Source organism: Chaetodon auriga, chromosome 9, assembly GCF_051107435.1.
Source record: "Chaetodon auriga isolate fChaAug3 chromosome 9, fChaAug3.hap1, whole genome shotgun sequence".
In the NCBI taxonomy this organism is placed as follows: Eukaryota; Metazoa; Chordata; class Actinopteri; order Chaetodontiformes; family Chaetodontidae; genus Chaetodon; species Chaetodon auriga.
In genome coordinates this window covers 800,882-853,533 of record NC_135082.1, presented here as the reverse complement: position 1 = coordinate 853,533, position 52,652 = coordinate 800,882, and the positions used below count along the sequence as shown (strand labels likewise).

The 52,652-nt window shown below is 41.7% G+C and overlaps 1 protein-coding gene across 3 annotated transcripts; it reads right to left on the bottom strand.

Annotated features, from left to right (window-relative positions):
* Nucleotides 1-15,623: 15,623 nt before the first annotated feature.
* Nucleotides 15,624-52,282, bottom strand: fbxo38 (F-box protein 38). 3 transcript variants are annotated; one of them, XM_076738881.1, is made up of 22 exons: nt 52,120-52,256; nt 42,791-43,013; nt 40,733-40,866; nt 38,851-38,949; nt 37,093-37,256; nt 35,091-35,256; nt 34,624-34,899; nt 34,007-34,100; nt 32,010-32,140; nt 31,401-31,571; nt 30,606-30,748; nt 26,111-26,312; nt 25,754-25,954; nt 25,451-25,606; nt 24,465-25,187; nt 21,940-22,040; nt 21,328-21,430; nt 19,949-20,115; nt 19,431-19,576; nt 19,222-19,325; nt 18,214-18,327; nt 15,624-18,058 (listed from the first exon to the last, which is right to left on the bottom strand). In XM_076738881.1, the coding sequence occupies exons 2-22, from the start codon at nt 42,922-42,924 to the stop codon at nt 17,880-17,882; spliced, it is 3,708 nt and encodes a 1,235-aa protein (XP_076594996.1). In that variant the 5' UTR covers nt 42,925-43,013; nt 52,120-52,256; the 3' UTR covers nt 15,624-17,879. The 3 variants fall into 3 exon arrangements, with proteins under 3 accessions (XP_076594996.1, XP_076594997.1, XP_076594998.1); XM_076738882.1 differs by lacking the exon at nt 38,851-38,949 and having other exon boundaries at nt 52,120-52,282; XM_076738883.1 differs by lacking the exons at nt 15,624-18,058; nt 18,214-18,327; nt 19,222-19,325; nt 19,431-19,576; nt 19,949-20,115 and adding an exon at nt 20,695-20,906.
* Between the last annotated feature and the right edge of the window lie 370 nt (nt 52,283-52,652).

Genomic DNA, 52,652 nt, shown 5'->3' with positions numbered 1-52,652 from the left:
AGGCAGGTTGTTGGGTTTACTTGGGAGAAAACTCGACCAAGTGTCCTCGCATCAACCAGGGCAAAACTCTGCAGTGTTTCCTCAGTCAAAGACAACAATTCAGGTGTGTTAACAGATACAACTTGTTGGGATAAAAGGCTGCATCTGATGTCTTTGATTTTAGTTCTGAAGTGGTCTGCAACGTTCTCACAGAGAGCGTCTGATGGCATGTTAAGAACTTTATTAAAATTTGTGCTTGTTAAAATATCAAAGGTGGAGAAGAGGAACCGGGGGTTGTTTTTGTGGTCTATGATAAGTTGTGAGAAATGAGAAATTCTTGCCTGTTTAACTGCGTTATTGTAGCTTTTGAGTTGTTGCCGTAGAGTCTCGAGGTGGACTGATAGTTTAGTTTTCCTCCATCTCCTCTCGGTACTCCTGCATTGTCTTTTCAGTTTATGTATTTCATTGTTGTTTCTCCACGGGGGTATAGGTTTTCTTGTGATTGTTTTAGTTAAAAGTGGAGCTACTGAGTCGAGAGATGACTTCAGCTTGCTGTTAAAACTATCAACAATAAAATCACATGGTGCAGGTAAAATTTCAGCAGGAGTGCTCTGTAGAATCTTGATAAAATTTGCAGCCACTTCAGAAGTTACGTAGTGCCTCCTCACTGTTCTCACTGGAGCATCCCGCTGGTTAAAACTGGTGATATTAAAAAACACACAGTAGTGGTCAGACACAGCCAGGTCGACAACAGAAGCCAGACCAATGAACAGGCCATGGGTTATGACCAGGTCCAGGGTGTGTCCTCTGTTGTGAGTTGGCTGCGTGACGTGCTGCTTAAAATCTAGACAGTTTAAAAGATTTAAAAATTCTCTGGATATTGGATCCGAGGTGTCATCAACATGTAGATTAAAATCACCAGTTATTAAAATCCTGTTGTAAGAAGTGTGAATGATTGATAAAAGATCTGAAAATTCACTGATAAAAGAGCTAGAGTGATGGGGTGGTCTATATACAGTAATGCAGAGAATTGGAGGGCTGCTAAAAACAAAGGCGTGGTGCTCAAACTATGTAAAACTGTTAAAAGACACTGCAGTAGAAGTCAGTGTGTTATTTACTATTGATGCAGTTCCACCTCCTTTTCTACCCCCTCTAGTAGAAAATAAAAAGTTAAAATTTGGCGGGGAAGCCTCAGTGAGAGCAACAGGTGCGTCAGTGCCAAGCCATGTCTCGGTTAAAAGAAGACAGTCTAACTTATGATCTAAAATAACATCAATCATTAAAAAGGTCTTGTTTAAAAGAGAGTGCACGTTCAGCACTGCCACGTTAATGTTCGTGCTGAACATGCGCTCATCGTAGTGAAATGGTTGGATGGTAGTCTGTGCGTGGTCTGAAAACATTCCTCGGTTTGTGTGTTTTGTGTGAGATGATGGTTGTCATGGTGTGGACGGTGCTGTCCGGTAGTTCTGTGGGCACTGGGCAGACTGGGGGTGTGGGGTGTGTGTGTGTGTGTGTGTGTGTGTGTGTGTGTGTGACGTGCAGGCAGTCAATCACATGGGTTTGATTGTATCGCGGACAGATCAGCTGGTGCTGGTGTGGGGAGATTGGCATGCTGCATACCATATGCCAGGTTAGCGGACAGCATGCGGCACCTGCTACATTAAGGTGGAGACCGTCTGGACCAAAGAGATGCCGTCTCTCCCAAAAGACATCAAAGTTGTCGATGAAGCCGACATGGTGAGAATTACAGGCAGAGGAGAGCCAGGTGTTGAGGCTGAGCAGCCTGCTGAAGTTGCCTATCCCTCTGCCACAGGTGGGGGTAGGGCCGGAGATAAAAACACTCACCTGGGACTCTGCCACGGTGTTGAAAAGGTGGGTGAAGTCCCGCTTTCAAAGTTCGGACTGCTGCCTGGCGATGTCGTTCACTCCTGCGTGGATGATAATCCTTTTCGCCCACGGATGCGAGGTCAGGATATCTGGAATTTTCCCCATTATATCCATAACGGTGGCGCCAGGGAAGGACAGGCTGGACGCCCCCCTCATGCATCACCGCACGATGGAGTCCCCGATGACGAGGGTTGTGGGAGCGTCCGCTCAATCTTCATGGGGGCAAGCCAGCTCAGCCACCCCGCCACCCACACCAGGACCCCGGGTGTGATCCCTCGCCAGGTGGGGGCAACGTGAGGAGTGCCAGCGCACCGCGTCCTTAACCTGCGCTGGGAAGAGGATGAGGAGCGGGATGGTGGAGGCGAGCGGCCCCTTGTTGGACATCCACTTGATGCAGGACACCCCTCTGCTGGAGGGCAGCTAGCCGTGAGTGGAGGAAAGGCTACAGTGTCCGTCAACGGGGGCATGATGGCAGAGGCCGCAGAGACAGGTGCAGTCTCCTGGTACTGGTCACGGGCCGCTGGCTTCTCGCTCACCGATAAGGCTGCATATTTATTGGAGAGAGGCAGGTTCGGGGGAGAAAGAGCCCCGTCATGGGTCCCGCTCGGAGCCCTCTTCCGCCTTCGAACGACCACTTCGGTCCAGGGGGTCGTATTGCTTGGAGTGGAGCAGATGGGTCGATGACAGGACGGTTCCCAGAGAACTGTGTGGCCGAGAGCAGAGGTTCCGTTTTTTGACGCGGACGCACACTTCTGTGTGGACTCTAACCAGCTGGTCACCGCGGGGAGACGAGACCTGAGGGTGGACAGCATGGAATCCTTCCTCATCAGCTCGTCCAATATTCGGTTTCTGTCCTCTAGAAGGTCAGCGAACTTTTTGTGTGCTATTCTTAGCAGTTCTTCCAGCTCTCCAGGTGACTCCGCAGCGCCCGGTGAAGGCATGGCGGCTGGCGTGCCAGAAAAAGTTCTCTTGATTGGCCCAACGCTAAAAGCAGTTAAAATGCCAGAGACTTAAAAACTGAAGAGCTAAGAAAGGCTAAAACTCCAACTCTTAGAACTAAGTTAAAAGGCTAAAAGACCAAGTGTTAAGACACAGACTGAGAGCAAAAACACCAAAACACCAAAGCAAAAACTCTTTTAACTGTAAGTCTTCCATCTCATTTCCTCCTGTCATCACAGCACAGGGGTATTCTATATCAGACCACAAGGAGATTTGTGTAGCTTTTAATGATCATTTGGCTGGTAAATTGTTCGATGAATTTTATACAGGTACACCACTGTCTACCATTGATCCCATCGCCCATATCATGACAACTCCTTGCTTTTCATTGCGGCCTTTCTCTATCGATGAAGAAGCCAACATACTCCTTTCCTTCGATTCCAAGATTTCTGTGGGAGAGGATAAACTTTACCCCTTCTTTCTAAAAGTTGCTGCTCCAATTGTGGTCAACTATATTACACACATTTTTAACCTCTCAGTTTTAAATGGCATGGTCCCTAAGATTTGGAAAGTCACTTATGTAACACCTTTGCATAAAGGTGGTGGAACAGCTAACCTACATAATTATAGACCTATTTCTAAATTATCTTGCCTGTTGTTGTTAATAATCAGCTAAAATCTTTCATCTCAACACATTGCATTCTCAGCATGCATCAATCAGGATTTCGGGAAAGACATAGCACTATTACTGCAGCCACCTTTGTTTTAAATGACATTATTACAGCCTTAGATAGGAAAAAAAAAAAAAAAACACTGTGCAGCTCTTTTTATTGATCTCTCAAAAGCATTTGATACAGTGGACCATGTACTGCTCTTAAAAATACTTCATAGTCTCGGATTTGACAACTTAGCTTTTAAATGGTTTCAGAGTTACCTTAGCGACAGACAGCAGTGTGTGTGCATCGGTGATAATAAATCTGAATTTGTGCAAATAGCAAAAGGTGTCCCGCAAGGCTTCATTTTGGGGCCTGTTTTGTTCTCACTTTACATCAATGATATTACCTCAGTTGTCACTGGGAGTAATAAATGATGCACACTCTGCCTTAAATTCCCTCCAACACTGCTTTTCTGATGTACAAGTTGCACTCAATAATTATAAACTGGTTCTAAATGCAGACAAAACAAAATTCATGTTGTTCACCAGATCAAAAAATATGAACCTTGACAGCTTCATCATCTCTACAAGGAATGGTACAAATATTGAAAGGGTGATGGAGTATAAGTACCTCGGTATTTGGATTGATGAAAAGTTAATCTTTAAGTATCATGTTTCCAAGCTGGTGTCTTCCTTGAGAACGAAAATTGGTTTCTTGTATAGAAACAGACTCTCCTTTCCGCTGCATTGTTGAAAGATGCTTGTTGAGGCAACTTTTTCATCAGTGTTAGATTATGGTGATATTTTATACGTGCATGCCTCTGCTGCCACTCTGAAGCCCTTGGACTCTGTTTATCACTCGGCCTTGAGATTCATCACTGGAGATAGTTATGACACCCATCACTGTGACCTGTATACTAAGGTTGGGTGGCCCTCTCTCAGTGTAAGACGGGAAAGACACTGGGTTTTATTTATTTTTAAAGCTCTTATCAGTCTTTTACCTTCTTACATTAGTTCAATGCTTTTTTCTAATGTGGGTTCTTATCAAACTCGGTCCAGTGATTGGATCACACTGCAGGTGCCAGTTGTTTTTACTGAACTTGGAAAATCCAGTTTTTCATATTGCACACCTGCAACGATGAACAACATGCAGAGCCATTTAAAGCTTTCCTCATTTTTATCCATAGGGCAATTTAAATCTTTAACTGTATCATATAATGTTTTGCTTCTAGGTGTTCCTGTTTTACTTGATTAATGGCCTTTACATTTTTACTGTTTTTATTCATTGTTGTTGCTTTTATTTATTTTATTTTATTTCAAATGGTTTTCTTTATAGCTTTTATTGCTTTTCTTCTTGTTGCACTTTTAGTAAGTTTTATGTAATTTTTTCTTTGACTTTTTCCATGTCTAAGTGCTTTTGTTTTTATTGTTTTACTCGGCTACATTGTAAATGAGGTCTCTACCTCAATGTATTTCCGAGTTAAAATAAAGGTTGAATTGAAATATGTTAAGCCTGTGTCTACAACAGCATTGCCCCTCCAGGTTCTAATAGTTACTGGTACTTTCAACTGTTGCGGTACGGCAGTGCCACTGCTCTCTCCAGAGATGCCAAACTTCTGTAGTCCCTGCACAAAGGAATGTGAGGTAATACATGCTGGTGATTCTACTTATGGGTCACATGGTTTATTGAAGAATGACCTGGTCCTCCTCCAGATTGGGAGGGCTGTGGATGGGGTTGCTGGGAGTGGGACTGGTATGTGGGCTTGGCTTTCTTAAACTGATTATAATTTGGGCATGAATATGGAGCATGACTGTCTTTACACCTCCAGCAGTAAACCACAGGTGGGGTATTGTTCTTTGGTGGTGGGGAATTGTTATACAACACATCCACTTTATCTTTTTCCTTTTGTTTCACAACTTGTTTTTTTCTGTGATCATAATGAGACTGCCTTGTTGTGTCTTTTTCTGGTTGCTGTCCCAGTCTCACCAGTTCATCCACTGTAGAAACTCTGCCCCAGAGCTGGCTTGCCCTGTATGGATTAATGTTCCTGAAGATCATCTTCAGTACTGCAGCCTCGTGTATATCTGGCTTCCACCTACACAAGGAGCGGTACATGTAAGCAAAGTTGCGGATCCTTTTGCCATCACCTTGAACTCTTGTCCTTACTCTCTCGGCCAGTTAATCCTCGTAGTCCTCAGATAAAAAGGCAGCACGGAACTTCCCCTGAAAATCTGACCAGGTATGCATGTTTCAACGAACCACATCCCACCAGTCTCTTGCTGTTCTATGAAGGACATTCCTCAAGGTAGCCATCAATTCCTCCTCAGTAAGTCGATTTAAAGCCAGAAAATCATTACACTTTTCTAAATATAACAGGGGATCCGGCTCATCCTCCATTTTCCCGAATGATGGAAACTGCAGCTTGACTGGGCATTCCCCCATCATCCATTCCCTGCCCTCTGGTAGGACAGGAGATACCTGTGGTGACTGTAGCACACTTGCCTTATCTGCCACTACAGTAGACTGCAGACCCTGCTTCTCAGCCTCCTGCAAGTGATTACTCTCCAGTGCCTTTTGGACAGGGACAGTTGTAAGTGCAGATATGTTGAGTGTTTGTTTCGTTGACACAACTTCCTGAGACATTGAATCCACACATCCGTGTGCAGGTGGTCAACCGACTGCACGACTGGGGTCATGAACTCTTTAATGTCATTTAATATTTCAGTATGATAATGTATTAAGCGCCATTTGAGGTTTGCCGCAAATTGATTCCCTCGGAATGCAGATTGTTTGTCCAGGGTTTCAACACTGAATAATTTCCAGCACAAGCAAAACAAAAAACGCACAATAAACACAGACCACAACTCAATTCAACAGTATATTAATCAACCAGTGAGCAATGTACATGCATGTATGTGTGTGTGGCAATGGTATGCTGTTCAATCCCACAAGGTGACAGTCCACCCCGGTGTCCCCACAGTTCAGTCCAATCCCCTGTGTTTTTTCCCCCACAAGTACATTCAAAAGTCTTTTCCGGATATTACCATGGATCTTCCAACAAAATCAAAACAGGAAATCAAAATGTTGTATATCTGGAATAGCGTCTCTTAGCGCAGTGCAACCATTTAATAAGGCGAATATGTACAGCACTCAATACCAGGGACCTGTCAGAAAGGGTCAGGATTGGTGTCAGTCGGACCATGCTGATCTTAGCTCCACAGATGCCAGCATCTCCTGGGAAACTCCAAGGAAGTATTCAATCCTTGTTTATTCCGACTGCTGACGCTCCTGCCGACTGACTTCAATTCTGAATTCAATGTCTCACTATAAGAAACTAGCTGCGTTCCCGATAAGTTAGCGTGCTCTCGCGCCACTGACTCACCGGTGTCTCTCAGCTGTCTCTCGTATCTTTTCCTATCGGTCTTTTTCAAAACTGCGCAGGCTATGTGGAAAAAGGAGAATGGATTATTGAATGACTGTGGGTGGTATCAGAGAGAATGTGAATGAATGCGTACAGTGACATTGTTCTGACAGGGGTTGTTACAGTTTGATGAAAGAAAAAAGGTAGCTGTTGTGCTAAAAAGGAGGGAAGAGTGGTATGCAACACTTCACAAATCGGTGGAATTTTGAAAATAGATCTAAAGGCCAAAAGACTGCAAATGATGATGCTGTGTTGACCCTTAAATTGCTGAATCAGACTGAAAAGTCCTTTTAGTGGTGGATGAAGCAGAACCTCAAACAGAAATCCTTTTTGAACATAGAGACCTTGAAATTCTCCAGAATGGCCAATGAGGGAATATCAGGCTGCAGTGGCTACTGTCAAAGTCTGGGTCAAAGTAAAAAAGTTACTTCACAATGTTACTGTCTGTATAGAGTAACATGTTACTGATTACAGTAGTTTGCCATTACTTTCACCAAAATAACCGCAAAAGTACGGCTTCTGTTATATTTGGCTATGTACTGTCATATAGTACGGACAGGCTTTGTCAGATCTGTCTTTCCTACTCACACTGCTCACGCAAAAGATATGGTCTTATTTTAATCTATGCAACACCTGCTCTGTGCAGGCTCATATCTCAGCTGCATCTCACAGGTATCCCTACAACCTGAAGCATTTATTTATGCTTGAAGTCTATTTTTTTAGACAATATGCATGTAAATGCTAGGCTGATGGCCAATAAAAAGGCACTGAATAAATATATTTATTTATATTTTGCAACCTAGGCAGAGCAGAGTGTGCTGCTCTCTGGAGAGAGCCAGCCACACAAACACACACACAAAATTGATTCTAAGTGTTTTACAAAGGCAACTGGACTTGCTTGAGGTTGTAGAAGACATTTTGACTCTCATGCAAGACACTTCTTACAATTACAATTAGTCATGACAGTTGTTTACCGCTCCTCCAAATCTCACCCATCTCTTCTCTCTGACTTCTTTGACTTTCTGACCCAGCTCTGTTCTTTCTCCCTTTCAATCCACAACAACCACCGACTTCACTGAAATATTCAATTGCTTTAATTTCACTCAACATGTAAATTTTCCCACCCATAACCGTGGTCACATTCTGGACCTTGTCTGTTCCACTGGACTGCATCATCTATCTGGCTCCAACCTCACCATCTCTGACCACTTAGCCATCACCATGACCATCAACATTCCCACTCCACTGCCAAAGCAAAAACGCACAATTACCTTCTATAAACTCAACTCTGTTTCCCCTGCCTCACTCTCATCCTCCCTCTCTGAAAAAATGTCCACTACTCCCTTCATTGACTTTCACAGCCCCTCCAACCTCACAATCTACTACAACTGCACTCTCTCCTCCTGCCTCGACCAGCTTGCACTCATCAAAACCAAAACAGCTTCCTTCAACCACTCTGCTCCCAGGTACACCCCCAAATTTCGCATGATGAAAACTTGTGCCTGGCAGCTCGACAGACTGCACAGCAGAACAGGTCTCACAGTTCATTTGGAGGCCTTCAAAGACCAATTTACAGCAATACAAAGATGCCCTATCCACCTACTACTCTCAACCAATTCAGTCAGGTTCTGCAAACCCAAAAGCACTCTTCTCCACAATCAACAAACTCCTCAGCCCCTGGGGCAGCAGTTCCCAGTCATTTAAAATTGACAAATGCACATCCCTCCTCTCATTTTTTCAAACTTAAATAGACCACATCTACAGCAACTTAACCTCCACCACACCTGCCCCCTTATCCTGCCAACCCTTGTCTCAGTTCTCCCCAGTTTCCCCTACAGAGCTCTCCACACTCATTACAGGAATGAAAAACGCCTCCTGCACCCTGGACCCCATCCCCTCCTGCTCTGTCAAGGCCTACTTTCCCGTTCTTTCCCCACTGATCACCACAACAATAAACTCCTCCTTGTCTTACTGGCATTATCTCACCATCTCTCAAAATCGCTGCTGTCACCTCCATTCAAAAAAAATCTCAACCCAGACACACCAAATAACTTCAGACCAATCTCCAACCTACCTTTTCTGTTCAAAGTACTGGAACATGCTGTGGCCTCTCAAGTCAAACACCACGTCTCCACCAATATCATGTACGAAACATTTCAATCCAGATTCCACTCAAATCACAGTACTGAAACTACCCTCCTCAAAATAACCAATGACCTCCTCCTCTCCTCTGACGCTGGAAACCTCAACAGTCCTCCTTGACCTCAGCACCGCCTTTGACACCTTGAAATTCACTCAATTAGGAACCTTCCTAAGCAAAATATTCAACAGTAGCCCAGGACTCTGAGCCACAAACTTTTTGAGACACTCATATCCCCAGAACAGTTTATTTCTGATTGCAACCTCATCAACAAGACCCAGAACCTCCACATCCATGACACAGTCTCTTACCTTACTTAGTACTCGACTGTGTTTGATTAATGTAATACCTCCATCTGTCCTTCACTGTTTTTCTTTTTCTTCCTCTCTCTCTTTCTCACGCTCACTACTTAGGCTACTAACAAACAAGACAACTAGTTCTGTTGTAGACAGTATGTGACAAAGTCAGTTCTAAATTAAATACACAATTAAAAAGGGTCAACCCAGACTCTGGCCAACATGAATGTTGGTTGATGACATACTACTTTCATTGGCCTTACAATTGGAGTTGTTTGACTTGGTGGATTCCGAGGCTCTAAACGTTGAAGCACTATCTTTGAACTAGAGTGATCTGTTTTAAGGAGGCTTGTATGACAGACATTCTACGTGTTTATTTATGTAACTGTCATTCTGCCCCATTAACTTATGTCTTCTCTTTTCTCTGTTCCGAAAGTACATAGCTGGGAGGGATACACTGGAACATGCTTCAGTCTGATATAAAACTGTTGGAACATGCTGTATTAAGGAATAAAATACAAAATAAAAAAATCTTTAAAAAATCTAAACTCTATGTATTATATGTATGTTGTGTATTTATTTAAAAATTGTCTATTGCATATCAGGTATATTTCTTTTACATTATCCCTCATATTATCTTTTAAGCGTTAATGATCATCTTCATATTTGATCAAATTCATAATAAGTTTGCCCCACATGATTAGCAACCTTTAAGTGCCGCTGCTATGTTACTAAGGACACTCATATAACTTTAATTTTTTTCCTACTTGGTTAAATACAATTTATGGATGGGTCTTATCATGGGTGTTACTGATGAATAGCACTCATCAGTTTAACAGAATGCTGCTAACAGACAGCAATTCGGCATGTTTGTTTCATTAATACAGATTTTTTTCCAGTTAAAGTAAATGTGTAACTAAGATGTGTGTGAGAGGGAGAAGAGGGTCAGGTACGAACGAGCTTCAAACTCTCCTCTCTGTCTGTTCTGTCTCTTGTTTCTTTATAAGGTAATGTTTGGAGATGGTTCACTGTTTATAGCAGCTGACGAGACTAGGTTATTAGTGATGGAAACCAAGCATGGACACACCCACACACACTCATTTAAATAACCCTCTACTAAATGTACAATGAGTCCACATCAGGACAAATTTTTTATGTAAATCTCCCAGGGTATGTGTTTGTAGTCTTTTCCCACATATGGAAATGAGTCCTACGCACTAAGGTAACTAAACTAAGTACACATCTAATTACTTGTTCCATGCAAAACACAAGACTAAAACCTTTAATTGATTTCTAACATGTATGAGGGATGTGAAAAGCAGACAGCAACATTTGAGGTATCATTTTTAGGGGAACAAACAGACTGACTGGCTTCCAGGCAGAGTTTCCTCTCTGACTCTTTGCTGTTCTCAGCCAATCTCCAACAATGAAATGTAGTCAGTTATAGATAGATAAATTTACATGTTGAGGGGATGATTAGTCCTGAGATCTGCCAGTTATGGCAAAGATGGTGGAATGTGGACGTAGCCTCAGAAGGAAGACTGGACAAAAACATCCCCAGAGTTGTTTTGCTCCACAAGCATATGGAGAGAGAGAAAGGGATGCATAGCAATGACAGTAAAAATGACAGCTATAATAATGGAGATCTGACTAACTTAGTATAGATATGCCTAAGTATATGGTATATTATTTGTATAACATATGTATATATTAGTATCAGATAGTATGTGAACATAATAACAATACTATGAATCTAATAATAATAGAAATATGACTGTGACTAATAATAATAGTTGCAGTAGATTTTAATCTGGACCACAGCAGGAGGCACAATCCAGGTGTAGCTGTTATCCACAGGAACCTTCGAGACAAGAAAGCACAAAGACTTCGAGGAAGAAGTAAGTAACATGTCATGAATGCACACACATCACATTGTGGATATATTGGAGATGATATATGCACACTTCATTTTCATTTGGTTTAAATTTCACAGTATGGCGGTTTTATCAAACTGGCTAAGTCTCAACCTTAGTATCTGGGACCCAAACAAAGTAGGAAAAAGTAGGAAGCTGGATTTTTGTTTGTTTGTTTGTTTTTTGTAACAAACTCTCTTGATTCTATGTTGACTATATGGAAAATTATTTAAGGGAAGTGGAGGTTGAATGTCAGCTTTTATTTTGGTCTGGACATTTCTGAACACAACACTATCTAAAATAATTAGGAGAACAAGGGAGCTAAGAATGTTCATTTATTATAAATCGAAGATGTTCAGAACATGAATTTAAGAAGAAAATGAATACCTCTCTGTTCTAATGTCTTCAATATAAGATTGAAAGAAAATAGATATTTTATACAATTTAAAAATTGAGCTCAGTGACCCCAGTGAAGTCAGGTGTTTGAAGGAGCAATATTTAAGCACACTGATGGTCCCTGTTTGTGCAGAACTTTAGAAATACATCCTAAGGATGTGCTGGGATGCATTATTAGTGAGGTGAGGTAACCTAAGGCCATCGAGTGTTGTGGGTCTTTCAACATCAGATACTCTTGCCAGGGTGATCAGTTCCCTGCTTGCATCCCAACAGCAGTTGACAGCAGATTTCTGTGATTACTGCTCATTCAGAGCACATTTTTTAACATTGGACTCTCCTCCTGCAGAGACCTCTGACCACCAGCTGTGCCCTTTCTAACTTTAAATACGGACATGACATTGACTCTTGGCATGATTCTATGATTAATGCACTCTAAACATGAGATGAGAGCCTATGTTGTGTAGAAACAATGGGAAGACCTAACAGAAGCTGTTTTAGTGTTACGGAAAGTCCAGGGAACAGCAAGAGGCTGTGCAGGTTGACAGAAGGCTGTGGGCAGTATCACTGTGTTTATATTCACAGACTGCAGCAGGGGAATCTGATTCACTGGAAAACTGTGTGTGTGTGATCAGACTGAGAGTGTTACTCCATCTTGCTGTACTCCAACTTGTCAAAGCAGGAAGAACATAGATTTGTGAAGCCAGAATTAGAACAGTGTGTACAGGTAGATCTGCTCTGTCTCTACAGTTCTGCTGCTTGTATCTGCTCTCTGTCAGCAGAAAACCTACAAACAGTTCATAGTGAAATGATTGGATAGCTCAAAGATGTAGAGAGCTGACAAAATCAGAATACTTATCTTCCTGCTTGAACTATTCCTGAAAGGTTAATTTAAGTTGGAAATATTGAAATCTTCAAGTTTCATTTTGTGGCAGACAACAATACAAAGCTTTTCATTTGTTACTGATTGCAAATTAACAGAAAAGCATAACTTTATACGACATTGAGTCACTTTGACTACTGCTTTGACTCCACACCCTCAACCTTGCCTTACCCTTTGTTACTACAATTTACAATTACAATTTGTCATTTGGCAGACATTTTTATCCAAAGCGACGTATGTATGAAATTTTCATACATCACAAGCAAGGTTCGAGACAGGAGAGAACAACGCAACTTTCTGGTCCAACCAGACATAGGTGCACGAGACAGTGCTGCGAAGTAATGCACAGAGTGCATAGAGTGAACAGAGAGTTTTTTACTTTATTTTTTTAAGAAAGAAGGTGTTTAGTAAAGAGGACTCTGGAGAACGAATGGAGAATGAATGGAGTTTGTTAACTCGTTTCACCACCAGGGAACCACAGAAGAAAAGAGTCTAGTTAGAGACTTAGGGCCTTTTTGAGCTGACAACACCAGGCACAATTCCTGGGCAGAGCGTAGTGACTGGGAGGGAGCGTAAATCTGAATGAGGGAGTTCAGGTAGGTCAAAGCGGTTTTGGTGACAATTTTGCAGGCAAGCATCAAGGACTTATACTTGATGCGGGCAGCAACTGGGAGCCAGTGGAGGGATATGAGCAGCGGAGTGACATGCGCTCATTTCGGCTGAAGGTGTCGCTCCTTCATTCATGCCGAGAAATTGGCGAGGCATGTCGATATCCGTGCCGAGACAGTCGTCGGGCAGGAAAGAAAGGACGAGCCTTGAGCCATGTGAGCAGATGACTGCACCAAGTGCAGTGGTGTATATTGAAAAGAGAGGGGGTCCAAGCACTGACCCTTGAGGTACCCCTGTGGACAATCAGTGGGATGCAGATACTTCTCCCCTCCAAGACACTGCAAAGGATCTCCCTGAGAGGTAGGACTCAAACCAGCGGAGAGCAAATCCTGAGAAGCTGAGCTCAGCGAGTGTGAAGAGGAGGATTTGGTGGTTAACCATGTCAAAGGTAGCTGATAGGTCAAGCAATAGTAGAACAGAGGATTGACCAATAGCCCTAGTTGATCGTAATATCTCCACTACAGATAAGAGTGCAGTCTCTATAGTGTCTGCGTTTGAAACTGGATTGGCTGGGATCATGCAGGTTGTTATCAGAAAGGAATTCTGAGACCTGATTATTAGTTAGGTCTATTATTAGACTTTTATTAGTTTTTAAATGTCTTAATGGTCTTGGGCCCTCTTATTTATCTGACCTGCTTTTATCATATCAACCCTCGCGGGTCCTGAGGTCCTCCGGCACTGGACTTTTAATTATTCCTAGAGTTAATACAAAAACCCACGGGGAGGCTGCATTCAGCCATTATGGCCCTCGACTATGGAATAGCCTGCCGAAGAGCATCAGGACTGCAGAGACTGTTGATGTTTTTAAAAGGAGGCTCAAGACTCACCTTTTTAATTTGGCTTTTAATTGATTTCTTTTAAACTTTTAATTCTTCTATTATGTTATTTTTATTTCTAATATTTCCCATGACTTCTTAGTTATCCACTTTATCACCACTAGATCTTAAAATCTTATTACTATTATTTATTATTTATTTATTTGTCTATTTTAACATTTTTAACTTTCTTAAATCTTTTAATTTTTATGCATTATACCTGCTTTTATTTACTGCTTATATTTTTAGTCTTTCAGTTTTTAGCTTCAGTGTTTCCTCATGGGGGGCCTCCACACTGGGATGTATGCCCGGTCTGCCCATGGGGGGGCGTTGCCCTGGAGGCCTCCTGGGCCCGGGGGACTGAGGCGGCTCTGCATTAAGTGTGGAGTCTGTCCCTGTCCATCGGCGTCGGGGTGGTCTCTGTGGCGGCGCTCCCTATGGCCGTAGGCTGTGGCGCTTCTCGGTGTGGATGGCCCCCATAGGTGTTTCCTCACATGGTTCCTCAGTGCCCTGCCATGTCTCAGCACCGGGCGTGGGAATATGTGTGTGTGTGTGCGTGTGAACACATATGTATATATATATATCTGGGAGTGGAATATTGTCTGTCATAATATGCTTTTATTCTTTCTGTTCTTGTATTCTTTTATTCTGTGAAGCACTTTGGGATGCATTTTATATGGATGAAAAGTGCTATATAAATAAAGTTTATTATAATTATTATTATTATTATTATTATTAAGGACTGTGCGCTCACGAGTCTTGGAAAGGAAACTGAGGAGTGAAACCGGCTTGTAATTTTCAACCTGAGTTGGGTCGAGTGTAGGTTTCTTTAGCAGTGGAGTTACCCTGGCTTGTTTAAAAGCAGCGGGGAACACATCCATTGTAAGTGAGGAGTCGATCATGTGGGTGACAACAGGGGTAAGTGTGGGCGAGATGGCCTGCAGGAGGTCGGAGGGTATAGTGTCCAGTGGACAGGTAGTGGGATGATAGTAGCAGAAGGTTGGAGACTTGCTCCTCTGTGACATGGGAAAATAAGAAGAGTGAGGCTTTGTTAGCTGGTGGTATCTTACTGAGTTGGTCAGGCTCCGAGAACTGGTTACTGAGGGTTGAAACATTATCAGTGAAGAAGGAAGCAAAGTGATCAGCTGTGAGCAAAACAGCCAACCCCAACTACTCAACCCAGGTGGAGACGGTAGGGGGTTGAGTAGTGAGTTAAAAGCAGAAAATTATTTCAGAGTGTCTTTAGCACTACTGATTTTCTCCTGATAATAAGTGGACTTGGCACTTTTAGATGGGAAGAGAATGCAGACAGGAGAGTCTGACAGTCTCTGAGGTCAGAGGGATCTCTGGTTTTGCTCCATTTTCTCTCAGGTGCTCTGAGCACCACCACCTTGTTCTCTGATGACATCAGCGAGATATGGAATGGTGGGGTTTTATGGGCAAGTTTGGATGAGAGTGGGCATAGATTATGCATGTTTAATGTCATGAGAGGATAAATCAACATGTCTTGCAACCACCTACCTTTGAAACCAGTCAGGGCACTATTTACATTCCAATATTAGACTCTAACAACAAATTCCATGGTGAATGGTAGAAGATCAGAGATGAAGGCATATAACAAAGACAACAAAAGTTATTATCCATTATTTTAATTTTCAGTATGTGAAATACTCTTCTTTCCTTATGAACATATAAACACCATGAACGCTTGTCATCTTCCATGACATCTGTACAGTTGTCAATGTACAAACAAAAGGCTGGACTCATGTCATATTCTTTTTTTTTTTTTACCTGCAAACACATTTTTATAATATTTACTGTTTTTATTGGCATTGCTCATCATTCTCAACCAAACCCTTTTCTATACTTGAGGAAAACCCACATCCCAAACCTAGAAAAGTCAGTTATGTCTATGCTCTGCAGTCTTACAGGGCAGAGCTGTCCATATAAATGACTGATGAAACTGATTCTCTTATTCCTTCTAGAAACTAGAGGAAAACGTAATCCAGAAACTTTTGGGCTGTTAAACTTCACAAGGACAGTAAATTCTTGGAAAAAAAGAAAAACATCTAATTTCTGAAGGCTGCTGATGATGCAACTCCTCTTAGACGAGAGCAGTGAAGCACCACGCTGAGCAGTAAGCTGTTTGTTAGTGCATTACAGAATTGTCATTAAAGTGAGTGAATGTTTATCTCGTTCGCTGTATTTCTCCGTTTTGAGAAATTTCTCTGTCAGATTATCCTCCTGTATCTTACTGATACATACTGTATGAATTCATGTAGGACAATACTGACCCACCAGTCTTTTACAACCCCTGTAGGGAAATCAGAGTTGAACTCCATGGAAAAATGTAGATAGAATTATTTCAGAATTCTCAGAGCAAAGTCAGAAGTATGAAGGAAAAAAGTCAAAGTGTATAGCCAGAATTCTGCATGTATTATCAGAATTTACACTCGTTTCTTCAAAATTCAGGGTATCTAAAAAATCAAAAGTAATTTTTCCACACTGCATCATCTGCACGACCAACCAGGAAGATAAAACAAAGTAGTAACATCAAAAATGTACTGTAAATCATGGCTGTGACTGGACATTGCTGAAATCTCACCTGCATCTCTAGAATCACAGCTTTCAATAGCACTTTAGCTAGCACTGTCGTTTCTCTGTTCATGTGTGCACGCACATCGAGTATGTCTGTTAGAGCACATGTACTGACCCTCGTATACTTCACCAGTTTATTCACAGATGATGATGGTTATGATGATAAGGAGAACAGAGAAGGTAAATGTTGTTCCAATGTGCTCATTCCTATATATTTGGACATGTCTGACCAAGGCTGAACTATAGAATCAAAAGCATTCTGTTTGATCAAAAGTTTGGGAAAGATCAGAACTGATCATCTGCAACAAAACTAATGTTATTGTATACTAAAGTAAAAGGCATATTTTCTTTGACATTTCTGTATCAGACCATGTCTGTCTGTTGGTCATGAGTGGAACAGAGGAAGGCAGACAGTAGCAGTGGATAGATGAAAGATCAGGCCAACACTAGAGCACTGTCTTTTCTCTGCATGGATTCTCTGGGCTATAGCATGATAGATTAGAAAAGCAGCTGAAAACATTAGATGTGCAGACAAATGGGGCTATGCTACCAATTGTGGCTTCAACAGCAGAAAGAGTCTGGCCTAGATTTGGAACAGGACTATGTTAGTGACCTGCCTTCATTCCTAACTACCTCAAACTGAAAGCCAATATTTTCATTCCCAAAATGAAATGTACACTATGTTGAATTTACAATTAATGATGGAAATTGTATGCATAACTTAATTTTTTTAATCGTGCCTTCAGATAGTGTTCAAATAAAAAGAAAATCAGCAAATAAGAACCTTAAGAACCTTATCCAAATGTTCTAAACACACTTAAGACTATCCATTTATCTTCCCATGGAACTGAAAAGGGTCAAAATTAACAAAACCTTCAGTCTGAACCCAATGAATCACATCACGTAAGTGTACATTGGAGGAGTTTTTAAAAGGTGCCTTCAAAATGTTGAGTTCTGGCGACTTCTATTGTCCTAGTCATCTTTGGCAGTGCCCCCCAGTTCCCCTTGTGAAGCTAGTTAAGTGTGTGAATTATCATGTGCATGTCAGTCTGTAAGAACACAGCTTTGACCTGCAGATTCCACAGCATACAGACTTTACATCTCTCTGCCTCTTTTCCGAAGACATGTTTTCACAATCAGGAGCTCAAAAAAACAAACAAAAAAAAAACAAAACTGAAATTTCCCCTCGCGGGACAAATAAAGGAATATTGATTGAGGCACTGCTGCAGCAGGATTGTTGCTTGCTGGGATTCTTCTTGATGTGATGGACAGAGGAGTGTTTTGTGGTGTCTAGATGTAGTCATCATCCACAGGCTCTCCTGGTGTATCACAGTGATGGAGGAAGAGGACCACCACTCTCTGAAATACTCCTCTTTTGCTCTGTCGGCGCTCAGAAATCTCCTCCCCGATGGTCTCCATACAGATGTCAGCTGACAGTTGGCCTTTACGCCGCGGGGCATAGATGGTGGCTAACGCAACACAAATAGAGAGAAAAACATTTCAAATGCTTGTACTTTTATATCCCTGCTGTGACAATTGCAAGGCCTAAGAATTGTGTACATTTAGTGAACAACCACATGGAGTGACTGCTGATGGTACAGATGGATGTATTGACTGCACTCACTGCTTTCATCATCCTCAAAGTCATAGCGGGCATAGCTGTTGGGATCAGCTGCTCTCAGAGTTCTCAGCCAGGGGAAGTCTGTTATCATGCTGTAGGGAGCACCATCCACCACTCCTGAACAATAACATCACAGAAGATGGTTAACTTTAAAAAAGACGGTGTGATGAACACATCTCATGTGTCTCCAGTCTGCCAGCCGGTCATTTGGTTTGTTTGAAGTATAATCTTGTCTCTCTCTCTCGCACAGACACACACAGACACAGACACACAGACACAGACACACAGACACAGACACACAGACACACAGACACACACACACACACACACACACACACACACACACACACACACACACACGCGCACACGCACACACGCACACACGCACAGAGCAACAGAGTTTCATTTATTAATGCACAGTAGACTCCTCCTGCAATTCAGAATGGAATACATCCTCCACGTGGTGTACTGTTTGGCATTACTGAAGCTATGGTGTGGCATAGAGTAATGGCTGATTTCTTTTAGAACTACAGCCTGTTTTCTTGTGCAGCGAGATTAAGATCCTATGCATACACACATGGCAACCATCCAAACAAGCAGGAAGTGAAGCTGACTGCATTACAGGAGTATCAGCCATGATGTCTGTGGGATGGAGGCTTCAGAAAAATATTGACTGCAAAGAATTTGCAACCACATATTAAATATGGTCATGTCTGTCAAAGTCATTTTAACATGCACGATATGTTTAGGTTCCCTAATTGAGGGATTGAGTATAAAAGAGCACAGTTTTCGAAACTGATCATATGATGTGAACATAAACACCCTCAAATCAAATCTGACATCTCACATTAAAATAAGAGTAACTGTTTAAGTTCAAATCCAAGAACAGTGCACAAGACATGATCTAAATGTGTTACTGGCTTCAAAGCAGAAAAAGGTTTGGTTGATATGCATGTGGATGTCTAGTAAATTCGAAATCTGTGAGGGTTAGTGTAGGTATGACTGCATTACCCTCCAGTGTATAGATATCCCGGCCCCAGGGGTATTTGGGATACTTCTTCAAATCCTCTTCTGTCCTGGTGGCCTCTGGGAAGAACTCATACTTTATTAACTCTCTGACAGAGAAAAGGGCATACAGAGATCAGTCACCAGTGATAGATCATGTTTTGATCTGATTTGAGCTCATAATTGGTCATTGACATTTGACACTGACTACTCACTGGCTGATATTGGCTATGGTGTCCATCCAGCTGCGAATGCGGACCTTATTGCGTATATTTGGAGGGTTGCTGAACTCATGCACTATAGCAATGTGATAGGGGTAGGGCCCCTGGAAGAGTTGACGCTCCAATGCTACTGAGTCAATCTGAGAAGAGGAGAGAGACAAAAATAAAGAGATGGAGTGTTCCAGTGAGGGCATACTAGACAGACATTAACTATTTCAACATTATGGAAAGCATGGGAAATGCTTAATACTAAAGTGTTTAGTGAACTTGCTGCATAAAACAGATCTACTGGCTAAAGCAAAAATGTCCAACTGGTAGAAAACTAAACTGCTAGGTTGGTCTGTTACTCATGACTTCCAGTTGTTGTTCCAAAATAAAAGCCTTGATAAATTATCTTCACTTAAACACTTAAGCTATGAGCCGCAAGCAACATTTTTAACATGCCTCCAATCTTAATAAAGTCATGTTGTGGAATTTGTACGGAAAAAGAGTTGACATCACAGACTACAAACCTGGTGCATAGGGCGCATGTAGATGATGCGGTTCCTCTCAGGAGGCATTCTTAGTATCTGATCCAGGACCTGTTCCATGTCCAGCTTCTTACACTGAGCATAATCAAACCTGTTCACTATGGGGGCACTTTCTACTCGCAACTGCTTCAACACTCGACATCTGGTGGCTGCAGAGAGGGAGAACACAAGAGACAGAGCACTTTGTTCCTGAATGTTTTCAGACTGATATGTCCGAACTAAACTAAGCTGTCAACATTGACTTTGTCAAAACCGGCAGCTCCAAGGTTTACGTGGTTTATGGTTTATGGATAATCAACATGGCAGAGTGTGGGTATTCTAATATCTTTTCAGTCATATTTACATAAGTTTAGATGCTTTTTAAAAACAATTTTCATCTGATTAACTAAAATAACCAAAACAATCCCCCCCATCTCTAGTATCTCAGGATACTTAAACTTGGCGGATTGGGGTGGTGGCTGCAGTGATGCGCTCAAACAGTCCATTGTGGTGAAGAGGGAGCTAAGCTGGAAGGCGAAGCTCTCAATTTACCGTTTGATCTACATTCTGACCCTCACCTATGATTTTGAAATTTGGGTAATGACAGAGAGAATGAGATCGCGAATACAGTTTCCTCCACAGGGTGTCTGGGCTCAGCCTTAGAGATAGAGTGAGGAGCTCAGATGTCCAGGAGGAGCTCAGAGTAGAGCCGCTGCTCCTCTGCATCGAGAGGAACCAGTTGAGGTAGTTCGGACATCTAGTGAGGATGCCACCTGGACATCTCCCCAGGGAGGTGTTTCGGACATGTCCGTCAGGGAGGAGACCTTGGAGCTGACCCAGGACACGCTGGAGGAATTATGTTTCTCGGCTGGCCTGGGAACGTCTCAGGATCCCTCAGCAGGAGCTGGTGGAAGTAGCTGGGAAGAGGGCTGTCTGGACTTCCTTGCTGAGGCTGCTGCCCCTACGACCCGGACCCGGATAAGCGGAAGACGATAAGCACGAGTACGAGTGAAAATTTGTATAGGCCAGAATGTACCATTAAATGCATCTCAATCTAAGGATGTGGATGTAAACCATTTGTATGTGGCATGCACACTTAGGGACATATGAGATGGGTCATTTTTTTGGTGGTTGGCTAGAGTTTTTCCTGGAGTGCCTACCTTGCAAATTTCACTTTTGTGCTTTGGACATTTTGTGCCACAAAACCACTTTAAAGAAATCAAAATTGGTGGAAAAATGATAATCAGGGCAACAATGGTACCAAACACCATTTCCTCAAGAAAGAGGTTTTGCTGAAGGTTAATAGTAAATATTTAGTCAAAGTAATGCAAAAATACATCAACATAAGCCATCAAACATCAGTGTCCCTGTCTGTTTGTTACCATGAATGAACATCATCTTGGGGCAGTCTTTGAGGACCAGGTCAGTGATTCCACAGTTGGTCAGTGTGATGCCCACTAGGTTCTTACTCTTCAGAGACAAAATCTGCACAAGCAAAAGCATTTCAGTATATTAATAATACTAAAAAAGGATGCACAACATCAGCTGTTAAAGCCAACGTTAATGGCTGGGTGTTGTGCATCCTGAGTTCACATCACATTGATTTTGTGATGTCCACTAAAAGCAACGAACGAAAAGCAACAGAGAACACCAAAGACAGATCTATGTATGTTGTTTAGACAACAAACATGAGGAAAAAGGTCCCTCTGAACTCAAAATTCTACCTCTGAGCCCAACACTGCAATACTTTGGCTCCCTCTAGGGGATGAAAATCTTAGTCATACTGTACTTTGAAAATCACCTTGTAACAAATTTACAATGTGCAGTTTACGATTATGATAGGATTATGTACAGTACAAATAAAAAGTACTCACCTCCCCATTTGGACTTTGAATGTCAGTGAACCGATTTTAATTTTTTAACACTGACAGACAGTGACTCTAAGACTATAATGTCACAGTGAAAAGAAAATTGGATTGTGTGTGTGTGTGTACCTGCACATGGTCGTCCTCGGTGACCGGGTCTGAGGTGCTGGTTGATTTGTCAGCCATTCTTTTCCTCCTTACTACTACCCGTGGTCTGGTTCTTGAAAGATCTGTAAAACACAAATAGTTAAAATATCAACTTGAACCATACCAAAGTAAGCAACAGCAGCTCAGAGAACATTCACCGCATGCCAACTACATTTGACCGCATGCCAACTACATTTTTAATCTTCACATATTAACAACACAGTAAAACTTACAGTGGCCAACAAGGGCAAACGCACTGCAAACGGCAAAACGCTACAAACCCAGGAATGATGCAAAACCAAAAACACACAAACACATAAAACAGATGCAACAGAAAAACGCTGCAAGAGAAAAATGCTGCAATCACAGAAACAAAGCAGAAGCAGAAACTTACAAACCCACAAAACAAATGCAAAAGAAAAATGCTGCAAATATCAAAAAACACACAAAACCCCAGAGGACTGATTACAAAAATGTTGTTACAGCATCTGCCCTATGGAGTTACCCTCCATAGACGCAATTTACAACAAATCTGGTTTTTGCCATGTGTCTCTCCAGACCTGTGTACTTTGATTAGCATGATTTATGAGTGATATTATACTGTAGCAGTTAGAGCAGTCCAATGACTAACATTGCTCTATAACATGTTTGTTATTGGTAGTTATATGTTGCTTATAATCCCTTGCTTAATCGTACATTTTATCTCTGTACTCAGCAGGAAGATATACAAAAGAACGAATATGAGAGTTTAGCAATCTTTGCTTCATTTTTTTTCTATTTCTTGTTTGTTCTACTTGGGACATTGATGTTTAGATCAAGAATGAAATCTTTTAGGGGTGAGGTAGATCAGTGGTTTCCAACTTTTTCCCTTAAGGGACCTCTTTTCTATGTGTAACCTGAAGGCCCCTGATGAAGTGACATATTTTATGGATATGCCATATGAAATGGATGCATAAACAGAGCAATAGTACAGATCAACCGATAAACTGTACAATTAACATAAATCGTGAATGCGATACCTGCAGGAGGTTTGTGTAAAACCAGCAATGTGATGATTTTTGAGCAGATTATTTCCTGTGAATATCGCATGAGACAATATTTTAATTTTTTATCAATCATACATGCTTAATAGCCTTCTTTTTTGATAAATTTTGTGATTTGTTCACCCTGACACTTGGCCATTGCGCTATAACTTTGTAATGCAGGACAAGGCTGTTTAGCATATGGTGAAGACTATATAGCTTATCCTGTGAGATTTTTTGTAATGTCATACATAAAAATCTAAACTTTAAAAATAATTTTATTTAGTTTTCTTCACAGCGATGAATATACCAGTCAAGCAAAACATTATGACCACCTTCCCATAATTGTCTTGGTCCCCCTTGTGCTGCCAAAACAGCACTGACTCGTCGAGGCATGGACTCCACTAGACCGCTGAAGGTGTGCTGTGGTATCTGGCACCAAGATGTTAGCAGCAGATCTTTTAAGTCCTGTAAGTTGCGAGGTGGGGCCTCCATGGGTCGGACTTATTTGTCCAGCATATCCCACAGATGCTCAATTGGATTGAGATCTGGGGAATTTGGAGGCCAAGTCAACACCTCAAACTCGTTGTTGTGCTCCTCAAACCATTCCTGAACCATTTGTGCTTTGTGGCATGGCACGTTATTCTGCTGAAAGAGGCCAGAACCATCAGGGAATACTGTTTCCATGAAAGGGTGTACATCTGCAACAATGCTTAGATAGGTGGTACATGTCAAAGTAACATCCACATGGATGGCAGGACCCAAGGTTTCCCAGCAGAACATTGCCCAAAGCATCGCCTGCCTCTGCCAGCTTGCCCTCTTTCCATAATGCATCCTGGTGCCATGTGTTCCCCAGGTAAGCGAAGCACACACCATCCACATGATGTAAAAGAAAATGTGATTCATCAGACCAGGTCACCTTCTTCCATTGCTCCATGGTCCAGTTCTGATGCTCACGTGCCCATTGTTGGCGTTTTCAGTGGTGGACAGGGGTCAGCATGGGCCACTTACAGGTGTCAGGATGAAGAGATAATTAGTGTTATTCACTTCACTTGTCAGTGGTCATAATGTTATGCTTGATCGGTGTAAGCCTGCTGTATATTTTTAAAAAAGGTTTCTTACATCCCTTAAAATCAAGAGGGTGGGAAGAACCACTAGTGACCAAGTTCGAGAGAAAAATAAAAGTATGTGTCAGTTTCGTCTCAAAATGTTGGTGGTGGTTAGGATTACGTTAGAGGGGGAAAATGAAAAAGAGGAGTTTAAAACAATGGAGAATTAAAAAATTATGGTTGTATTTATGCATTAGTTGCAGCCGAACACATTTATCTTGATTCACTCTGTGGTGTCACATCTTTGCTGCCTACTACAGGTCCAAGCCTTTGCAAAGGAAGAAAAACATAGCATTTCAGTTGCACTCCTGTAAAATTATGGTTACTGGACCCATACCGTGTTAAATGTGTTCTGCATTTATACCTTCAGTCTTACCTGTCTCAGGTATCAGGGACACAGAAGACATACGGGTACAAGACCGGGTCAAAGGTCGTCTAGGAACAAAGTCTTTGTTTCTGGCCTGACCCTGCTGTGAACCTGAACCAGCAGCAGAGGCAAAACTAGCAGGGACTGGTTGTCTCCCACCCTGTTCAGCCAGCAGTGCTGGTCTCCTGAGAGCGTGGTTTACAGCTGTATCTGTGGGGTCCAGACTGTCCACAACTGCAGGACCAGAGCTCTGCCTCATCCCAGCCTCCTTTGTGCAACTGTCCCCAGTCTGCGCTCCAGAGAGGCCCTCTGTGTGATCATTAGTCCTGCCAGTTCCTGTAGCTCTGTCAGTAGTTGCGGTTGCTCTGTGAGCAGTCCCTGCCACCACTCTCCCACATCCACCCACCTGCCTGGGTCTCGCTATCCCAGGTCCAACCCTGCCAACACATCCAGTCACTGGCGTCACTCCGGTCCTTGCTGCTGCTCCAGCATTCTTAGTGCCCTGCACTGCCTCAGTGTCAGTGGCCTCCCCAGCCTGAGCAGTAATTCCTTTACTGATACTCTTCTTACTGTTCTCAGCAGCAGCCTTCATGTCTGCCTTGATCTGTTCACTGGTCACCTGACAGCTCTTCTCACAGCTGCTCTCTAACACCTGAGCCTTTGTCTGATCTGCAGAATCTGGCACCGATGCAGCCCCATTGTTGCTCCGTCTCAGAGGAGTTTTTCCTTTACCTGGGAAAAGACGCACGCACGCACGCACACACACACACACACACGCACACGCGCACACGCACACACGCACACACGCACACACACACACACACACACACACACACACACACATTGAGGGACACTTTGTTCAATTCCATTCACTCTAGAATCAAGCTCTTTAAAATCAGGTGTGTTTCCTGTTTTCAGCTGTAGATCGGTGTGTGTGGTAAGCTCATCAAACACACTGTTGTGATAGCTGGGTGTGTTCTGTGTTGTGCTGACACCTTCTGTACAGGAAACTGGCTGCTGTAAACAGGAGGCTGGCATTAGCCTTGAAACAAGGCCTTCCTCTTCCTCACTGTCTGAGTCTGAAATGACCAGTGGGGGCTCAGAAACAGCGACACCAGCTGGTCTGCACTGCTGCACTAAACCACTGGGACCTGAAAGTGGGAGGGACATATCAGTGCCTTTCTTACAGTAGTTCTCTAATTTACAAAATGGAGAGTAGGAGTGTAAAAGCACAACAGGTTGTCAAGAAAACCCCTGCCTTAACCTCTGCTAATCATCAAAAAAGAACAGCTTCAAACCTGCTTGCTCCTCATCAGGACGTTGTGCTGTTCCAGCTGAATGACTTGGCCCTGGAGATGCATCAGTTTCTTCCACTCTCACGTCCTTTTCTGCTCCTTTCAGCTCTATCTGAGGCTCAGGCTCCATATTCTCCTCTTCCAACATCACCTCCTCCTCCTCTTCTTCCTCCTCATCCTCCATCCCATTTACCTCCACTGGTGCTGTGCAAACAAACAAAACTGTGTTATGTGTATTCACAGGGGAGGTTGAAAGCAATCTACTTAATGTACTGCTTTCCGATTATTGGTGATGACATAGGGACCTGCTGTGTTATGATTAGTGCCACTCCACTGATTGAGAATGCAGACGGGACTTGCCATTGTGCTGTTGCTGCTGCCGCCTTTGGTTGTTGTTGATGTTGTTGGCAGGTGGAGGAGCAGGAGGCAGATTGGCCTCATTATTATGGTGGTGGTGGTGATGGTTGTTGTTGTCATTGTCATTATTGGAGTTCTGGTTGCTGACCAGTGCAGAGGACACACCAATACCAGTTCCTGCACTCAGGCCAACCCTGGCACAGCCCTGACACACACATAAGGCATAATTAGCATTATCACTTTATTTAGCAAATCAGACATGAGCCACAAATCAACAATTCATATTAAATCCTTTTTTTTGTTGTTTGTCTTCTGATGCTAATTATAAAGTTCAGTGTTTCTGCTATCAATTATACGGTGGGCTGGTGACTGAGTAAAGTAGTAATACTGATGCTAAATCAGTGAATCAAATGCTGATAACAACTAATCAAGCATATTGATGAAAAGGTAGATTGGAATTGAACAGTTTCTGCTGTTTGTGTAAGAAAGTTGTTCTGAAACACTGCAAGGGCAAAATAGCTTTTACAACATGTTTGCCAGACCCCAGTAAATGGGAATGGCTTAGACAGCATGAACTGGCCAAACATTTTATTAACAACATGTTTTTGGCAACTGGAATTAAAAAAAAACACTAAAGACCATGAGCTTTAGCAGGTTAGCGATGAAAAAGAAGAAAGAAGACAGAGTCACAAACAGGTGAAGTGGTTATTTGCAAAAGTATGTAATAAATCTGAGCTGTGGTTTGGACAAAGAGGGCAGTTGGTGCAGCATCAGCTCTGATCACAGCAGCTGAGTGGTGTGTTTCAGGTCTGTCTCTGGGCACAACACCAGTAATCCTACAACAGCATGAACCTGAGTGCTTTTAGACAGGATGAATGTTATGTCAGCACATGAAAGATGTTTAACTGAAGTTGATCCATTTTAAAGATGCAATCTCATAAATTATCAGCAACAACAAAATTTAAGAAATTCCCAACCCTAAATAGAATGATAAATTAACATCTAGATTTATAGTTGACCTCCTCTTTAAGTCAAACATTTTGCTTACTGTTACTTCATTAGGGCTTTGTTTTGAGCTCCACTGCACAGACTAATGATGTATGTGTAGAGTTTGGTGTGGTTTGGAAATTGGAAACTTCTAGGACCCAAACAATGAGAATGGACTAAAGTAGGACACATACTGAATCCAGTGGTTAAACTCTTGAAACCAAAAAATCTTTGCATATTCATTCATTCTGGACTTGTAGATTTTCAATGAAGTAGTATTAGAAGATGAACATTTTTGAGGGAAGAACCATGTCAGACAAGCACAGTATCTAGGTGGGATCTTGAAAAAATGTGACATTAAAACCTTTCAATATCTTCAACATACAAAAAAAAAACTCTTCAACACCCACAAAAAGCAAAACTAATTAAAGCAGAACACAAAATCAAATCAAAGCCAAGTTATGAGTAATCATGCAAATGACTCTAATCATTAGTCTCATAAGAAAGGCCAGGGCAGTCTGTAACTGCTGATGAGACTCAGGTCTTTTGAAGTGCAGGGAACACTCCTGAGGACCTTTTTTTTTGGAGTGTATTGCTGGGGTAGTGGCATTGCAACTGCTGACAGGAAGAGACTTAATAGACTGGTTAAGAAGGTCAGCTCCATCCCTGAACGCCCCCTCAACCCAGTTGAGGTGGTAGGCAGGGCTGTACAGTACAACACTATTGTGCGTGCTATGAAAGAACTTGCCACAGTAATACCCCTGCAATACAGCTTTGTAATGCATGTGTTTGAGACAGTCTGAAATGGTGTTAAAATGCTCACATGAACAGATTGGTTTCATTTTGAAATGCCATTGGAAAATGACAACAAATTAGTGTGGTCATAGCCAGAACCGCTTGTTGCATGTGAGGAGAACTGATGGAGCATCAGTTATTCTACTTGGTATTCATAGTCTATCATGTGTTCATCATCAAAAATCATCATGCACACCTCAGACAAATAAATTTAAACTCAGTTTTTCACTATTCCGAACATTAAATCCTAGTAAACATTCCTTGTCTTAAGTCAGTTAGGATCACTACCTGATGTTAAGAATGTGAAATGCCAGAATAATAGTAGCGATAATGATTTATCACTGCAGTTCGCATATCGGTCTGGCATCGGGGTGGACGACGCCATCACCTACCTGTTACACCGGGCCCTGTCTCACCTGGAGTCCCCTGGGAGCACTGTGAGAGTCATGTTTTTTGACTTCTCCAGTGCTTTCATCACCATCCAGCCTTCAATGCTGCAGGGGAAAATGGAGGTGGCTGGTGTGGACCAACAGCTGGCTGTATGGACCATCGACTACCTCACCAACAGACCACAGTATGTGAGGCTACACAGCTGTGTGTCAGATGTGGTAGTCAGCAGCACAGGGGCCCCCCATGGAACGGTGCTGTCACCGTTCCTTTTCGCCCTCTACACCTCGGACTTCATGTACAACTCCACCCTCTGTCATCTGCAGAAATTCTCTGATGACAGTGCCATTGTTGGCTGTGTGTCAGAGGAGAATGAGCAGGAGTACAGGGGGGTCATCACGGACTTCGTGGACTGGTGTTAGCAGAACCACCTGATCCTAAACACCAGCAAGACCAAGGAGATGATTACTGATTTCCGAAGGAAACCTTCCCCTCACACACCGGTGAACATCCAGGGCTCAGACATTGACATGGTGGACTCATTTAAGTACCTGGGTGTTCACCTCAACAATAAACTGGACTGGACAGACAATACTAATGCCCTGTACAGGAAGGGCCAGAGTCGCCTACACCTGCTGAGGAGACTGAGGTCCTTTGGTGTGTGCAGGGCTCTACTACTTTCTATGACACTGTGGTGGCCTCTGCAGTGTTTTATGCCATAGTGTGCTGGGGAGGGGGCAGCACAAACAGAGACAGTAAGAGACTGAACAAACTGGTTAAGAGAGCCAGCTCTGTCCTGGGCTGCCCACTGGACTCCATCGAGGAGGTGGCGGACAGAAGGATGTTAGTCAAGCTGACATCCATCGTGGACAACTCCTCCCACCCCCTGCACCACACTGTGAGGACCTTGAGCAGCTCCTTCAGCACAAGACTTTTACATCCCCAGTGCAGGAAGGAGCGCGACCGCAGGTCATTCCTGCCCACAGCCATCAGACTGTATAACAGTGCACAATAACATCAACTCAAATGCTAGTTGTACTGATCACATGTCACATTTTTCCATGTTTTCATGTGCAATCATCACTTTTAAATGAGTAGTACATATAAGTAAATAAGTGTGTACGTATTGTATATATTGTAAATTACCATAGGGTATATAACACTTGTGCAATATTTTCTTGTCTTCTTGTCCTCTGACGTCTTGCACTCTGTCTTGTTGCTGCTGTAACATGTGAATTTCCCCCCATTGTGGGATAAATAAAGTCTATCTTATCTTATCTTATCTTATTTCAGCTTTTATTTCTTTTATCACGTTCCCAGTGAATCAGAGGTGTACATACAGTTAGTAAGTATTTAATAGAATTGCCTTTAAAATGTTTAACTTGGATAAAATTTCTCGGGTAGCCTTGCACAAGCTTCTCGCAACGAGTTGCTGGAATTTTGGCCTAATCGTCCTGACAGAACTGGTGTATCTCAGTCAGGATTTGAAGGCCTTCTTGCTTTTTTCCACTTCTTTTTCAATTCTGCTCACAAATTTTCTATTGGACTGAGGTAAGGGCTTTTTGATGGCCACTCCAGTACCTTGACTTTGTTATACTTAAACCATTTGCCACAACTTGAAAGTATAGTTGAGGTCATTTTCCATTTGGAGACCCATTTGCTACCAAGCATAACCTTCCTGGCTGATGTTTTGAGATGTTGCAGACCAGCCTTTCAGGTTACATTAAAACAGGACTCATTTACAGTGGCTCAGGCGGTTTAATGGTTCTCCACTTATCAGACGGTCAGTGGTTCCATCCCTGGCCTCTGCAGTCTATGTGTCAAAGTATTGGGCAAGGTACTGAACTCCCGATGCTGTGCCATTGGTGTGTGAATGGTTAACGCTCATAACGTGCAGGTGGCCTGTGTGAGTGGGTGAAAGCAGATTTGTGTTGTAAAAGTGCTGTGAGTGTTCGTCTGTGGTTCTCCAATGACCATTTAACTGTGCATATAGATACATTTGTACCCATTTCCTCCAGCATCTTTACAAGGTTGTTTTCCATTCTACTGCTTTTTTCTTGGTTTTGAGAGTCAAGTTTTTGCAGTGTCTTTATTAAGCACTGGTTGTCTAGTATGTTAGGACTGCAATAGAAAGCTTAATTGTACAACAGTTAAGAGTAAATAGTTAAGGGATAAGGGGTGTAGAGTATAGGTGGAATTCTGAGAGCGTGCTTGAGACTGATATATTCAAGAAAATGTAAGCATGTGTGAGATATGATCCATGAGATGCATGAAAGCATGTGAAAGGTATACAACACTGAATTTGTGTGTTTATGAACATGCTGTATACCTTGGGTGGTTCTCTAAACATCTGGTCCAAACAGATGAATTCCAGACACGGCAGTAACTCTATGAATTGGGAGAAGGATTCCAGTTTGATAGCATGACAGCGAACCAAAGTGAGATCAACGAGACGGCTCCATCTGGATTGATCTGAGGACAGAAACAGGCAGCATGTAACAGCTACACTGTGCACTACATCACTTGACTTTCCAAAAACACAAACAGATGAAAGATAGCAGCAAATTGAAGATTCTCTTGGTTGCCAGTCCCCTCGTTTTTTACATAGAAAAACTGAGCTCACCACAAACACATGGGCATTAATATTCAGGCCATGTGTGACTGAAGTTAGGCAAGTAGCAATGAGGACTCAAATGTGGAGAGTGAGTGAGATGGAAAGAAGAAACTAAAACCCAAAGAGGATCTGAATGTTATTTGGCCATAAAAGAAATGAATTGGCAGAACATACCACAAATTAGCAATCGAAAAAGAAAGACACAAAAAGACCAACCAAAAGAGAACAACCAAAAGAAACTGTTGGACATGTAAGGCTGAAACAGAGATGCACTTCCTCCTACTACATAAAACATCCAATGAAATAAGCAACACTTCTAAAAATAAAAACATACTCCTAGACAAGGAGACAGGGTATATCTTGCTGTCCAAATTATATCAACACACAGACAAGTATTTTTTTCACTCATCTGTATATTCCTAACACCAGGCACCATAATTGTTCTGTAAACACCAGTTGCCCATGCCAATAAAGCCCATTGAACTGAACTGAGTCAGGAACGTGTGTTACCTGTTATCCAATGGTGAGGGTTATGCAGGTGAGGACAGTTGTAGATGAGAAGGTATTTAATATTAGTGAACACCTCGTTCACCACCTTTATGCCAATATCAGTGATGATGCCTGGGTTTTCAATGACATCAGCCAGACCGTACTTCACCAGCTCCGAATGACTCATCTTACCTGGATTTATACACACACAAAATATTTTTCACACACCTGTACAAGCTAAACTTACAAAATTCAAGTCACCAGAATTGGACTTTCATACTATGGATTTCCAATTTTTAAATGTTGTCGCAATGACAAAAATCATCACAAATCTGAGTGCAATGTTTAAGAAAAGCAGAAGCAAGTTCAGTCTTTTGGACACAATAATCACAACAGACTGTGGGAGAGTCTGATGAGACTGCCTAACAAGTAACTTTGCCAGTAAGAGCAGGAGCATCCTAGTGGTTTGGAGTTTAAGATGTTGATAGATATGAAAAAATTAAATATTAACAAAAAAAACAAGGTCAATAGATGAAGTACAGGAGAACCGAGGAGAATCGCTCATTTCTGCTTCTGAAGGGAAAGGCCCATTGCTCTCTGAGAACATGATAGTTTAGAGAAGAGACTAACATTGCAGCAGGAACTCATCCACATATCCGAGATGGAGGGTCTCAAACTGAGGAAACTCTAGTTCAGCCATTTTGAGAGCTGAAAAGACTCCGTCTTTCGTCAGTGAAGGCTGAATTCGCAGCTCATGAAGCCTGTAAAACACACAGAAATCATGTCATTAAATATACCTTTATGTTTTTCTTTAAGCCATTACAATATTTTGCAATTGACAACCGGTTTGCAAGGTGACGTTGAGTTTTCTATGACTTGAAGGTGAACAAATAACTTCACAATGTATATTAAAGTAAATGTTCTAATATATAGATAGCAAGGCACTGCTGTGGTTATTATTCTGACATCTTTTTTAAAGACGCATTGATGCACTTATTTTCAGTTAAGATCCAATTCTGATGCCTGAATTTGGATATCTGCTGATATCACCAGTATATATATTACCAATACCAGTGTTTAATTAATAGGCTGCATGCCTCACTGTGTGTAAGAGACTGGGATCATTATTTTCTGTGTAAGGCAAAATCAAAATGTAACAAATAAATACACAAACAGGGGGGACATCAGGGGGTTAATGGGGAACTACACAGCTAACAATAACGGTAGGACATTCTTACGGACAATGGGAGGGACTGAGTTGCTGCTGTTTAATGTTCCAAAATACAAATGTAACTTTTTATTAGTATTAGCATATGTGTCTGTTCAAAATACAGTGGTTTATGTTGATAATTGTAGTTTTTGTGCTGGTTTATGGTTTTAGCCATTAGTGAGGTCGCCATTACATTTCTTGACCGCAGCTGTATTTTGGCAAAATGCTACCACATGCTGCTAACGCATGACCTAATACATACAAATGGACATAAATACAGAATAGAATTGACTTGACTAGATCAGCCTCATTGTCACGATACTTGATCCATCTGCTTGGGTTAGTAATGCACCGATATCCGATATTAATATCAGCTTGGTGTATCTCTAATAATTTTGTGTAATGAATAGACTGCCACAGATTTTGGCAATATTGACATGACATAATGCCTATAAGGAACTTCAGTGTAAAAGTGGGTACTGGTCTTGATAATCCCATATAAATATCACTCAACTTCTTACTTTGGATGTTTTCCATCTACTTCGTTACAGACTGAAAAGGGAAGGAACAGTGTGTACAATGTTTGCCTGTAAGCTTCCAATTACACCCATTGCATTTTGCTTTGAAAACATAAGCTGTATATAAAGAAGTGTTTTTCTCTACATCAGTTTAACAGGGCTCTACAATAACTTTTCCACTGGTAGCACTGGTGCGACCAACTTTCTCAGTTGGTCGCACCAGCACATGATTTTCCTATGAACTGGTCACATGCCTTGTCATTGGCATAGGTTGGGTTCACATTCAGCCCGTTTTTTTTTCATCAGTGCGATCTGGGATTTGAATTGTGTGAACGGGAGTTCCTCTTTCGCTATGTTATAGGCAGTGTTAAACTTAATGACCATTTCGTTCTCTTCTGTTGAGCGATTACTCTCATCCATCCGCTGAAAAAAAGTCGGGAGGGGCTCAGTGTTTCGGGTGATGCATTGGTCCCGACAGGTTTTGTGTTTTATGCTGGCGTTGTGTAACTTCACAGTTTCCAGCTTAAATTGTGTCGACCCCGTAACAATTTTTTTTTTTGGAAAAAATCAGCAACAGACCCCTTCATTTTTGAGAATAGTGAAACGCTAGTCTTGGTGTCTTGAAGTTCTGTGCGCTGCGCATTTACGCGACGGCTTATGTGCACGCGACGGCGCTGTCTCAACAGGAGAGAGTGCAGGTGGAGGCGGCTGACTAAACCAGTGAAAAAAGGGACGACTTTCAACCACAATGTCTAACACGGAGCCAGAAAACTGATGCGCTCGCACGAACGCGACCAGATGAAATTCTTACTCGCAAACTCTGAAAAAAAGGTCGCATATGCGACCATTTTGGTCGCAGTCTCGAGCCCTGTTTAAGGAACAGGTGACCAGCTGAGTACCTGCGAGCAGCAGTGATGATGAGGTAGCCCAAGTCCACTTCCAGAGCATTCTTACAGGCTCCAAATACAATGGTGTGGAGGTTCCGAAATCCTCCTTGGAGGTACACATACACAGTATTACAGAGAACAAACACAACTTATTAACATTTAATCAAAGCGGTGGGCTTTGGGTGCATTTGCCAGCATTTTAGTTAGATATCTAAAGAAAATGGGGCATACAAATGGGGCACACAATATGTGATAGAAATTCCACATCATCCGAGGGAATACATTCTTTATAAATACATTACAATTTCTTAAGTAGGACCTGAACTACTACTGTGAACAAATACTGTGCTGCAAAGATGAAAAGGATGAATGCAATGTAGAAGTTCAAATGCAGTCTATTAACATGCACTTCAGACAGATAAACAGGCAGATAAACATGTAAACTTGTAGTAAAAAAATTACCGTCAACAAACACCATGAAAAAAATAAAACCAACAACAAATTACTCCTACTAAATAGTATTTTCGGGATATCCCCAGCCTGATAGCAAGTCACTGAATCACTTCAATAAACAAAATACATATTAAAAAACCAAGGCTTGGGGCTCTCTATAAACACACTCTCCTCACCTGACCTCCAGCTGTCCTCTACCACATGTTGGATTAGGCCTCCCAGGAAGGGAACTCTCACTAACTCCAGCTGCTCCAGGTTCCGGGCTGATGCTAAACCAGTAACCAGGGGAACATATTTGAGGGAGTTGGTTGGCCCTGCACAGTTCCGCATGACAAAGGTTCTCAGGCTCACGCACAGAAAGTCCTTGAATGGCTGTGGTTTGGTGAGACGAACCCACTTCAGGTAGAGGTGGCGCAGCATGGACACACAGGGGATCTCTGGGACATTCACACCTATAATAAACAAACACTATGTTATGTACACAACTGGAACACTCTTCAGGCCTGTGTATCCATCACAAACCTAGGCACTGACAAGGATGAAGCTGACTTACATCCAGTATTTCTGATTAGTTTACTACAATGTATTTCAGCTGTACTGTAGAGGTAATAGCAGAAATTGTCTGTTGTGATGTCCCACTTACCCACTAGATGGAGGGTTTGAATCTTTGCAGTTATAGGGATGGTCAGTTTGTTCTCAGCAGGAATGGGAAAAGCGCCATTACGGTTGCGGAACTTTCCCAGTATGTGAACCTGAGGCATGTAGTTCCATATGGCTTCCACCAGTTCCAGATGGGATGTCTCCACACCCTGAAATTAGGTCAAATAAAGTTAAAAATCTTAAGTCAACGTCCACTCACCAGCTTTTTCGGCTCTTGTAGTTTTCCTCAGAGGATAGAGCTGCTCATCTCCATCCACTGAGGATTACTATAACATGCAGCTAAAAGCTTTAGAAAGCCCTCCTAAGTATAAGAGTTCAGATACCTGTAAACACTAGTTTAACAAATATCTCAACTTAAAGGTCCAAAGGTTACTCAGTGTTTCCTCTACATTCATTTAGGAGTGACTGGGCGCCATTCCTAAATCCTAGCCGCTGCTCCTTCAATTTTTTTTTTATTTTAATTGTCGCAAATACACCACTGCTGCATGTCTCCAGCTTCACAACAGAGTCCGTCGTTAATTACTTGCGAGAGCGCTGCCTTGAAAGTGACATCACGTCAAGCACCCAGGCACCAGGTCAGAGAGTCCGAGGAGTGTCGTCTCGGAAAGTAGGGCAGCGACTTACCGGAGAAAAGGTAGACTTATTAGCTTAAGATAACTCATAATAGATTTTACAAGTTAAATAGACATTCGCAAAATATTGATGACCAGCTTACGTTACATAACATATCGGTAGCTTAAGTTAATTGGGCCCGGTGCCAATTCAGTGTCGCTAACGTGAGTAAACTAATTGATAGCATTACGCTAATATAAACACGCCATGATGTAACTGCTGATTGCATTTTCAGATGAGCTTGTTCAAAAGAGAAGGACATCTGATGAAGATGACGCTAGTCAGGTATCATTAGCCTTTTACTGAGTCATAAATGATGATGGCTACGTAAAAAATTGTGTCCACACTTGTAATCAGATGTGATGTGAGTGTAAATTAGTTGACGTTAATGTTTTATGTAATCATATTAGCCAAGTAACATTAGGAGCAGGGAGGAGCAGTGGAACAAAGTGAAGGAGAGCAGAGTGCAGCAAGGGGAGAGCCGAGTGAAGGAGCAGGAGAGCAAAGTGATGGTGCAGCCTCTGAACCTCAGAGCTCTTCTATCAAAAAAAAAAACAAAAAAAAACCAGAAAAAATAATTGTTCTGAGCCTGGGTGCAAACTTTGCCATTGATTCTACAACCCCATCAAGAAAATATTATTTATTGTTTTGATTTTTATTTATTTAAATTTATTGTTTTATTTTTTACATTCAGCCTTTAAAAAGCAGTTTTCAACTGGCCATTCAATAAATAGGTTGTAAAAATAAAATCTGCAGTCAAGTGTCATTTGTTTACGACACCATGGCTCCCCCGACAGACTGCCCCCGCCGCTGAAAAAAAAATCCTAGAGGAAACACTGGTTACTGTTATGTTTTTGTAACAACACAATGCACTGTATTATGCCATGCAGAGTTTGACAGATGGTCCAAGCAAAAAAAACTGCATATTTTCCAGAAGCACAGTTTGTGTTTAAATGGAAGTCTCAGAGTCTGATCTTACTCAGGTTTAGGATCAAGATAGTTATGTTGTTTACAGATGTCTCCAAAAGCCAGCTAGCTAAACAAGAGGGCATCAAAGTCACTGATTAAAGGCAACTCCTAACTCAAGAGGACTTTTTGTTAAGCTTCTCACTATACTGTAGAGTAAAATTTATCCTCTACAGAATAGAAAATCATGACATGCCTATGGGGCAAGGACAGACTGTTGTGTGCCACAGAATGCCAAGAGTGTGCTGTCATACAACCAGGTAGGAGGTAATTTCACTGATTAAAACAACACCCAGAGAAGGAAAACCAATCAGTGGAATCACTCTGTGTGGTTGTTAGTTCCATTGAAAACTTGCACGAAGTGCACCTCTCTGCAATAGCATATCATTCTCACACTACATACTGACCAGCAGATTGGGACAGGTTTGTAATGCCTCCAGGACTCCAGGTATACTGAAAGCCTCGTAGCCTCTGACTCGTCTCCTCTCCAGGTATCGAGGGTGGAGGCCATATAGCTGCTCCAGATCTGGCATCTTCTTCAAAAGGAACAGAAAGCTGCTGTCTGTAAAACCTAAACCAGAAAACAAAACATGGTTAGACCCTGGTCTCAATATGTGCAAAAACAGCATTATTAAATGCTGAAACAGCTGAGGGTTTTTCAATGCAATGGGTTTCCATTTTCAAGCCTGATTCCTAAAAGTTGGGCACTGTAAATGCAATAATAATAATGTACAACATAAATGAAGACAGACTGCAATGATTTGCAAATCCCTTCTTGTCTATATTGAATTTATTATAGTACAAAGACAAGGTGTTTGATTTTCAAACTCTTTTGAAAACACTACACACCCATTCTAAATTTGATGCCTACAACACATTCCACATAGGTTGGGACCAGGATCAGCGTTTTGAGTACGCAGGACACTAATTCTGGAAGTTCTGAATGGAAACTCTTTCCCATTTCACGGTTGATATATGACTTCAGTTGCTCAACAGTCTAAGGTCTCCATTGTCATATTTTGTGCTTCATAATGGGCCAAAAATTCTCAATGGGAGACAGGACTGGATTGGAAACTTTTAATGATATTATGGACAGTAGATGGTGAACTCCATAAATTCATTGCAACTGAGCATTGAGAAATGTTCTTTAAACTGTGGGACAATTTGCCCATGCTGGGCTGAAACTCAACATATCTTTGCTTGTGAACAACTGAGCTTTTTGGGGTATGCCCCTTTCATATCCAGTCTTGATACTATCACCTAGCAGTTAGCAATGAACCTGTTAGTTAGCTAGCCAAACAGTGTCACTAACTCTGTGACAACAAAACATCCACAGGTATGTTCATCACTCACTGTCACGGTCAACATTAAGCCTCGCACATTATACATATCATGGTATATACGGTTTATTGCCTCATCATTCATCTTTTAAGATATGCTGTTTATTTTTTATTTCAGAATTTTCCTTCTCCTCGTTGTCCTCATTAAGCTGTGTGACTTTTTTCCTATGCAAAAACATTTGAGTGCAATGATTAAACCATTTTAAAATTCCTTGTCCTTGTGCACACATACTTGGCCAATAAAGTCAATTCTCATTCTGATTCCAATTTCGATTCTCATTACCATGGAATGTTCCAAACAGTTGTATTTTTGAGCATTCCACAACTTTCCCAGTCTTTCGTTGCCCCTGTCCCAAGTCTCTTGCAATGTTCTGCTGGCATATAATTCAGAGTAAGCATAATTTTACATAAATCAACAGAGTTGATGAGGCAAAACATTAAATACACTGCCTTTGCACTGTTGTCAAATGAATATTGTATATGACAAACAGGATTAGCAAATTATTGCATTCTATTATATTTAAATTGCATTAACTTTGTTGCTGTTAGGGTGGACTGACAAAGGGTACAAATATCTCAGCTTTGCACTAAAGGACCAAATAAAGAACACCTGTGACGTGAGCTGATATACATACACAGTACACTGGTTTGAAAACACTCACCAGTGCCTGTTTCTCTTATTGGCAGGGGTGCACAAAACTCGTACATAGATGCACGACAAAGATCAGAGACGCGTAACGTCACTTGTTTCAAAAAGCGCCTTTGTGCACCGTGCATGCGTGAGATTGTTTACAATGTGTCTGTGTCCAACAATGGAGAGTTTACCTTGGACTTCCTTGGATTGACTGAATTGGGTGCTGACTGAACTGCACAGGCCCTCATGGATGGACTTGTGAAGCTCTTCCATGATGTAGGCTTGGATGACTGGACGACAAAGTTGGTCGCCATGTGGATAGACAGAGCTGCTGTCAACGTTGGGATGTACAACAGCATTTTACCAAAACTAGTGCATCCGTGAGAACTGCACGAAATCAGCTGATTGCGAGGTTCCTTATTGTGAAACATTTAAATCGCTCTGTTGCCAAGCTACTGCAGTTTTATTTACACAACGTATGAACAAAAAATACCAACGTGCTGAGGAAGTTGTGTGAAGAGAGTGGAATCTCCTCTTTGAAAACAGGGAAGTTTGAAAGTATCAGATGGTCTGCATGGAGGTTTGAAAATATCAGGACTCATGTCTGCCATGCAAATACAACTGGTTACAAATGACAGCAGTGACCTGCAGCATATCTGTACAGAGCATTTTCAGGGTATTTTTGGTGTACATGCTTGACACTGGTTAACCTTTTGAAGACCACATCCAATAGATTTCAGAAGGAAAATTTGACAGATTAGTAATAGTAGTCGTGTACATATAGAATATAGATATATATATCAATTTATTTATCTCCCTTCATATGCTGTCCCTTAGTTTTCTTTCTTTCATATACACACACACACACTAAAATAATAATCCTGTTTGTTATTACCATTATTTTTGGCCTGTATTCACTGTTCTTCCTTATGTTGTTCTGTCAGTGTTTTGTCTTGTTGACCACTGGAGAATGTAATTATGAATCATGAACAAGTCATCCGATCTTTTTTTTGTTTTTTCTTTTACTTGGCCTCACAAAATACACTTACACCATTTTGACAATACAATGATGTGTACCACTCTTTAGAGGTATGAAGCCACCTTGCAACGTGACAGACTCCACTGTGAGAGAAGCAGGAAAATACATGGCAGCATCCTCTGTGTATGACTTAGTTCAAATACAAGCAATCCAGATTGTTCCTCCAACACCAACAAGGTGGTTAAATTGTCTCTTGCACTGCCTTGGAGCAGTGCAGCATGTGAGAGGGGATTCTCATATCTCAACATAATAAAAACCAAGTACAGATCTCATCTGTCTCATCTTCATCTCTTAAGCCTGATTCACATTCAAGGATGTCAAAGATGACCACAGAGACATTTGACCCAAAGCCAGTTGTTGACCTGTGAAAGAAGACCGGTAATTGTTGGCTCAACCTGAGACTGGGATGTGCATTTTCATCATGTACAATGCAGGAAGCTGAAGCGGAGGATGGTGACGGAGACACCACGGACAGTGAAGATGATTGCATTTATTAAGGCCACGCTGCGTATGGAGTGAGTGCCAAACACCATCTCCTTGTACTCACGTGAGTACCTGACTAAAAAAAAGCTATGTGCACCCCTGCTTATTCGATTACCACAACACTGTCACCGCCCTGCTGTACCACTGCAACACCCTCACTATCATCTACCTTTGCAGCTTGTCCAAGTTGCTGCTGCACACCTCGTATTCAACCTATCCAAGTTTTCCACCTACGTTACTGTTCAAACCCAACATTCTGGCAGGACAATTATGCTCTTCTACCTTCGGATGACAGGCCAGCCTGTCATCTCTTCTCAATCAAAGCTCCTGTCTGTTCTGGCCTGAAAGTGGTAGAATTAACTCTTCGCTAAAGTCAGGGTACCAGAGTCACTGCCATCTTTCACGACAGGCTGAAAACCACTTTTTCATCTTAACATCATCATATGATAGAACTTAGGTTTTCTTAAATCTTAGCAGTTGTACTGTTACACCCATCATGCTCTTAGTTTTATATTTAATAAGGGCGCAGTGGTTGTGTTGTGAGGTCTTACCTGAAGGCATATACTCCCACCAACGACCAGCACAAAGATCCACTACCTTGACCACTCGCAGATATAGAGTTACAGCTTCTCGAAGCTTTCTGGACAAACACTCCATACACATTATGTCCTTCATGGGAAGGTACCTACAAAACAGAACAATGTTTAAACTTTCAAACATTTGCACTTAAGGCTTATGTGTCACTCTAATTTCTGTGTAGTCATATGTATGCTAGAGTTGGGTTGGTCATATGGTGACATATCTATATATACACTACTCACAAAAAGTTATGGATATTTGGCTTTCAGGTGAAAATCATGGAAAACGTAAAAAGTTCATGCTACAGTGATATCACGAAAGTAAGGCATCTAAGTAGAAGCATGCAATGGATTTTCCTCCTCTCAAACAATTTATTAAAACAAAAGCCAACAACAGTGGTGGGCATACCACAACAAAAAATGTCAATGTCTCAATAACTGGTCATGTGCCCTTGAGCATCAATTACAGTTTCACAACAACGTCTTATGCTGTTCACAAGTCGACTATTTGTCTGCTGAGGCATGGCATCCAACTCTTCTTAAAGGGCAGCCCTCAGGTCATTGAGGTTCTGGGGTACAGAGTTACGAGCCTCTACACAGTGACTCAGCTGATCGCATAGGTTTTCTATGCAATTCAGGTCTGGAGAAAGTGCAGGCCACTCCATTTGAGGTACCCTAGGCTCCAGCAGCCAGTCCTAATGACGCGACCTTGATGAGCTGGAGCATTGTTGTCCATGAAGATGAAATTAGGCCTGTGCTGTTCATGCAGGGGCACATTGACTGGATTAATGATGTTATTCAGGTAGTATGGTCTTGTCACTGTACCATTCACAAAGTGGAGGGCAGTTTTGTATTGACTAGACACACCTGCCCACACTGTAACACCACAACCACCAGAGGCTTGTCTGGTGACAACAGTGGCTGATGCATAGCGCTCTCCTTGATGTTTCCAACATCGTTGGTGGACATCATTTCTGCTCAACGTGAATCGACTTTCATCAGAGAACAGGACCGAGGCCCACTGCTCCCTCATCCAGTGTAAATGCTCCCTGACCCATGCAAGACGGTGCCTGGTGGTGTGGTCAGGTACTCTTGCAGCTCGTCTAGCACGCAGACCAGGCTGATATTTCAAATGGTCTGACGTGGCACTTAAATGTGCCTGGAGTTGAGTGGCATTCATCACCCGGTTCCGCAGGGCACTGTTCCAATTGAAGCGGTCATCAGTGTGGGATGTGGCAAAAGAACATCCACTTCTATGCCTTTCTGTGACTCTTCCAGTCTCTCTGTATCTCTGTTTCAATCTGCTGATGACACTCGGTGACACTCTAAGCTCAGTGGCCACTTCCCTCGGAGAACATCCTGTTTGAAGCCTCTCAACGGCAAGGTACTGTTGATCAATTGTTAGGTGTCGTCTTGGTCTCATGATGTCAAAACGTGAACAGCATGATGGAGAGGACTATTAAAATACCAATTCTAATTGAACCAGGAAATTTATTGGTCGATTCATGGATCAAACACCTGTTGTGAATTTTGCTGTTCAGCTCCTTGTTAGAGAACAGCAAGTTGTGCAAGAAGTACTGAAACAGTGAACAGTTACACATGTGCATTCAAAAGTTTAGAGGTGAAATCAAGTTCACCTGTATAGGTTATAGTGCATTTTAGGTTCATCCTGAAATTTCACCCAGAAGCCGAATATCCACTTTTTGATGAGCTGTGTGTGTGTGTGTGTGTGTGTGTGTGTGTATATATAGATAAATACATACATACATACATGTACATGTACATATACACACACATATATATCAGGCTAATCAGACAAGTACTGTCATTCAAATAAGGGGAAAACTTACATACTGTACAGTGTTGGATTGTATTTTAACTGTGATATCACCTGCATGCTTATTTTCTGTGCATAGTCTCACCCATTATGCAGCCATCCTATGCATGGTAATGGTCATGCAAGACACACAATAACAAAAACACAGGCCTACAATATATTGTTAACAGCAGAGCAGTACAGCGGCAGTGTACCTGAAAATATGACAGAGGACTTCATGGGACAGCTCATTGATGTAGTCTTTGGGCTCACTGGGTCCCAGGACCAGTTCCTCTCCACCACTCCCCCCTTCAGGTTGGAGTTTAGAGGCCTTCCTCCTAGGACCCATCACTTCTGTGTCACTGCTCAGGCTTATACCGACAAACTTCCTCCTTCCTGCAGCCTGTAGACTCTATTTACCAAGCATGAACCTCAGTTCTGAATAACAAACATAACAAACGGGAACAAGTTAATGGAAGGCCAGAGGAGAAATAGGAAATGCTTCTCATTTGCCTGATTTCATGTCTTCCTCACTCTATCGGTCACCTGGAAATTGATATGGTCTGCAGTCACGTATGTCTCAATTCACTTATTTAGTTTCGGAGTTAGGAGGCTACCCGGACATGCTGTTTGATAGCAGAACAAATAACACAACCAACCCTGATGTAATGCCACAGTACTCTGAACTTTTAGATTTTATTAGTGTCTGATTTACCTTGAAAGCACTGGATTTGAGTTAACTGTAGATCTGATGAACAAATAACAGTAACAAACTTTCAGCATTCATCAGAAAGGCTTTCTATTTATAATGTGTGATTTTAAGTTATAATCATATGTAATTTCCTTGTCACCTGACTGAAAGGCAGCTTTTTTGGTTCTGAATAGATCCCTCACCTCTCCATTCATCCAGGCTTTCATGTTGGAGAATGATTGTCTTTGTAATCACCACATCATGCACACATTTGCTTATGTATGATACCACACATATGACATGTGTTCCTCAAGATTGATGTGGATGTCCTGGATGGTGGCATCTCTAAACATGTGTCAGTCCATGCATTCAAAGCAGTCCTGTTGAGCTGCTGTTGCCTGTTATCTGTCTTTGTCTGTCACTTTTTTATGATGGTTTGACCCTGTTAACCTGGGAGTAAGCAGGCAGGAGGGAAACATGGTCTGATTGTCCATCCACTTCTATTATGTTAGAGCACCAAGCATCATTGATGTAAACATAAGTCTACGTCTCATTGTCTTACCAGCGTCATGCATTCCAATGGCATGGAACACGCTCATCAAGTGGAAGAGCTTGATCAGGAACATTATGATGGAGCCAGATCTATGTAAAAATGTAGGCACAAGAGTGTCTTATTTCCCGTTGTTGAGTGAGCCTAAGTCTTATTTCATCCTTTTTTTTTTTTTCCTGTGACGAGACTTAGCCAGGAGTAGGGTGAGTTGAATGCATCTTGTTATTTCTTCAGCTCTTGGACAGAAGCTGGGCTCCAAATGCTTCTTTCAGGCTCCTTTGGCATGGCTAAAGCTTTTTTTTCCACAGGATTTTGTTGTTGTAATTTGAGCTTTTCTGGGTGGCAATGTGTCAAATGGCTTCTGGTGTTTGATGTGTTTCCTTGCTGACCATCGTCCAGCAGAATTTGCTGTTGCTACACATCAGGTTGATGGAGCACCCTCAATCTCTTTTTTATGATTGACAAGTTCATCTGTAATTTTCTTGGGTTTATTTTTAACAGTGCTTGACTTGCACAAAAAGGATGATGGAGTCTGTCTTCTTGACTACTGTGATTTAGCCCTCTGTTGTACAAACAAAACCAATACAATTTTTAACAAAGAGAGATGGTGAATAATCATGTAATGTCACGGTAGATAGCTGGAAGTATTAGCTGCCCTGTCCAGTGCCAAAGCACCACCTTCCAACCTCTCCTTCCAAGAAAGGAAGGTACTGACATCACTACAAAGAGACCGGAAAAGGATTGATAAAGGAAGATGCACAGCTAGTGCTGAACACTGCTGATGCCAAGGTGACCAGTCTACTCAGTGAGACAGCCACCTATGAGACACTGAAATGAGATCCCACCAGCAGCTATAAGAACGTAACCAACTGCTTACAACTACTGGAAAGAACAAAGCCATTTACTGACCACTATATTATCGTGTGTACCCTGGAGAGCCACTTCTTGCTTTTATGGACTCCCAAGACACACAGGGAAGGAGCCCCACTCAGACACATCAGCAGCAGCATCAATTCAGTTACCTACAACATTGCCAAACATCTAGCTAACATCTTAGCTCCTTTTGTCAACAACACTCCACACCACATCAAAATCTCCCAGGATGTTGCCAACAAAGTGGGAAATTTAAAACTGCACTCCGATGAAATCACTGTATCTTATGATGTCGCCTCACTCTTCACATGCATCCCCACCCTGAGAGCAGTGAAGACTGTCAGGAAATGACTGCTACAGGACAGCACTCTCTCCAATAGAACCAACCTCACCCCAGATTAGGGCTGAACAATTAATTGCATTTGTGATAATATCGCGATATGATGAAACGGGATTTCCTAACCACAACTTGCGCGATTACAAGTTGGTCACGAGACGCGAGCTACAGCGAGTGGAGCTCTCAGCCGCACCAATTTTTCAACCTGCCCTTTAGTCTGTTGCGCAATGGCCTCTGGCTCAACGTTAGAAACTGACACAAGCGAGACTCTAGAAGAGGAACAACACGTCAGTGGTGTGGAATCATTTTGGTTTCAAAAAAAGAAGATGTTGCGCAGCGGCAGGTGTTGTGTAGAACATGCTGTGCTACCGTTGCTACTTCACGGGGTAACACTACAAACTTGTTCCAGCACTTAAAAAAATACCACAAAACCATATATGACAGTTGTCTGGCCAAAACGCCGAGCACCAATGCGCCTGGCAAGCCAAGTACCTCAAGACAGGGATCACTGACCGAAATGTTTGAAAGTGACACCCCGTATGAGCGCACTTCAAAACGGCACGGGGAAATCACTCGGGCAATAACAGAGTTTATTGCAAAAGATATGGCGCCTCTCAGCACGGTGACCAAGCCTGGGTTCACAGCATTGATAAATACACTGGATAAACGGTACAGTATACCCTCCCGCACATACTTAAGTCAGACTGCCATACCGGAGCTGTACAAAAAGTGCAAAGATAAAGTCGCCGCGGAGCTTAAAACCATTGAGTTTTTTGCTACAACAACTGATCTGTGGTCAAGCCGCACAGCTGAGCCATACCAGAGTCTCACAGTACATTTCATTGATGAGGACTTCAACCTCAAAGCTCGCTGCCTACAAGCAAACTATTTCCCAGACGACCACACAGGGGATAATATTGCAGCCGGCCTGAGAGAGGGGCTTGCCAGCTGGGATCTCCGTGAGGAAAAACATGTCTGTATCACGACAGACAACACATCAAATATGGTGCTGGCTGCACAGCTGAATGAATGGATGAGGCTCCAGTGTTTTGGGCACAGATTACATCTTGCCATTGGTAAGTTATCATGTCGTGTGTGTGTGTGTGTGAGAGAACAAAACTGATCAATATGGCAGTGCCATACGCAATGTGAACTTTAGTTACTGTTCTGTTCTTTTGATAAGCGAGGTTGATCTATATTATAATATTCAATTTGTTGTCTAATTTAACAGTGAATTTCTCAGTTTTTTTATTTATAACTTTATTTACTTTGATTCTACAAAATATATTCAAAGTAGTAAAGGCAAATTCTATGTTGTAGTTGTGTGAAATGTAAGATACATATAATTTTATTATTTTTTCCATAAGACTGTAAACTTTGCACAGTGTTTAAAAAGTGCATGCTTTGTGTTTTTACACTACCTTTTTCTTACAGTGACTTTGTTTAAATTACTTAAATGCACTGTGGCAAAACCACAGATTTGTTGTTCTTATGTTTCTGTATTCTGTAATGAGCAGTTAAATAAAAATGTCATTTATTTCAAATCATACATCTTTTAATTTAATTCTAACAAATTGGCCCAGCCTATGGGAAAGAACATTTTATACAAAAAGTATCTAATATTGTGTTGGTAAGATTTAAATCAATCATTACGGGGGTTTTTGGGGGGGGGGCCATATTAAATGGCAAGCACAATATTGGGGGAAAAAAATCGCAATTAGATTATTTTCCCAAATCATTCAGCCCTACCCCAGATCACACATGTACACTGCTAGACCTCTGCCTGAGAACCACCTCTTTCCATTACAACCAGGGTTTCTACATACAGAGGCATGGCTAGGTCACCTGTCTCCCCTATAATGGCCAATGTCTATATGGAAGAAGCAGGGAGTAGAGCCCTGATCTCCCTAACAGGAACTCCCCCCAGCTACTGGTTTACATACGTGGATGACACCTGGGTCAACATTAGAACACAGAAAGTAGTAGTAGAATCTTTCTTTCACATCACAATGCAGTGGACAGCAACATCAAGTTCACTTGAGAGGATGTCAAAGGAAACAGTCTGGGTTTTCTGGATTGCACAGTGCACACTGAAGATGACAGGAGCCTCAACATTGAGGTATGCAGAAAACCCACACACACTGATCTATATATGCTCTTTGATTCTCACCATCCTCTGGAGCTAAAGCTTGTGATTATTAGAACCACTCGAAAAGTGCCCCTAAGGACAGAAAGGAGAAGGAACAGAAACGCATCAGGGAAGCACTCAGAAAGTCTGGCTGGGCCTTCATCAAAACCACAAAAAGACACAGAACAGAAAGAGAAGGACCATAACCAGAACAACATTGTCATCCCTTACATTGCAGGAGTTAGTGCTGGGTGGTATGACCAAAAATGTATATCACAGTATTTTTCAAAATTATAACCATATCACGGTATATGACGGTATTTTGTTTTCTTTCATCTCAAAGACAGATGTTTTAACACAAGTATGTCCAGGCACTCATTTGTGGGCATCTGGGCAGAGTACCGTTATCTCGTCCAAGCATACGAAGAAACTCCTCTGTTGAAAACACTTTTTCAGCCTTTTTTTCTGTTGCTATTGTTCTTATCTCTCATAAAAGGACAAAATGCAAATAAAACAGTAAAATAATACCTCAGGCTGCTCAGCAGTGTCCTCTGTGAGCGCTCTGTCCATTAATGTGTTAATGAGACGGACCGGTGAAACTAACTGCACAGTTACACCAGTCAATAGCTCAGCAACCAATGGGTCAATTTTGATGATCGACACCTCTGTCAACCAGTCAGAGTCACGAGATTTCAGGGGCAGCGCCCAAATTCTGTCTAACTGGAATATAACTTTTGACCACACATTTTTCCCGTGTTACCTGCTGATGTGGAGGGCGCTGATCTTAACAAATTCTTGACATTCCAAGACATACTTGTGGCTAAGGTGGTGCAGCAAATTGCTTGTGTTGCCACCTCCAGTGACAACTTTAGCCCGGCAACAATTGCTCTTTTTAAAAAAAAAACAAAAAACAAAAAAACAACAGACACGGCTCCTCTTTTTGGCACAAGTTCTTCTGTGTCATCATGTTCTACTAGTTCTGCAGCTTCGATTTCAGAACTTTCAATGTCTATCCCATCCATCTTCACCGTAACGTAACACCAGAGCACTACAGTTTACCCTCACCACACCCCAAACCATGTGTGTTTAGAGGCACAATATTGATGGCGGTATATTAAAAATTCATATCATAACAAAAACATACACTGGAATTCGGTGTGACCCGGTATACCGCCCAGGCCTAGCAGGAGTATCTGAAAAACTCAGGCAAAAGCTTGTTCACCCTAAGGACAAAACACCTAGACACAAGCAGAGTAATGTAGTGTATGCAGTACAATGCAGCAAGGAATGCACAGACTTGTACATTTAGGAAACAAATCAACCGCTTCACAAGCGCATGGCACAACACAGGATAGCCAACACCTCAGGTCAAGACTCATGCTATGATCAGCGAATGCTAAATGAAAAGTTTTGTTCTACAGGAGGAAAAAAAAACTGGAGGAAACATAGCTGAGGTTTTGAAATTTGCTGTTTTGGAGTGGGAGCTCGACATGAAGAATAGCAACAATCATCATGGTATTGCTGTCATTACAGACAATGCACAAAATATGGATGCAGCGGTGAGAGAGGCCGGACTGTCCCCACACATAAAGTGTTTTGCACACACATTAAACCTCGCTTCACAAGCAGATTTGAAGGGAGTCTGTTTCCGCTGTCTGCTTGGTCGAATGAGGCACGTGCAGCAGGTTGTTCTTTTTCTTCTTCTTCTTCTTTTTTCACCACAGTTCAACTACCACAGCTGAGCTGACCACCAGATGGAGACTGCTTAACCTGCTAGTACATAAACTGATCATGGATGAAACAGCACTTTCAATTATTTTATAACAGGACTGCTACTGACTACTATGTTGTTTTTGTTTTGAAACTGTACATGGTTCAATCATTCATTGCCACAGACAATTCATGGCAATTTCTGACACATTTAGGTGTGGCTGGCTACTTTTATTTTATTTTATGAAAGAACGAAAGAAGAAGCACTTTAAGTTAAAAACAAATTTTCTATGAATAAAAAAATGCTGTACACACTCATTTATTAATAAAGGGAATTTTTTAAAAAATGTTTCGATAAATAACCCTAACCCTAACCATGGACTTTATATCGAGGTATTAATTATGAGTCTGTGGTATTGTTACATCCCTAATAATTTCTACTGAAACATCTAGGTCACTAAGCATTTTCTACGCATTGCAAGACATTCCCATCATAACTTGTATTGTCAAATTATTATTTTGCAAACAGGATATCAAAAATTAAATAAATATTTTATCAACCAAAAAAAAAAACTTGGTATCGGCAGACATGTCTTGTTGTCATTCAGTTTCTGAGCAGTGAAATCCATGAAAAACTGGTCTGACTGATCAGAATGCAGACTCAAATGCATGTAAGGCTTGTCACACAGTTCAGGTGGAAACATGCATAGCTACCTATATGTTCCACATATATTTTAGGGTATTATTCAACTTTTCATGAACATGAAAACTTCAAAATATTCACCTTATTTTGAATTAGGCTTGTCATTTTCAGTTAATTTTGCTTTCGATAGTCCAACAGCAACTAACTGGTAACTAATGGGATTATTTTGCTCACAGTCTGTGTCCTGAAAGATTTCAATGTCACAGACAATTGGGAGAAATTCCAGTCATGTGTCTGTGTTTATGGACCCTAAGTTAATCAATTAATTGGGACAACAATTTTTGAAATTAGTCCAGCATTGAGTGAGCACTGTGGGTGTCAGCCATGAAGCGGGCTGCAATGTCATCCCACTGTGCCTTTGCACACTGTCAATGCATATCCACTGAAAGTGCTTGCTTTTGCCACTGACAGGACCAGATTGTTATTCCAAGTGCCTGACAGCATTATGGAAAGAATCCCTTCAGATATACTTTGTGTTACAGAGTGAGATCCTTTTTGTTTAACCAGAAACAGCCACCAGGCTCCATTCACACAGGCAGTAATTTCATTTTAATCAATGCAAAACATACTTCATTCAAACTCAACAGAAACAAAATAAAAATTAACAAACCATATTGGTTCACCTTTACATTGTTCCAACAGTTCCTGCCAAATCTGAATATGAACCCCCGTTAACGTCTGGCTGCCAGGACATTGCTGCACTTCAACACTCTCTTGTTTGATTTCTCCATGTGATCCACAGTAATGGAATTTAAGAACAAGTAATAATAAATTATCCTCCACTTAAGCAGTTTTACTTCAGCTTCAGTGTCCTCCACCACTCAACTGTGTTTACTCTGTCTATCTGCCACGTGGTTCATGGCAGGTAAATACATATCGTGATGATGTAATAGAGCTATCATCAAGGTAATCTCAGAGAGCCTGAATTAATACAAATTGGAGGTGTGGAGTTTGAAGATGTGGGTTTTTAATCAGGCAAGGAGGATCTATGGAAAAAAGTTATCGAGTTGCATTATGGGAATTGCAGAATCCAGTGTCTTTGGACACTATTACTATACTATTTATTATCAAGGGAATCTAGTAATTACTAATAATTACAGTGGGGTTGTGATCTTAATCCAAATCACATGATGCTCCCTGGTAATATTAGTTCAGTTTGAGTAGAGCTTCAGACACTAAAAGTCAGGATATATTAGGGGTGGGCAGTATATTCAGTCTTCAGCCATTTCATATGCACTAATCATTTTACTTCGGACTGCTTTGAGGGTCAGTATAAAGCAAGATTCACTTTCGTGAATTCAAAATTGTAGCTCAAGGATGGAACAATACTGATGTCAAATCTAGAACCTTGATACATTATGTTGTTTTATTATTTGTATTCCTGGTTAAGCTGTTCAATTTGGCATTGGATACTAGCAATGTTGGAGTATTTCATATTGAAAGAATATCAAGAGATACTGTCGGAATGTTAAACTTCATGTAAAGTTAATTAAATAACCTGAGTAGTAGCTTGGGTGTAGGTAACTGTTTTTTCATGTTACATTTTGCATAGTCTCACATAGCCAGATCTAATGAGTATATATACTGCAACAAAATAATTTCCCAAATTGGGTTCAATAAAGAAGCAGTCAGTCTACATACACACACACTATACATATATAACAGAGAGAGAGAGAGCGAGAGAGAGATCAGGCTCTGCTGCAAAGGTTTTGACAACTTATTGTTCATTCTGTTTGTTGTAAATCCAGCAACTTTATAGAAATGCAGTAATAACTGGACACAACATACTGGATACATTTGAAATAAGAATTCTGTCGATTCTATTGTATTATATTTAGAAATAGTTCTTGTACAGCTAAGCAATTTGGGACTTACATTACGGATGACAGAATTCAAGTAGTCTCGGGTCCGAAAGTCCCTCTTACCGCACCAGTATCGACAAACTTCTGACAATACCTCGTCAGTGAGTAAAGATGAATTACACTTGTGCTTCATAATTGCATCTGCCAGGCGTATCTGGCTAACGTTACAGCAGTTTTGGATGTAAACGAGACTTTTTGAAACATAACCGGGTGAACTCCTCAGTGAAAGTTGTGTTCCTTTTGGTAACACTGTTCACGTTACTTTCCAGACATTAGTTCGTTTCAAGAACAATGTGCGAACGTGAAGGATAACAGCTCACTCACTGATCGCAGGGTACATAGTAAACGCATGTCACTGTAGGTATGAAACTTTGCATAAAACTACAAGAACGTTATTCATTTGTGTTAACTAGGTGATAAACAGGTGACACGTACTTGCGTTTTTTACAGTTTGGGAACTAACGTTGAAACTGTGGACGCCCCATTGTTCCATAACCGTGAAACTCGTTTAACATTTTTACGCTGTAAAGATCAATCTGGTCCTTGACAAAGCTAGCTTACTAGTTAGCATAGCCGCAGCTAACATTGTACACAAAGAGAAAACCATACAATAAACAATACAGCAACCCCATCACACTGTCTAAATCCGTATCATCTGTAACAAGGCCTTTAGCAATGGGGCTAACTTACAGGTATTTTTCGATCAAATCCGCTGTGATGTTGGTCTTCAGCCACCGTAAGTATACAGTGTAATCGCTAAACACAGACTTTCGTTTCAACAGCTTCCTCCTGCTGCTGCTGCTGCTCCTGCTGCTGCTGCTACTATTACAATGGCTCCTTCTTCTTCTTTTTCGGGGTTTTACGGCAGCTGGCATCCATGTTGTTGCATTACTGCCACCCTCAGGTTTTATTCACCATCTTCACCCATTTTAAGGGGAGACGCTATAGCATCCACCTAAAGCCGTCTCTCCAGTTCAGTCCTTAGAAAACAAAATTTCCTCCCTTTCACAATGTCCCCACAGTCCAATATACTTTTAACGTTATCACCCATCCATTTCTCTGTAACTGTGTCATCGCGTCTTGTCTGTCATGTATAACGTTTCCTGAATGATATTCAATTCGATATTCCTTTATTAGTGCCGCAAGGGAAAATTCCAAACTATATGAGAATATGCTCAACTGTCTCAGCCTCATGACTTGCAACGGCCTATTGGATGTTTTCC

Coding starts and splice junctions, on each gene's coding strand:
- fbxo38 (XM_076738881.1), bottom strand. CDS start 42,924: ATGGGTCCTAGGAGGAAGGCCTCTAAACTCCAACCTGAAGGGGGGAGT. Junction 37,257..38,850: donor TCAATCCAAGGAAGTCCAAG/GTAAACTCTCCA, acceptor TTTCTGGTTTAG/GTTTTACAGACAGCAGCTTT. Junction 21,431..21,939: donor CCGAGGACGACCATGTGCAG/GTACACACACAC, acceptor TTGCTTGTGCAG/ATTTTGTCTCTGAAGAGTAA.